This window comes from Coffea arabica, chromosome 9c, assembly GCF_036785885.1.
Source record: "Coffea arabica cultivar ET-39 chromosome 9c, Coffea Arabica ET-39 HiFi, whole genome shotgun sequence".
Lineage (NCBI taxonomy): Eukaryota > Viridiplantae > Streptophyta > Magnoliopsida > Gentianales > Rubiaceae > Coffea > Coffea arabica.
Genome location: NC_092326.1, coordinates 38787960 through 38860048, shown reverse-complemented (window position 1 = coordinate 38860048; position 72089 = coordinate 38787960). Strand labels below are relative to the sequence as shown.

The 72089-nt window shown below is 35.8% G+C and overlaps 4 protein-coding genes and 1 pseudogene across 4 annotated transcripts; 4 read left to right on the top strand and 1 right to left on the bottom strand.

Annotated features, from left to right (window-relative positions):
- Window positions 1-507: 507 nt before the first annotated feature.
- On the top strand, window positions 508-3405 carry LOC113708540 (probable inorganic phosphate transporter 1-9). Its single transcript, XM_027231004.2, has 2 exons — window positions 508-1372; window positions 2108-3405. The coding sequence occupies exons 1-2, from the start codon at window positions 684-686 to the stop codon at window positions 3054-3056; spliced, it is 1638 nt and encodes a 545-aa protein (XP_027086805.1). The 5' UTR covers window positions 508-683; the 3' UTR covers window positions 3057-3405.
- A 26053-nt stretch (window positions 3406-29458) lies between these two features.
- On the top strand, window positions 29459-29956 carry LOC140014236 (probable inorganic phosphate transporter 1-9). Its single transcript, XM_072064669.1, has one exon. The coding sequence runs from the start codon at window positions 29459-29461 to the stop codon at window positions 29954-29956; it is 498 nt and encodes a 165-aa protein (XP_071920770.1).
- A 17648-nt stretch (window positions 29957-47604) lies between these two features.
- On the bottom strand, window positions 47605-48141 carry LOC113707667 (histone H2B-like; annotated as a pseudogene).
- A 3450-nt stretch (window positions 48142-51591) lies between these two features.
- Window positions 51592-58246, top strand: LOC113709096 (apyrase 1-like). Its single transcript, XM_027231836.1, has 8 exons — window positions 51592-51792; window positions 54634-54726; window positions 55607-55812; window positions 55929-55979; window positions 56023-56114; window positions 57732-57754; window positions 57840-58013; window positions 58076-58246. The coding sequence occupies exons 1-8, from the start codon at window positions 51592-51594 to the stop codon at window positions 58244-58246; spliced, it is 1011 nt and encodes a 336-aa protein (XP_027087637.1).
- A 2899-nt stretch (window positions 58247-61145) lies between these two features.
- Window positions 61146-63905, top strand: LOC113709097 (disease resistance protein RPM1-like). The gene has a single exon (XM_027231837.2). It carries the CDS (start codon window positions 61146-61148, stop codon window positions 63903-63905), a length of 2760 nt encoding a protein of 919 aa, XP_027087638.2.
- Window positions 63906-72089: the final 8184 nt, after the last annotated feature.

Below are 72089 nucleotides of genomic sequence, written 5' to 3'. Positions count from 1 at the left end.
ACCTGAATGGCTACCCAAAGATCAGGTAATCTAACCCCGAAGGGCCTACTTATAGAAATTCTTATGGATCACATATCAACGCAATCTTTACGCTAGTATGAAATTTGAATATACGATCTTTTACGCGAAATTGATCACGCAATTTGAACACACCATTTTCCACGAAGAAGTGACTCATCCATAGGTCAAGTCATTCCTCGGGACCATAGTATGTATTACTACTAGTAGCTAATATTCAAGAAACTGTTTTGGATAACCAAGTAATGGCTAAAAATTTTATGCTTACGCCACAAATATAATTTTTAACATATTTTTTATTTTTAATTATTTTTTTATTTCACATATATTATATCACAAAAAATATTACAGTAATTATTCCAAATAATATTTCAGATAATTTCCTATCCAAACACACTTACATGTGTTAGAAGAGAAAATGTTAGTATAACCGATCTTATATTTGTTAGTCCATATGATTAACTTGTACTACCTACCTACGACGTAGTAGAGTATGTACGCATAGAGTGGTCGATCCAAGTAGTTTCCTCTTGTATTCGTTGAGTTTAACCTAGACTTTATACATAGAAATCCAATCGTCATCATTCATAAACAGTAAGCTACTAGAGCTAGTAGTAGCATAATTTTTCTGAATTAAGCCGCAAGAAATTACAAAGCTAGCAGCGATGGCGTTGAAAGTCCTGTCGTCCCTAGACACCGCAAAAATACAGTACTACCACTTCAAAGCCATCATCATAGCCGGCATGGGTCTGTTCACCGACGCTTACGACCTCTTTTGCATCCCTCTCATCATGAAGCTCATTGGTAGCGTCTATTATGCCGGCCCTGCACGCGACCAACAAGTTCCTGCCCTGGTCACATCGGCCATGGGTGCCATCGCTCTCTTAGGCACCGTCATCGGACAGCTTGTCTTCGGCCGCCTCGGCGACCTCCTGGGCCGCCGTAAAGTCTACGTCTTTGCGCTCCTGATCATGGTTTTTAGCTCGGTGGGGTGCGGATTCTCCATGGGCAGAGGACGGACGTGCGTGCTGCTCAGCCTTGGGCTGTTCAGGTTTTCATTGGGCATTGGGATCGGAGGGGATTACCCCCTGTCGGCGACCATCATGTCGGAGTTCGCCAATAAGAGAACGCGGGGGGGTTTCATAGCGGCTGTTTTCTCCATGCAGGGTTTTGGGATCTTAGCAAGCTCCACCGTCACCATGGTGGTGTGTGCCGTATTCAACAGTGCGTCGGGTTACCCGAAGAAACCAAGTCCGGAAATGGTGGATTTGGCCTGGAGGCTTATACTGATGATGGGTGCAATACCGGCGGGGCTCACCTGTTACTGGCGTATGATGATGCCGGAGACTCCCAGGTAAAACACACAACCCCAACCAACCCCCCCCCCCCCCCCCCCCCCCCCAACCCTTCTTTTTTTTTTTTCCGGAGCAATAAAAGAAGAAGGCTAGTGGCTACCATGCATGTCCACGGAATAAGACCGAGTCGTGATGGTTGGACCCCGGCCAACAATGCTTATTCCTTCATTCATTTGACGATTTCAAGGATTACTACCAGCTTGTAAACAAAATAAAACCTGTACTCTTGCACACTACTAGTAATCTTTGTGATGGACTTAATCATTGTCCTTTTTCTTTTTTTTTACTATTATGAAGGGATGAAATTTAAGAAACAGAACGGATAAGAGGGATTTGAATCCAAAACCTATTATTTCTGAAATCTTAAATTTAATTATTAGATTCCGCTCTAACTTAATTATTAGTCTTCTTTTGGCTTAATTGTGTTGGATATTAGGCCAAGAATTGAGAATATTTGGAGACAAAGGTAATTTCAATTGTTTCTTTCTTTTATTTCTTTCACTCTCTTGTTACAAGGTTAATTTATAGTTGTAAATGAACATTCTAGATATATAGGAAAGATTTCCTGCCACACTTACCAACAATCTTTTTAATTTACAATCTTCTATACATAGAGAACATTCCAACTATCTCATTTACTAAGTAATTAATCAACTAATTAATTCAGCACATTATTCACCAAATTGTTATAGTCTTAATAACTGAGAGCTATATGTTAATTGTTATCTGGACAGGTACACGGCTTTGGTAGAGAAAAATGTGGCGCAAGCAGCTAAGGACATGAGGAAAGTTCTGCGTGTTCCGATGAGCCCGATACCGGAGGACCAAGAATATGATGAGAAGGATCCAATGACTCCAACTGCTAGTGCTAATCCTGCCTCCAGCTCTGATTATCCTCTCTTGTCCAAAGAATTCCTGGCTCGACACGGCCGTGATCTCTTTTCTTGTGCGCTTGCATGGTTTCTTGTAGACGTCGTCTTCTACAGCAATAACTTTTTCCAGTCCCAGATATACGGCCCACAATATCTTCCCCTTCATAATAAAAATGCTTACGAGGAGGCCTTTCATGTGGCAAAACTCCAAGCCATCCTTGCAATTTGCTCCGCCATCCCTGGCTATTTTGCCGCCGTCTTCTTCATTGATCGCATTGGGAGAGTCAGAATCCAAATAGGAGGATTCTTCTTCATGGCCATTGTATTATTTGCGATTGGGATCCCATATTACTCGTACTGGGATCGCCATGCCAAAGCGGGTTTCATGTTCTTGTACGCTCTCACTTTCTTCTTCTCCAATTTTGGACCCAATACCACTACTTTCATAGTCCCAGCGGAGCTATTCCCGGCTAGGTTCAGATCAACGTGCCACGGCATCTCGGGAGCTGCCGGAAAACTGGGCGCTATCGTTGGGGTGGTGGCATTTCAGTGGGCTTCTCCTGATAATTACCACCAGCAAGGAATCAGAATGACAGTGCCGCTAGTGCTCCTAGGTCTAGCATCCTTGGTGGGATGCGTCACGACGTATCTTTTTACGCGTGAAACGATGGGGAGATCACTGGAGGAGAATGAGAACGAAGACCAAGCTACTAGTGAGAGTGGTACTGGTTGGGGTTTGGTGAGGCATTTTAGCTTCACAAGATGTTCGCTGCCAAAGTTATGTGCCAATAATGAAGTTGCAGATGGCTAATCAAAATCAGGTAGATACTACTAGCATACTACTCAGTACTCGTACGTACAGAATTAAGCATGTAAATCATATATGTAACTACCCTACCCTAGTAACAGTTGAGTGTCGCCCCGCTGCAGAGTGATCCTTTTCACTCTGTCTTCCTTCACACACACGCACACACACACACACACATATATATATATATAGGGATTCAGGGTGTAGAATACGTAATAGTTTATTTGACTAATTCCACCTTGTGGATTAGTTTTATTGTATTGATTGTAATGTATATTATACTGCTTGGGAATACATTTTAACTTACAAAAAAAAAAAATACATAATAGCATATTGCTGGCAGCTTAGTACATGGAGTATATGGTTGTGCCATTGAAGTATTTGCACCAACAACCAGCTTTTTCTACTACATGGAGTTTATGATGATCTGTGTGGAGGCAAATAAAACTTTGATTTGATTCAAAATGTTCATTGGAGTCTTTGTGTATTCTCCTCCCCCCTCGTCTTATTGTTTGGTACACTTCATTTTTCCTTCAGCACAACAACATGACAGGGATCGATGGTGATAATAGGAAATGCTAAAAATAGTCACTAAACAATTTCCAGTTCCTTATTTTGTCACCAAACTTTTTATTTAGCCAAAATAGTCATTTATTAATTAATAAAAGAGTACATTTTTGTTGCTCAACTCATAAAAACTCTCATTTCTAATTTTAGCCACTTAGGTAGTTAATGAAAACATATGATGCTTCTTTGGTCATAAAATATAGTATGTTCTAATTATTTGAATGGCATTTTTTGGCTAAATAAAAAGTTTAGTGGCTAGAAATAGAATGGAGAATCCTAAAGGATTCAGTAACAATCTGTGACATTTGCTCTATTAATAACCGTAAGGCCTTTTTAATTCGGAACATTCTTGATTAATTTCCTGAAGATAGCAGCAAGAGGAAGTCTGCTTACATATCCCTGAGAACTTTTAATTAAGATGTGGTTAAAAGTAAATTTTGCTAGTTAAATTATTAATCTATGTATTTGTCTATAAATTATTAATCTATGTTAAAAGTTATAAATTCTTCCCCAACAATACGTAAGCACATACCAGTGCAACTCTTGACTCCATGGACAGAATTTTTTTCCAGATACTACTCAAACTCAAACCCTCCCTCCAAAACGAAAAGGAAAATGGATAAATGCTGTCCCGTTTCCAGCATTAGCTTCACAGAATGAGAATACACAAGTATCTTCGTTTAGAACTCTCGAGGCCTTCAATCTGGAGTTAACTCACTGTGACAATACATGAAAGACCCTGTAGCAAACTCTCGTTTTTCTTTGCCCACAAATTTGTTATTCTATACTTTTAAGCCACGCAGATGACAGAAATGTAGACTACAACCTTTCATATGCATAAAAATCTATGTATTTGTGACTAACGATTTCACTTGTAAGATTTAGACTATAGTTTTCTTTTATGCATCAACATTGGTCACTCAGATATATATGAAACTTAGGTTGCATATTGTGGCTTTTTCTAATGAAATATTCATGTTTGTTCATGCAATAAACTCAACAATTTTTCCCGTCCAAAACAAAAAAAAAGGAGAAAAACTCAATAAACTTTCTCACCGCCTTGTATCGCATTATTGACATTTGGTTTTTGTTTATTAGCAATCACATTTCTCAGTCACGGTTTTCAATTCGAAATAAAATCTCAATTGAATTAGACCAACATACATGAGGCATGATTGAACATTAAAAGAAAAAAAAACACACACACACAATTTATTACCAGTGAAAGCAGTACTGCAACAACTTGCTACAATATTCTCCTTGATTTATTCATATTACAACAATTACTAAAAGGTGTTTTGGTAGTCAGCCCATCAGTGATTCGTGATTAATACATACACACAAACGCAGATGCATATCCAAGAGAAGAGATGGATCCATGCATTTTGCTCTTATTTTAGGTTACACTGCAAGGAGAAGTCGAAGTTGCATGCACGGATGGACGATCGTCATAAACTACTAAACCAAAGCAAATACGCCCGCCACAACAGTGAGAACGAGTCCTCCAACACGGTTCACAAGTCCTCCAACACTACCTATGAGATCACTCAGGGCATTACCGAGCAACAAACCAACAGGCGTAAGAACCCCCCTGAGCACTCCCCTGACTGGTAAAACTGGGCAACTCGGAACAGGAAGTTTGACAGACACCTGGCAGACGGAAATTATTGAATTGATGCTGAGGTTAAGGTTAAGGGTAACACCGGGTGGAGTAACTATGGTGGCATTGAAGAATCCATTAATATCAGTTCGAGTAGTAACCGCAGTGATGTTGGGACAGGTTATAATCACGGTAGCATTAACCAAGGGTGGTGAAATACCGATTGGTGAAGGGTTCCCTGTAGGAGTACAGTATAAGTTGCCAGTTACCCTCGCGGCAGCGAAAGATGATACAATGTCACCTTTTCCCACATATGGAGTAGCAGCCATGATAGCGAGGAGGAGAGCAAGAGCAAGGCTCAGAGAAATACCATGACTACCATTAAAAGCCATAGCTAGAATAGTGTTGATCGGGATTTTGGGCTAATTTATGCTTGTAAAAGGAGGAGGGGGCTTGTGATGGAAATGTTTGGGAGAAAGCCAGTCTATTTATAGTGAAAATTTCCCACAGTGTAACGTGTGCGAGTGGAAATGTCAATGTACTCTTATTTGCTAATCGCAGTCTTTTTGACCTTTATGACAGTGCATTATTTAGACAAGAATGCCCTTATTCTTCATTGAATTTATAATATCCACTTTTTATGATTTTGTAATTAAGACGAATGGTTGGGACATTTTTATCTTTTCCCACTATTAGAAAAATCAAGAAGAGTAGGAGTGCCATTTATATTTCCATCCACGAGAGTTATGAATCTAGTAGTACTTCCAGTAGCTATGGTAGCTTGGTCTATGAATAGTAAGAAGGAGAATAAAATTTCTCCTCCTCTAGGGTGTAGCTATATACAAAGTACAGCCTTGTGGCCCTGCTACCCTATGCTGCAGGGTTATTCTTTAGCAAATGGAATGGCCTATGGAAAATAATAATAATAATAAGGATAAGTTTATTTAATAATAATAATATTTATTATTATTATTATTGTGATACTAATAATAATAAGGATAAGTTTATTTTATTAATTAACTTGGAACACACTACCATGAGAGGCACGAGAATTAGGGCCCATCTGAGGTTCCTATACTTTTGATAAAAAAGCAATTTTGGCTGCTAAAAATATTTTTAAGGCGTTTTGTAAACATCATCCTATAAATTTAGGAGTGTAGCTTTTAGTATTAAAAGCACTTTTAATAAAAATTCAAATTTGGTACTTTTAAAATAGTTTTGTGTTTCAAAAATTAAAATATTAAATTTAATCATTTTATATATTATTATTAACTAAATAAAGAGATAAATACTTTTAAAAAATTTTAAATTATACATTATTCAATGCAATAAGTACTTATTGAACTATGTGTTCAAATAACATTCTCAAAAGTATTTAGATACTTAATAAGTGCTTTTATTAAAAACTCTATTAGATGAAATACTTTTGATAAGTTACCATAATTCCAAACAACCCTCAGTGTCCTTGGAGTATTTTGAACCTTCTTTGGAGTTTTATTTGGGTGATAGTGTGTAAGATTCCATATTTGTGTAGATAAATTTTATGTTTCGTTTAATATAAGGAAATTAAAATTGTCTAAACATATATACAATGATAAGTTACTAATTCAAAATAGAAATATGAAAAAAAAACTTTTGGAGCACAAAGCTAAATTGGTTGGTTCATCATCTTAGAGCTAATTTGTTTGGATCTTGGAGCTCTGGTCTATCAGATATGAAAGGAATGGAATAGTAGGATTTTCGAATAGCCAGCTGCTACTGCGGACCCAGTTGTCCTTAAGTTCCTGCAGGAAATTCGAAGATATATTGCTACTTGCTGCAATGTTTTGAATGCTTGCTAGAAAGCATTGGCCACTGAGTTTGAGTGGGTAAACAGTAGATTAGTCTGATAATCTACAGGCTGCAGTTCTGTGCTGTTCAACATTCGTTTTTGCACGTATTTGCTTGTGTAATTTTCTTGATTGTCGATATACATACTTCCGTGAGGAGGGTTCTTTTGGATCTCATACAAATAATGGGTTTTTCCTAAGATAAAAAAAAAAAAAAAAAGCAACAAGGACACAGCCCAATTTACAGAGAAAAATTTCAGTAACAAACTCTGAACAACAAGAAGGAAGAATGTAAGCATAAGTAATCAATGCAAAAAGTAAAGGAGTACATTATCTTAGCCAAAGGCCGATAAAGGTATTAAAATCCTTATACTATATAAGAATGAGTAAAGATGTTCTTTGGATTTCAACAGTAAGGGTAGGGCTATTTTGGGAATGTAAAGTATTGAATACAAGTCATTATAGCTAATTTAGTTTTGTTGTACTTACTTAGATGTCCTTTTAGACATTTAAAGCTAGAGGTGAGAGATATCCGATTGAACATTGGGTATAACTAAATTCAGTTTGTGTTTGAGTGAAATAACATAAAAGTCCTTCTAATCATTTAATTGTATTAACATCCAAGTCTCTTAATTTCCTAAAGCATTTCTCATCAGTTATCTGCAAACTTATGATATATAGATATTAAGACACAATTAATGCCAATTAATATCACTTTAATCTTTCTTGGCCGTTACCCCATCTGTAATATTCATTTCATTTACTTACAACTTTCTTCCACCACAATCATGTAGCCTATTAAATTTGGATGTTGCTATATTAGCTACACCTCTTCTCCATTTTGCAACACCTTTCTTAATAAGCATATTTTCTTTAGCCAATCTACTTTTTGGTTGTAAGAAATCTCAATAGGTATGTTTTCTTTAACCAATCTACTTTTTGGTTGTAAGAAATCTGTAATTTTGAAGGTTGTATGTGTGATAATTTTTTAGTATTTTAATTCAATTGTCCATATTAGATAGGCATGATAGGGAGGAGATTACATTTGTTAATTATTATTTGTGGTTTAAAGTAAGTTTATCATTATAAATTTTCCCATATGCAGATTGCATCTACTTTTGTTGTTTACACTATTAGTTATGATAAATTTCAAACTGTTTGTTATTTTATTGATGATTCCATTTAGGCAAATTTTTCACTTCATTTGATTTGCCAATAGGTTTAACTATCTACTTAAAACTATTTGGCTGCAAATCTAAAGTATGTACTTCATTACTTTTAATTGTTTTCTTGAATTGAGTGGTCTAAAATGTTTTAGTACTTTATTTGACGTAGTTATTCCTCTAAATTAGCATTTTAGTTTGTTGTATATCTTTGCAACTAGATCAAAAACCGATATGTAGGGATTGTAATCCCTATCCAGAAGGAGATGCTTTACTATATGTTCTAAATAATACAATAAATCATAATTGATGGATTGGTGAATGTGGAGATTTCATGATGATATGTCCTTGGAATCAATAGAAATTCAAGAATTTGGCTTGCAAGAACCGAAATTCCACTAGCAATGATTTTCTTCAAATATGTTAATTGTTCAAATCTCACTTATATGACAAGATAATGTGGTGGATTGCCCTTATATTAAGATCAAATTCAAACTAAACAATAGATTTTAATATCCATAAAGTGCATGAGCAGATATAAATAAGTCTTTTATTTTATTAGGTTAGATGCAAAATAGTTGATCGTATCTTATAATTTTGTTTCATTGCATATTAGTATATTTTTTAACTCAATATGTAACTTATGATTTTTCTGTTTAATATCATATATTAAAATTGTCATACTTCAATTCTTATACTACAAAATACCAAATAATAATTATTAACCATCTTTAATTATAAGCACTAAACTCCCACGCATCGCGTGGGCTTTTCCTCCTGGTTAAAAAAAAAAGGGTAAAGGAGCACAAGGACATCAGCGAAAAAGATTTGTCTATTCACAACTACATACAAGAAGTAAAATAAAAAACGAGGTACCATGACTAAAATGAAATACAAAATTCTGTTTTTTAAATTTATTTCTGCTGCAAAAGAAAGTTTTTGGACCCCAACTTCAAATTTCAAGAAGATACATTTTAACCCCTAGAGGGCCAAGACAACCTACAATAAAAGAAATTTTAAAACGGCACACGTACAATTCAATTGGCCATAGAGACATCTTGATTAATTTAGTTTGGCAGATTTCACATATTTGTCAACACTTTTGGCAGGCTAGGGTCTAAAGTTTCTTGGAGTTTCTGTTCTGTCTGTCCACTAGCTTTGCATCCAGTCCAGTTGGTTGATTAGGAGTAATGGCTATTAGCTAGTTAGCTGCAGTTTTGGGGCACACTTTTTTTTTTTTTTTTTGATTTGGGATGATAATTTGTTTTTCTTTATTATTTTTTGTAGCAGAAGATTCAAATAGAACTTCCACAAGGTCGAGCTTATGGTATTAGAATCTACTCTTTTACATGTAAGACTTAAAACAGCACACTTGTTTTCTTTTTTTGTTAATTTTTCCCCCTTTTATGCACTTCATCCCTGGTTGCTTATTGCAAATGATGATGCCATGCTTTTTTCTTACCATTTGATATTTGAAATCTTGGGTCATTTCTACAATAACTTAGCACTTTTACTTTCCTTTTACCACCTTTATCCCATTGTTATTTTTTGGATATGTAGAATTTTAGAATCACACATTTTTTTTTGGTTCGTTTTTTTGGGTTCCTTGAGACCTCTGACTTAGCTAACATGAGAATCGCTTGATTGTGCAGAATTTTAATGCTTAATCAATTAGAAGTAAGTAGACAGAGCAAGCATTACCTACACATTTATGGAAGGAATTAGGGAGGGAAGTTTTAGTAAATTAAGTTTGAAAAATCTTTTTAATTTAAATGTTCTTTTCAATTTTAAAATTTTGTCCCTGCAAAAATTAGAAAACATACTTAAGTTTAGATATGTTAAAATTCACCCACCAAATTTTCTAACTCCAGCTATGTGCAGAAGTTCTCCAGAATTGGTCTAAGCAAATCAATTCCAGCAGAGGGCTTAAAATTGTACGAGTCTCATACGCGAATCACTATTACCTTTAGATTAATATTTCCTATGCTGTAAGTATATAAATAATTTTGCAAAAAAAAAAAAAGAAAAAAGAAAAGAGTCTTGATTCATCACATTTAATCTGTATGCTTTTAAATCGAACTTCTTATAATTTGCATGTTTCCACCTTCAAATCGACTGGCTCTCCATACTGAGTCCAAGTGATGCAATTTCAGCCAACACGTTTGCGTATAAGGGGTGTTCAATTATTCCACAACCATTCTTTGAAGGTTAATTCTAGAATGAAGCCTTGGACTTATTCACGCTCTGAACCTTGTTAACATGTCATATTCCAAATTAATAATTTAAGCTCAGGTAGTACGTAAGAAGTTCTTGGTACTTTCGTAGAAGTTGTAGCAGACGGCCAAGGTCACTTCCAGTGATTTTCTCGCTATTGCTAATAATTAAGTTTTGTCCAGTTTTGTCTTATGCATGGTCATCACTATCAATCATCCACAAAATTATCACAATATACTGTTGGTTCTAGACCAAAATAAATCATATAAGTAACAATAATTTCTCTAATAAAATTTAACAAATAAATTAACAAAAATTCATACCTTAGTCTTGCATTAAAAATGCAAATAATTTGTACCATAAAAATGTTGATTTGGCATGAGTTGGGCGCGGACTAGGTCGTTCTCTTTAACACGATCCGCGCCTCTACGGAGTATCCTCCGGTGTAGTAGGTCTCAACACGTCGCCTCCAGGATACAACATCCCAACCTTTTGCACACTGTAGTCTACTCCAATCTACACTATTGGAACAAGACAGAAACCTCACACTAACACTGTTCTTTGCCCTATAAACTCTTATAGTAGTGGAGGAAAAATAGAAGGTAGTATACAGAGCAAAGTATATATTTGGTTTGGTTGATAAATGCCTTATATATAGGCTAAGAAATTAGGAATATTAAAATACCAATATTAATAGGAATTAACACCTCATATTTCAGTTACAAATAAAAAAGTCTAGATTCATTGTATAACGGTAAAAAAAATTACTAAATGATTTCATAAAACCTAATCATTACATAAGTTACAAAAGCAAGACATAAATCCCATAAGTTACACATTTAAATGTTTCAATTTGTAACTGAAAATTTATTTAAAGAATTTGTAATTTATTTTATTTGAATTCAAAATAAATATGTGATTTTTTTTAATTAAAATATCCAACAATCCCCCACTTATTTTAATAAAAAAATATAATATTCAAAACTTAACACTTAATAGGGCAAAGATTAAAAATTCATGCATAATGAAGGTGGCAATGCCTTTAAACCTTCACTTAGTGCTCAACAATTCCCGTGCTAGAGTCAAAGTGGACTTAGCCTTTAAACGATGACTACTTGAGGGCACGTGAAATCGTATCACACGCATGAACCTTTCAGTGTTCTAAAATAGGTTTCATAAGCCAGCACATTTATGACCTTGTGATTTATCCCGATTTTCATGAGTGCTCTAGAGAACTAGTCCAAATTCTCATAGGAACCGACCCTACTTCCACACTCATATAGGTGAGTCTATCAAGGATGCTCCTATGATTTAGACATCCCACCCATAAAGGTTATAGAACTCATTAAGGGAATAAAAATCCCAACCTCGCTTATCGTCATAGGATCACAAATGCACTTACATCATAGGGATAGACAATATAATCAAAGTAGTGCATATTAATCAACCAAATCACTCTGTGATTCCTTTGTCTCCAACCTAGTTCTTGGGATCTCCAGTCCCTAGGTGGTTGTATCCTCATAGGTGATTTTTAACATATATTAGACTTTTGTCTTATCCCCCTCGATGTGTATCATATCCTTGACTCAAGCTTGAGATTTATTTTTTCAACACAAATAACATAACAAAGATATGATATTCTCGAATTTTTTCAAATAATCTCTTAGTGGTCCAAATACATGGAACCAATCTTTGATGAAAAATTTCTCATCCATATATTTTTGTCAAATAGTGTAGGCGTATATTTACTCATAAGTAATTTTTTTAATTTTTTTCTATGGCCAGTAGTCTAGTGATGCACTAGAAGCCATTCTAAAAAAACTCCATGATTATTTTTGCTTTTGCAAAAATATCAAAAAATATTTCAAGTACCTTCACCTCATGTCATATTTTTCAGTGAATGCTCGTCTACACTACTAAAAATAAAGTTAGAATAGATTCAAAAAACAATAATTATGTTATACTCACAAATTGAGCAAATAGAATGGGCATATATTTGCTCACATCAAGTAAACCCACATTAATTTCCATCATTTCTGTAATCTTCTCAGTGGCTAGTAATCTAGTAACCCGCCACTCTCATAGTCCTCAATGAATTTTCTTTTGCAAGAACACTTCATAAGTACTTCAAATCTATCCAAATCATGCCTCACTTTTTAATCTGCACAACTCAAATTAGAGATTAAGAAAATTCAAAAAATATAGTAGTCAATGCACTATTATGTTTTAATTTCAAAATGCAACTTGCAAGTAATGCAAGCCTTATAATGAAAAATCTCAAGAGTTTCAAAATTCATAGCTACCAGCTTAGTCAACATCCACTGTCCGCGTTTCCATCCAAGCATAGTCTTACTATAGTCATGCTTGGCAAGGAAATTAAGTATTCCTGTTTTCATTAAATGCAAAGACAGCCACATAGCAAACAACATGAAATAATTTAATACAAATCCAAAAGTTGTTGGTTGCCTGCAAATTGATGGCCTTTGACTCGAATACATATTTTTCAATGTACAACATCACATTTTCAACTCAAAAGTTCATATTCATAATTTTAACAAAATACAAGTCAAGAGAATAGAGTTGTTGAGAATTATATGGCTAATAACTTTATATTTCACAACTTCAAGCCACTAAAGCTATTGACGGGTATTTTACATACGTACAAGTTAAAAAAAAAACCGAACTACACCTGTTCACTGCAAGTATACAGGTCAACTAGTAGTTTAGGGTATATATCGGGTCGATCCTACAGGGAAGAGTGAACAATTACCGGTATTACTAAAGCTTCTCTATTATTTAGACTATCAATGAATTATAACAAATTTAACCTACTGATAACAAATAAAAGCTCCTTAGGTTGTGGTATCCCTAACTACTCATGCAAGTGCTATATTTGGATCATTGAGTACTACATCTAAGCTAGTTATGGTGTAATTTCCTTATGCATTTGAATCCTACTTTCGTAGTGAATCAATTATACTAATAACCAATCCATACCTATTCTCATGGTTATGAAATTAGCTACAAGTTCATTTCTTCAATGAAATTACATGAAATTAATCACCAAAACCCCATAGGTGCACCTCTACTCTCGTGAGTGTACTCCCCATGTTTAGCACTTATTGAACTAATGTTAAATCTCAATTTTCATTGCAGAAATAACACCTTAGATAATCACAATTAATGGTACCAGATTAATCATGATTTAAAGAGCCAAAGTGCTAAATAACTTGCTCAAATACTAGCAATCAAATAGCCAAATAATAAATACTAACAATCATAGGAAGTTCAACCAAATCCAAGGCATAATCTTTAGAAACAAATTATAAACATAAATTCCAGAACTTGCATAATAACCATAGTTAAGAATCCAATACAAAAGATAAAGAATTAGAGTAGAGATAACCCATGTCACTTGAGCTTCAACTCCTCTTTCTTCATCTCCATCTTCATCCTAATCTAGCTATTATACAAGAATGGATTAACTACACTTACTACACTATCCTACACTAAGGAAATGAAAGAACTACATTTCTGCACTTCAAGTTCTCTCCCCGTCTGATCTCCTTTTAGACCTCCCAAATGTCTCTGCATATAAACTGATGAAAAGCTCCTCTCAAGTCCAAATTTGCTGCTCTAAGGATTCTCAAATCTGAAATTGTTAAGATAGTCAATAGTAAATGTTTTTGACTTGAAAATAAGCCACCTTTCTTGCCCTTTTGTCTTCTGAAGCATGTGCACCGAATTCTCTTGCAACTTATAGCTGGAAAGTAGTCTGAACACAAGAGAATTGACTGAACGAATTGCAGAATTTCGGCCAGAAAACGCGCCTACACAAAACGCGCTTACAGTCACGTTTTGTTAACTCGCGTTTTCAACTTGACCTTGCTTCAACTGCAATTTTCTCCAAGATGCAGGCCGAACTAGCTTTTGAGTAAAACATAAAAGTTTTAGCCCTTTCCGTCAGTTTTCCAATGCTCTAAAAATCATCCAAATTCGAGCTTTATAGCCTGAGATATGATCGAAATACTAAACACTGGTCAGAGCTCTGTTTCCAATTCCGACCACAGAGTGCAGCTTCTGTATTCCAACTTTTTGCCCATGAAGATGGCAGAAATGGATTTCGATGTCTTCATACAAACTGTAGATCTCTTTCTTAGCTTTAAAACAGTATAAAGATCACCTCAATCTGATCAGTGTAACTCTAGATATAGTCGAAATACCGAAGAGTGTCAAAACTGTCTTGACTTGCATTTCCTTACTTAAACGTTTTTCATTTCATTTTTCTTTTTACCACTTTGAATTCATCACCAAATCTCTATTTTTCACTTCAATTGACATCCTTTGGCGGTTGAATCATCATTCCTGCATAAAAATGAAGTTTTACCTATTAAAATCAATAGAAATGCAATATTAGCCACTTTTACAAAAAATGTATATTTTTACCAAAACCTTAGTTATTTTAATTATAAAACTAAATAATCAAACCAAATTAACTAATAAAATGCACTTAAAAATACGTAAAATAAATCCTTATCAGCTATTATCCATGTATATAATTTTTCCTTGGTGACAGTGTAATCTTTTCTTCATGTATATATTATCAATACCATTTATTGCTTGTGAAAATGCAGACCTCAAGCTGGACTAAGATCATATGAATTGAAGACAAAACTAGAGAATTTTAAACCCCCACTATTTAAATATAACTTGAACCCTCATAATTGCGGTTTTTTTTTATACATCTTGATACCACTATTCTTAAGACAATAACTGGCCACGTTATACATGCATTTCATGGAGTATATATCTTTATCACCAAATTAATCATTTATATGTCAATGCCAAAATTTTCAATCGGAATAAATCCGTTAATATAAGAGACATTGAAAGTTCACTATGTAACATGACAAGCTCATGCGAAAATAGTTGCTTCATACAACATATATTAAAAACTCAAAAATAGCAAAAAATTATTATATTTGGTCTACTAATATACAAAGACATCATGCAAGTACCATGTTTTTCTTGAACAAACAAATACATGATATTTTGTTAATAATAGGCAACTTGAATTCAAAGGTATATATTGCGAATTATTTATATGCGCTTACATAATATTGATACTAGAGTCTAAAGCACATAAAACCAATGGATATTACCCTTTCTAGTTTCAGTCTATAATTGTGACCATCCACATGAAATATCTTGTTTATTAAAGTTTGTCCGGATTATGTTATACACCATGTAAGATTCTTATCGTTGGGATTATGTTAGTTTTATGATTAGATTATTTAGAAGCAAAACATGCAATGATAAGCTTATCTTATGTGAAGAGGCTAACTCGCCTTAAAATTGTTAGTTCTAGACCAAAATAAATCATATAAGTAACAATAATTTCTCTCATAAAATTTAACAAATAAATTAACAAAAATTCATACCTTAATCTTGCATTAAAAATGCAAATAATTTGTACCATAAAAATGTTGATTTGGCATGGGTTGAGGCGCGGACTAGGTCGCTCTCTTTAAGACGATTCGCGCCCCTACGGAGTATCCTCCGGTGTAATAGGTCTCAGCACGTTGCCTCCAGAATACAACAGCCCAGCCTTTTGCATATTGTAGTCTACTCCAATCTACACTATTGGAGCAAGACAGAAACCTCACACTAACACTATTCTTTGCCCTATAAACTCTTATAGTAGTGGAGGAAAAATAAAAGGTAGTATAGAGATAGCAAAGTATATATTTGGTTTGGTTGATAGATGCCTTATATAAACGCTTGCATGGTTTCTTGTGGACGTCGTCTTCTACAGCAATAACTTGTTCCAGTCCCAGATATACGGCCCACGATATCTTCCCCTTCATAATAAAAATGCTTACGAGGAGGCCTTTCATGTGGCAAAACTCCAAGCCATCCTTGCAATTTGCTCCGCCATCCCTGGCTATTTTGCCGCCGTCTTCTTCATCGATCGCATTGGGAGAGTCAAAATCCAAATAGGAGGATTCTTCTTCATGGCCATTGTATTATTTGCGATTGGGATCCCATATTACTCGTACTGGGATCGCCATGCCAAAGCGGGTTTCATGTTCTTGTACGCTCTCACTTTCTTCTTCTCCAATTTTGGACCCAATACCACTACTCTCATAGTCCCAGCGGAGCTATTCCCGGCTAGGTTCAGATCAACGTGCCACGGCATCTCGGGAGCTGCCGGAAAACTGGGCGCGATCGTTGGGGTGGTGGCATTTCAGTGGACTTCTCCTGATAATTACCACCAGCTAGGAACAATGTTTTGAAAACCGGACCGGACCGGCCGGTTCGACCGGTTGAACCGCGAACCGGCCATGGCACCGGTCCGGTTCAATGCCATAGTTGACTTTGTCAGAAAATCGGTCAAGAACCGGTCGAACCGTAAAAACCGCGATTGAACCGGTTTTCAACCTTCCTCTTTTTTTTTTTTTTTCCAAAATATAGCAATCAAGATTCGAATTCAAGACCTTTGTAATAGAAAACCAATGTATTAACCATCGCACCATCACATCTTATTAGTTTTTTTTGATAACTTATTTATATAAAGCAAACACTCATATTTCTTTTTTCTATTTTTCTTACAAAATCTCATCCTCTCATGGCTCTTTCTTTTTAATTTTCAACTCTCTCTCTCTCTATCCTCTTTTTTTTTTTGTCACTCCCTTTTTAATCAAATCTCTTTATTTTTAATGTATGGATGTTTTCTTCCATCTTTTAATTTTGTTTTTGTCCATTAAATTGAAAAAAGTTAAAAAAGAATTATTTTTTTAACCCAAATTATTTAATGCTACAACCACTCACTTTTATCTCATTTTTTGTTTCTTATCAAGTTTACATTTCTATTTTCGATTTTCTTGACTTCCTTCGAACTCCAAACTTCCTTTTTTAAATTACAATCTCTAAAACGTAAATTAAAATTTAAGTTCACAATATCTAAATTCTCATAGACGTGAATTTTGTATAATTTCAAAATATTGTGATATTTTTGGGTTGAATTTAGATATAATTGAAATTGAGATGCAATTTATTTGTTTTAACTTATAATTTAAAAAATTTATTTTAAAAAAATCCAAGTTATTAAAAAATAGTAAACCTTTCATCATATAAAGTATTAAATTAATCCATTACATGTCTTATTTTGTACATATATATATTTATATAAATAATTTTTTAAAAAATTTATTGAACCGAGATTGAACCGGTCCGACCGATTGAACCTCGACCCTTTCACTTCATCGGTTCAATTAACGGTCCGGTTTTTAAAACATTGGCTAGGAATCAGAATGACAGTGCCGCTAGTGCTCCTAGGTCTAGCATCCTTGGTGGGATGCGTCACGACGTATCTTTTTACGCGTGAAACGATGGGGAGATCACTGGAGGAGAATGAGAACGAAGACCAAGCTACTAGTGAGAGTGGTACTGGTTGGGGTTTGGTGAGGCATTTTAGCTTCACAAGATGTTCGCTGCCAAAGTTATGTGCCAATAATGAAGTTGCAGATGGCTAATCAAAATCAGGTAGATACTACTAGCATACTACTCAGTACTCGTACGTACAGAATTAAGCATGTAAATCATATATGTAACTACCCTACCCTAGTAACAGTTGAGTGTCGCCCCGCTGCAGAGTGATCCTTTTCACTCTGTCTTCCTTCACACACACGCACACACACACACACACATATATATATATATAGGGATTCAGGGTGTAGAATACGTAATAGTTTATTTGACTAATTCCACCTTGTGGATTAGTTTTATTGTATTGATTGTAATGTATATTATACTGCTTGGGAATACATTTTAACTTACAAAAAAAAAAAATACATAATAGCATATTGCTGGCAGCTTAGTACATGGAGTATATGGTTGTGCCATTGAAGTATTTGCACCAACAACCAGCTTTTTCTACTACATGGAGTTTATGATGATCTGTGTGGAGGCAAATAAAACTTTGATTTGATTCAAAATGTTCATTGGAGTCTTTGTGTATTCTCCTCCCCCCTCGTCTTATTGTTTGGTACACTTCATTTTTCCTTCAGCACAACAACATGACAGGGATCGATGGTGATAATAGGAAATGCTAAAAATAGTCACTAAACAATTTCCAGTTCCTTATTTTGTCACCAAACTTTTTATTTAGCCAAAATAGTCATTTATTAATTAATAAAAGAGTACATTTTTGTTGCTCAACTCATAAAAACTCTCATTTCTAATTTTAGCCACTTAGGTAGTTAATGAAAACATATGATGCTTCTTTGGTCATAAAATATAGTATGTTCTAATTATTTGAATGGCATTTTTTGGCTAAATAAAAAGTTTAGTGGCTAGAAATAGAATGGAGAATCCTAAAGGATTCAGTAACAATCTGTGACATTTGCTCTATTAATAACCGTAAGGCCTTTTTAATTCGGAACATTCTTGATTAATTTCCTGAAGATAGCAGCAAGAGGAAGTCTGCTTACATATCCCTGAGAACTTTTAATTAAGATGTGGTTAAAAGTAAATTTTGCTAGTTAAATTATTAATCTATGTATTTGTCTATAAATTATTAATCTATGTTAAAAGTTATAAATTCTTCCCCAACAATACGTAAGCACATACCAGTGCAACTCTTGACTCCATGGACAGAATTTTTTTCCAGATACTACTCAAACTCAAACCCTCCCTCCAAAACGAAAAGGAAAATGGATAAATGCTGTCCCGTTTCCAGCATTAGCTTCACAGAATGAGAATACACAAGTATCTTCGTTTAGAACTCTCGAGGCCTTCAATCTGGAGTTAACTCACTGTGACAATACATGAAAGACCCTGTAGCAAACTCTCGTTTTTCTTTGCCCACAAATTTGTTATTCTATACTTTTAAGCCACGCAGATGACAGAAATGTAGACTACAACCTTTCATATGCATAAAAATCTATGTATTTGTGACTAACGATTTCACTTGTAAGATTTAGACTATAGTTTTCTTTTATGCATCAACATTGGTCACTCAGATATATATGAAACTTAGGTTGCATATTGTGGCTTTTTCTAATGAAATATTCATGTTTGTTCATGCAATAAACTCAACAATTTTTCCCGTCCAAAACAAAAAAAAAGGAGAAAAACTCAATAAACTTTCTCACCGCCTTGTATCGCATTATTGACATTTGGTTTTTGTTTATTAGCAATCACATTTCTCAGTCACGGTTTTCAATTCGAAATAAAATCTCAATTGAATTAGACCAACATACATGAGGCATGATTGAACATTAAAAGAAAAAAAAACACACACACACAATTTATTACCAGTGAAAGCAGTACTGCAACAACTTGCTACAATATTCTCCTTGATTTATTCATATTACAACAATTACTAAAAGGTGTTTTGGTAGTCAGCCCATCAGTGATTCGTGATTAATACATACACACAAACGCAGATGCATATCCAAGAGAAGAGATGGATCCATGCATTTTGCTCTTATTTTAGGTTACACTGCAAGGAGAAGTCGAAGTTGCATGCACGGATGGACGATCGTCATAAACTACTAAACCAAAGCAAATACGCCCGCCACAACAGTGAGAACGAGTCCTCCAACACGGTTCACAAGTCCTCCAACACTACCTATGAGATCACTCAGGGCATTACCGAGCAACAAACCAACAGGCGTAAGAACCCCCCTGAGCACTCCCCTGACTGGTAAAACTGGGCAACTCGGAACAGGAAGTTTGACAGACACCTGGCAGACGGAAATTATTGAATTGATGCTGAGGTTAAGGTTAAGGGTAACACCGGGTGGAGTAACTATGGTGGCATTGAAGAATCCATTAATATCAGTTCGAGTAGTAACCGCAGTGATGTTGGGACAGGTTATAATCACGGTAGCATTAACCAAGGGTGGTGAAATACCGATTGGTGAAGGGTTCCCTGTAGGAGTACAGTATAAGTTGCCAGTTACCCTCGCGGCAGCGAAAGATGATACAATGTCACCTTTTCCCACATATGGAGTAGCAGCCATGATAGCGAGGAGGAGAGCAAGAGCAAGGCTCAGAGAAATACCATGACTACCATTAAAAGCCATAGCTAGAATAGTGTTGATCGGGATTTTGGGCTAATTTATGCTTGTAAAAGGAGGAGGGGGCTTGTGATGGAAATGTTTGGGAGAAAGCCAGTCTATTTATAGTGAAAATTTCCCACAGTGTAACGTGTGCGAGTGGAAATGTCAATGTACTCTTATTTGCTAATCGCAGTCTTTTTGACCTTTATGACAGTGCATTATTTAGACAAGAATGCCCTTATTCTTCATTGAATTTATAATATCCACTTTTTATGATTTTGTAATTAAGAAGAATGGTTGGGACATTTTTATCTTTTCCCACTATTAGAAAAATCAAGAAGAGTAGGAGTGCCATTTATATTTCCATCCACGAGAGTTATGAATCTAGTAGTACTTCCAGTAGCTATGGTAGCTTGGTCTATGAATAGTAAGAAGGAGAATAAAATTTCTCCTCCTCTAGGGTGTAGCTATATACAAAGTACAGCCTTGTGGCCCTGCTACCCTATGCTGCAGGGTTATTCTTTAGCAAATGGAATGGCCTATGGAAAATAATAATAATAATAAGGATAAGTTTATTTAATAATAATAATATTTATTATTATTATTATTGTGATACTAATAATAATAAGGATAAGTTTATTTTATTAATTAACTTGGAACACACTACCATGAGAGGCACGAGAATTAGGGCCCATCTGAGGTTCCTATACTTTTGATAAAAAAGCAATTTTGGCTGCTAAAAATATTTTTAAGGCGTTTTGTAAACATCATCCTATAAATTTAGGAGTGTAGCTTTTAGTATTAAAAGCACTTTTAATAAAAATTCAAATTTGGTACTTTTAAAATAGTTTTGTGTTTCAAAAATTAAAATATTAAATTTAATCATTTTATATATTATTATTAACTAAATAAAGAGATAAATACTTTTAAAAAATTTTAAATTATACATTATTCAATGCAATAAGTACTTATTGAACTATGTGTTCAAATAACATTCTCAAAAGTATTTAGATACTTAATAAGTGCTTTTATTAAAAACTCTATTAGATGAAATACTTTTGATAAGTTACCATAATTCCAAACAACCCTCAGTGTCCTTGGAGTATTTTGAACCTTCTTTGGAGTTTTATTTGGGTGATAGTGTGTAAGATTCCATATTTGTGTAGATAAATTTTATGTTTCGTTTAATATAAGGAAATTAAAATTGTCTAAACATATATACAATGATAAGTTACTAATTCAAAATAGAAATATGAAAAAAAAACTTTTGGAGCACAAAGCTAAATTGGTTGGTTCATCATCTTAGAGCTAATTTGTTTGGATCTTGGAGCTCTGGTCTATCAGATATGAAAGGAATGGAATAGTAGGATTTTCGAATAGCCAGCTGCTACTGCGGACCCAGTTGTCCTTAAGTTCCTGCAGGAAATTCGAAGATATATTGCTACTTGCTGCAATGTTTTGAATGCTTGCTAGAAAGCATTGGCCACTGAGTTTGAGTGGGTAAACAGTAGATTAGTCTGATAATCTACAGGCTGCAGTTCTGTGCTGTTCAACATTCGTTTTTGCACGTATTTGCTTGTGTAATTTTCTTGATTGTCGATATACATACTTCCGTGAGGAGGGTTCTTTTGGATCTCATACAAATAATGGGTTTTTCCTAAGATAAAAAAAAAAAAAAAAAGCAACAAGGACACAGCCCAATTTACAGAGAACAATTTCAGTAACAAACTCTGTGAACAACAAGAAGGAAGAATGTAAGCATAAGTAATCAATGCAAAAAGTAAAGGAGTACATTATCTTAGCCAAAGGCCGATAACGGTATTAAAATCCTTATACTATATAAGAATGAGTAAAGATGTTCTTTGGATTTCAACAGTAAGGGTAGGGCTATTTTGGGAATGTAAGAGTTTGAAGTGCAATTGGAGTATTGAATACAAGTCATTATAGCTAATTTAGTTTTGTTGTACTTACTTAGATGTCCTTTTAGACATTTAAAGCTAGAGGTGACAGATATCCGATTGAACATTGGGTATAACTAAATTCAGTTTGTGTTTTAGTGAAATAACATAAAAGTCCTTCTAATCATTTAATTGTATTAACATTCAAGTCTCTTAATTTTCTAAAGCTGCAAACTTATGATATATAGATATTAAGACACAATTAATGCCAATTAGTAGAGAAGTTTACTTTCTTGGCCGTTACCCCATCTGTAATATTCATTTCATTTACTTACAACTTTCTTCCACCACAATCATGTAGCCTATTAAATTTGGATGTTGCTATATTAGCTACTCATCTTCCCCATTTTGCAACACCTTTCTTAATAAGTATATATTCTTTAGCCAATCTACTTTTTGGTTGTAAGAAATCTCAATAGGTATGTTTTCTTTAACCAATCTACTTTTTGGTTGTAAGAAATCTGTAATCTTGAAGGTTGTATGTGTGATAATTTTTTAGTATTTTAATTCAATTGTCCATATTAGATAAGCATGATAGGGAGGAGATTACATTTGTTAATTATTATTTGTGGTTTAAAGTAAGTTTATCATTATAAATTTTCCCATATGCAGATTGCATCTACTTTTGTTGTTTACACTATTAGTTATGATAAATTTCAAACTGTTTGTTATTTTATTGATGATTCCATTTAGGCAAATTTTTCACTTCATTTGATTTGCCAATAGGTTTAACTATCTACTTAAAACTATTTGGCTGCAAATCTAAAGTATGTACTTCATTACTTTTAATTGTTTTCTTGAATTGAGTGGTCTAAAATGTTTTAGTACTTTATTTGACGTGGTTATTCCTCTAAATTAGCATTTTAGTTGTTGTATATCTTTGCAACTAGATCAAAAACTGATATGTAAGGATTGTAATCCCTATCCAGAAGGAGATGCTTTACTATATGTTCTAAATCATACAATAAATCATAATTGATGGATTGGTGAATGTGGAGATTTCATGATGATATGTCCTTGGAATCAATAGAAATTCAAGAATTTGGCTTGCAAGAACCGAAATTCCACTAGCAATGATTTTCTTCAAATATGTTAATTGTTCAAATCTCACTTATATGACAAGATAATGTGGTGGATTGCCCTTATATTAAGATCAAATTCAAACTAAACAATAGATTTTAATATCCATAAAGTGCATGAGCAGATATAAATAGGCCTTTTATTTTATTAGGTTAGATGCAAAATAGTTGATCGTATCTTATAATTTTGTTTCATTGCATATTAGTATATATTTTAACTCAATATGTAACTTATGATTTTTCTGTTTAATATCATATATTAAAATTGTCATACTTCAATTCTTATACTACAAAATACCAAATAATAATTATTAACCATCTTTAATTATAAGCACTAAACTCCCACGCGTCGCGTGGGCTTTTCCTCCTGGTTAAAAAAAAAAGGGTAAAGGAGCACAAGGACATCAGCGAAAAAGATTTGTCTATTCACAACTACATACAAGAAGTAAAATAAAAAACGAGGTACCATGACTAAAATGAAATACAAAATTCTGTTTTTTAAATTTATTTCTGCTGCAAAAGAAAGTTTTTGGACCCCAACTTCAAATTTCAAGAAGATACATTTTAACCCCTAGAGGGCCAAGACAACCTACAATAAAAGAAATTTTAAAACGGCACACGTACAATTCAATTGGCCATAGAGACATCTTGGCCATAGAGACATCTTGATTAATTTAGTTTGGTAGATTTCACATATTTGTCAACACTTTTGGCAGGCTAGAGTCTAACGTTGCTTGGAGTTTCTGTTCTGTCTGTCCACTAGCTTTGCATCATGTCCAGTTGGTTGATTAGGAGTAATGGCTATTAGCTAGTTAGCTGCAGTTTTGGGGCACACTTTTTTTTTTTTTTTTGATTTGGGATGATAATTTGTTTTTCTTTATTATTTTTTGTAGCAGAAGATTCAAATAGAACTTCCACAAGGTCGAGCTTATGGTATTAGAATCTACTCTTTTACATGTAAGACTTAAAACAGCACACTTGTTTTCTTTTTTTGTTAATTTTTCCCCCTTTTATGCACTTCATCCCTGGTTGCTTATTGCAAATGATGATGCCATGCTTTTTTCTTACCATTTGATATTTGAAATCTTGGGTCATTTCTACAATAACTTAGCACTTTTACTTTCCTTTTACCACCTTTATCCCATTGTTATTTTTTGGATATGTAGAATTTTAGAATCACACATTTTTTTTGGTTCGTTTTTTTGGGTTCCTTGAGACCTCTGACTTAGCTAACATGAGAATCGCTTGATTGTGCAGAATTTTAATGCTTAATCAATTAGAAGTAAGTAGACAGAGCAAGCATTACCTACACATTTATGGAAGGAATTAGGGAGGGAAGTTTTAGTAAATTAAGTTTGAAAAATCTTTTTAATTTAAATGTTCTTTTCAATTTTAAAATTTTGTCCCTGCAAAAATTAGAAAACATACTTAAGTTTAGATATGTTAAAATTCACCCACCAAATTTTCTAACTCCAGCTATGTGCAGAAGTTCTCCAGAATTGGTCTAAGCAAATCAATTCCAGCAGAGGGCTTAAAATTGTACGAGTCTCATACGCGAATCACTATTACCTTTAGATTAATATTTCCTATGCTGTAAGTATATAAATAATTTTGCAAAAAAAAAAAAAGAAAAAAGAAAAGAGTCTTGATTCATCACATTTAATCTGTATGCTTTTAAATCGAACTTCTTATAATTTGCATGTTTCCACCTTCAAATCGACTGGCTCTCCATACTGAGTCCAAGTGATGCAATTTCAGCCAACACGTTTGCGTATAAGGGGTGTTCAATTATTCCACAACCATTCTTTGAAGGTTAATTCTAGAATGAAGCCTTGGACTTATTCACGCTCTGAACCTTGTTAACATGTCATATTCCAAATTAATAATTTAAGCTCAGGTAGTACGTAAGAAGTTCTTGGTACTTTCGTAGAAGTTGTAGCAGACGGCCAAGGTCACTTCCAGTGATTTTCTCGCTATTGCTAATAATTAAGTTTTGTCCAGTTTTGTCTTATGCATGGTCATCACTATCAATCATCCACAAAATTATCACAATATACTGTTGGTTCTAGACCAAAATAAATCATATAAGTAACAATAATTTCTCTAATAAAATTTAACAAATAAATTAACAAAAATTCATACCTTAGTCTTGCATTAAAAATGCAAATAATTTGTACCATAAAAATGTTGATTTGGCATGAGTTGGGCGCGGACTAGGTCGTTCTCTTTAACACGATCCGCGCCTCTACGGAGTATCCTCCGGTGTAGTAGGTCTCAACACGTCGCCTCCAGGATACAACATCCCAACCTTTTGCACACTGTAGTCTACTCCAATCTACACTATTGGAACAAGACAGAAACCTCACACTAACACTGTTCTTTGCCCTATAAACTCTTATAGTAGTGGAGGAAAAATAGAAGGTAGTATACAGAGCAAAGTATATATTTGGTTTGGTTGATAAATGCCTTATATATAGGCTAAGAAATTAGGAATATTAAAATACCAATATTAATAGGAATTAACACCTCATATTTCAGTTACAAATAAAAAAGTCTAGATTCATTGTATAACGGTAAAAAAAATTACTAAATGATTTCATAAAACCTAATCATTACATAAGTTACAAAAGCAAGACATAAATCCCATAAGTTACACATTTAAATGTTTCAATTTGTAACTGAAAATTTATTTAAAGAATTTGTAATTTATTTTATTTGAATTCAAAATAAATATGTGATATTTTTTTATTAAAATATCCAACAATCCCCCACTTATTTTAATAAAAAAATATAATATTCAAAACTTAACACTTAATAGGGCAAAGATTAAAAATTCATGCATAATGAAGGTGGCAATGCCTTTAAACCTTCACTTAGTGCTCAACAATTCCCGTGCTAGAGTCAAAGTGGACTTAGCCTTTAAACGATGACTACTTGAGGGCACGTGAAATCGTATCACACGCATGAACCTTTCAGTGTTCTAAAATAGGTTTCATAAGCCAGCACATTTATGACCTTGTGATTTATCCCGATTTTTATGAGTGCTCTAGAGAACTAGTCCAAATTCTCATAGGAACCGACCCTACTTCCACACTCATATAGGTGAGTCTATCAAGGATGCTCCTATGATTTAGACATCCCACCCATAAGGGTTATAGAACTCATTAAGGGAATAAAAATCCCAACCTCGCTTATCGTCATAGGATCACAAATGCACTTACATCATAGGGATAGACAATATAATCAAAGTAGTGCATATTAATCAACCAAATCACTCTATGATTCCTTTGTCTCCAACCTAGTTCTTGGGATCTCCAGTCCCTAGGTGGTTGTATCCTCATAGGTGATTTTTAACATATATTAAACTTTTGTCTTATCCTCCTCGATGTATATCATATCCTTGACTCAAGCTTGAGATTTATTTTTTCAACACAAATAAAATAACAAAGATATGATATTCTTGAATTTTTTCAAATAATCTCTTAGTGGTCCAAATACATGGAACCAATCTTTGATGAGAAAATTTCTCATCCATATATTTTTGCCAAATAGTGTAGGCGTATATTTACTCATAAGTAATTTTTTTAATTTTTTCTATGGCCAGTAGTCTAGTGATGCACTAGAAGCCATTCTCAAAAAACTCCATGATTATTTTTGCTTTTGCAAAAATATCAAAAAATATTTCAAGTACCTTCACCTCATGTCATATTTTTCAGTGAATGCTCGTCTACACTACTCAAAATAAAGTTAGAATAGATTCAAAAAACAATAATTATGTTATACTCACAAATTGAGCAAATAGAATGGGCATATATTTGCTCACATCAAGCAAACCCACATTAATTTTCATCATTTCTGTAATCTTCTCAGTGGCTAGTAATCTAGTAACCCGCCACTCTCATAGTCCTCAATGAATTTTCTTTTGCAAGAACACTTCATATGTAATTCAAATCTATCCAAATCATGCCTCACTTTTTAATCTGCACAACTCAAATTAGAGATTAAGAAAATTCAAAAAATATAATAGTCAATGCACTATTATGTTTTAATTTCAAAATTCAACTTGCAAGTAATGCAAGCCTTATAATGAAAAATCTCAAGAGTTTCAAAATTCATAGCTACCAGCTTAGTCAACATCCACTGTCCGCGTTTCCATCCAAGCATAGTCTTACTATAGTCATGCTTGGCAAGGAAATGAAGTATTCCTGTTTTCATTAAATGCAAAGACAGCCACATAGCAAACAACATGAAATAATTTAATACAAATCCAAAAGTTGTTGGTTGCCTGCAAATTGATGGCCTTTGACTCGAATACATATTTTTCAATGTACAACATCACATTTTCAACTCAAAAGTTCATATTCATAATTTTAACAAAATACAAGTCAAGAGAATAGAGTTGTTGAGAATTATATGGCTAATAACTTTATATTTCACAACTTCAAGCCACTAAAGCTATTATCCATGTATATAATTTTTCCTTGGTGACAGTGTAATCTTTTCTTCATGTATATATTATCAATACCGATTATTGCTTGTGAAAATGCAGACCTCAAGCTGGACTAAGATCATATGAATTGAAGACAAAACTAGAAAATTTTAAACCCCTGCTATTTAAATATAACTTGAACCCTCATAATTGCGGTTTTTTTTTATATATCTTGATACCACTATTCTTAAGACAATAACTGGCCACATTATACATGCATTTCATGGAGTATATATCTTTATCACCAAATTAATCATTTATATGTCAATGCCAAAATTTTCAATCGGAATAAACCCGTTAATATAAGAGACATTGAAAGTTCACTATGTAACATGACAAGCTCATGCGAAAATAGTTGCTTCATACAACATATATTAAAAACTCAAAAATAGCAAAAAATTATTGTATTTGGTCTACTAATATACAAAGACATCATGCAAGTACCATGTTTTTCTTGAACAAACAAATACATGATATTTTGTTAATAATAGGCAACTTGAATTCAAAGGTATATATTGTGAATTATTTATATGCGCTTACATAATATTGATACTAGACTCTAAAGCACATAAAACCAATGGATATTACCCTTTCTAGTTTCAGTCTATAATTGTGACCATCCACATGAAATATCTTGTTTATTAAAGTTTGTCCGGATTATGTTATAAACCATGTAAGATTCTTATCGTTGGGATTATGTTAGTTTTATGATTAGATTATTTAGAAGCAAAACATGCAATGATAAGCTTATCTTATGTAAAGAGGCTAACTCGTCTTAAAATTGTTGGTTCTAGACCAAAATAAATCATATAAGTAACAATAATTTCTCTAATAAAATTTAACAAATAAATTAACAAAAATTCATACCTTAATCTTGCATTAAAAATGCAAATAATTTGTACCATAAAAATGTTGATTTGGCATAGGTTGAGGCGCGGACTAGGTCGCTCTATTTAAGACGATTCGCCCCCTTACGGAGTATCCTCCGGTGTAATAGGTCTCAGCACGTTGCCTCCAGGATACAGCAGCCCAGCCTTTTGCATACTGTAGTCTACTCCAATCTACACTATTGGAGCAAGACAGAAATCTCACACTAACACTATTCTTTGCCCTATAAACTCTTATAGTAGTGGAGGAAAAATAAAAGGTAGTATAGAGATAGCAAAGTATATATTTGGTTTGGTTGATAGATGCCTTATATAAACGCTTCCATGGTTTCTCGTGGACGTCGTCTTCTACAGCAATAACTTTTTCCAGTCCCAGATATACGGCCCACGATATCTTCCCCTTCATAATAAAAATGCTTACGAGGAGGCCTTTCATGTGGCAAAACTCCAAGCCATCCTTGCAATTTGCTCCGCCATCCCTGGCTATTTGCCGCCGTCTTCTTCATCGATCGCATTGGGAGAGTCAAAATCCAAATAAGAGGATTCTTCTTCATGGCCATTGTATTATTTGCGATTGGGATCCCATATTACTCGTACTGGGATCGCCATGCCAAAGCGGGTTTCATGTTCTTGTACGCTCTCACTTTCTTCTTCTCCAATTTTGGACCCAATACCACTACTTTCACAGTCCCAGCGGAGCTATTCCCGGCTAGGTTCAGATCAACGTGCCACGGCATCTCGGGAGCTGCCGGAAAACTGGGCGCGATCGTTGGGGTGGTGGCATTTCAGTGGGCTTCTCCTGATAATTACCACCAGCCAGGAATCAGAATGACAGCGCCGCTAGTGCTCCTAGGTCTAGTATCCTTGGTGGGATGCGTCACGACGTATCTTTTTACGCGTGAAACGATGGGGAGATCACTGGAGGAGAATGAGAACGAAGACCAAGCTACTAGTGAGAGTGGTACTGGTTGGGGTTTGGTGAGGCATTTTAGCTTCACAAGATGTTCGCTGCCAAAGTTATGTGCCAATAATGAAGTTGCAGATGGCTAATCAAAATCAGGTAGATACTACTAGCATACTACTCAGTACTCGTACGTACAGAATTAAGCATGTAAATCATATATGTAACTACCCTACCCTAGTAACAGTTGAGTGTCGCCCCGCTGCAGAGTGATCCTTTTCACTCTGTCTTCCTTCACACACACGCACACACACACACACATATATATATATATATAGGGATTCAGGGTGTAGAATACGTAATAGTTTATTTGACTAATTCCACCTTGTGGATTAGTTTTATTGTATTGATTGTAATGTATATTATACTGCTTGGGAATACATTTTAACTTACAAAAAAAAAAATACATAATAGCATATTGCTGGCAGCTTAGTACATGGAGTATATGATTGTGCCATTGAAGTATTTGCACCAACAACCAGCTTTTTCTACTACATGGAGTTTATGATGATCTGTGTGGAGGCAAATAAAACTTTGATTTGATTCAAAATGTTCATTGGAGTCTGTGTGTATTCTCCTCCCCCCTCGTCTTATTGTTTAGTACACTTCATTTTTCCTTCAGCACAACAACATGACAGGGATCGATGGTGATAATAGGAAATGCTAAAAATAGTCACTAAACAATTTCCAGTTCCTTATTTTGTCACCAAACTTTTTATTCAGCCAAAATAGTCATTTAATTAATAAAAGAGTACATTTTTGTTGCTCAACTCATAAAAACTCTCATTTCTAATTTTAGCCACTTAGGTAATTAATGAAAACATATGATGCTTCTTTGGTCATAAAATATAGTATGTTCTAATTAGTTGAATGGCATTTTTTGGCTAAATAAAAAGTTTAGTGGCTAGAAGAATAGAGAATCCTAAAGGATTCAGTAACAATCTGTGACATTTGCTCTATTAATAACCGTAGAGAAGGATTAAAAAATCCAAATCACAACATCAGCAGCATTTTCTACTACAGAAGTACGTCCTCCAGCATGTTAGCTCGTTCCTGATTGGAGTTTTTAAGAAGTTTTTGTGGATTGTAATAATGTAAAGTATGTAAAATATATAAAAAGATAATTAAAAATATATAAAAAAAAAGTTTTCAGAAAAACTCGCAATCCAAACAGATCTTAATTTAATCTTAATGTTTCCTAAGGTTCAAAGAAGTCTAGTAATCCATCGCTGCGTGGCCATGTAGATCTAGGTTATATTCATTTTGAGTATAAATATATAATGAAGTCATGAATTTTGGAATTTAAAGACGATTATGGTGTGTTAACTAATAGATTGTTAAACATGTTTCTCTTTCAGCTGGATTTTCTCACGAACTGAATAGGTTTATCTCACTGTTTGCCCAAATATCTTCTAAGCCAACAACCTATCTAATATTAAGAGCAGAATTTTCTTCTCCCTGGGGCTGAGCTCTTAGAATCTGTTTGTAGAGTTCACCTATAAAATGTGATTAAAGGTCACGCTATGTCTAAGTGATAGATACAAAATTGAAAATTTTTAAAATCAAGACGGCAGATCATCATTTAATTTGTGTTTGTCATATAAAGTAGTATATCGTTTAGAATAAGATTTTCTTTTCTATAAATTAAAAAAAAAACACACACACAATACAAGATTTTGTTTAGTTTTTACATTGAAAGTTGTAAATTTTGCCTATAATAATAATGCTCTAAACCACAAAAAAAAAAAAAAAATTGTCTAGTAGATGACATGGCTCACACAGCTCTAGAAGACTGAAAGCTAATCTATAAAAGAAATACAAGAAAAGAAAAAAAAAATGAAAGTGAGAACTCGTTAAATAGGAATGGCTGGAAAAAAATGAATATTCTTCTTGACTAAGGCAGAGCGGGAGCCTTTTTAATTTGGAACATTCTTGATTAATTTCCTGAAGATAGCAGCAAGCTAGTGGAAGTCTGCTTACGCATCCCTGAGAACTTTTCTTTAAGATATGGTTAAAAGGTAAATTTTCCTAGTTAAATTATTAATCTATGTTAAAAGTTATAAATTCTTCCCAAACAATACGTAAGCACATACCAGTGCCAGTCTTGACTCCATGGGCAGAATTTTTTGCAGATACTACTCAAACTCAAACCCTCACTCCAAAAAGGAAAGGAAAATGGATAAATGCTGTCCCCCTGTTTCCAGCATTAGCTTCACAGAATACATGAAAGACCCTGTAGCAAACTCTCGTTTTTCTTTTCCCACAAATTTGTTGTTCTATACTTTAAAGCCACGCAGATGACAGAAATGTAGACTACAATAAAAATCTATGTATTTGTGACTAACGATTTCACTTGTAAGATTTAGAATATATATAATAGTTTTCTTTTATGCATCAGCATTGGTCACTCAGATATATATGAAACTTAAGTTGCATATATATGCCGTTTTATTGTGGCTTTTTCTAATGAAATATTCATGTTTGTTCATGCAATAAACTCAACAATTTTTCCCGTCCAAAAAAACAAAAAAAGAAGAGAAAAACTCAATAAATTTTCTCACCGCCTTGTTTGTATCGCATTATTGACATTTGGTTTTTGTTTATCATCAATCACATTTCTCGGTCAAGGTTTTCAATTCGAAATAAAATCTCAATCGAATTAGACCAACATACATGAGGCATGGGCATTTAAAAAAACATTTAAAAAAAAAAACACACACACACACACACACAATGTGTATTACCAGTAAAAGCAGTACTGCATGCAACAACTTGCTACAATATTCTCCTTGATTTATTCATATTACAACAATACTTTGGTAGTCACCATATCACTGATTCGTGATTAATACACACGAACGCAGATGCATAGCCAAGAGAAGAGATGGATCCATGCATTTCATTCGTATTTTAGGTTACACTGCAAGGAGAAGTCGAAGTTGCATGCACGGATGGACGATCGTCATAAACTACTAAAAGAAACCAAATGCGAACGCCACAACATTGATGACGACTCCTCCAACACCGTTCACAAGTCCTCCAACAGTACCTGTGAGACCACTCAGGGCATTAGCGAGCAACACACCAACAGGCGTAAGAACCCCCCTGAGCACTCCCCTGACCGGTAAAACTGCGCAACTCCGAACGGGAAGTTGGACAGACACCTGGCAGACGGAAATTATTGAATTGATGCTGAGGTTTAGGTTAAGGTTAACACCGGGTCGAGTAACTAGGGTGGCATTGAAGAATCCATTAATATCAGTTCGAACAGGAACCCTAGTGATGTTGGGACAGGTTATAATCACGGTTGCATTAACCAAGGGTGGTGAATTACCGATTGGTGAAGGGTTCCCTGTAGGAGTACAGTATAACCTGCCATTTACCAACAAGGCAGCGGGAGTTAGTGAAATGGCACCTTTTCCCACATGTGGAGTAGCAGCCATGATAGTGAGGAGGAGAGCAAGGCTCAGAAAAATACCATGACTACCATTAAAAGCCATGGCTAGAATAGTGTTGATCGGGATTTTGGGCTAATTTATGTTTGTAAAAGGAGGAGGAGGCTTGTGGTGGAAATGTTTGGGAGAAAGCCAGTCTATTTATAGTGAAACTTTCCAGGTGTAACGTGTAAGCGTGGAAATGTCAATGTACACTTTATTTGTTAATCGCAGTCTTTTTGACCTTTATGACAGTGCATTATTTAGACAAGAATGCCCTTGTTCTTCATCGAATTTATAATATCTACTTTTTATGATTTCGTAATTAAAAACGAATGGTTGGGACATTTTTATCTTTTCCCACTATTAGAAAAATCAAGAAGAGTGGGAGTGCCATTTATATTTCCATGCACGAGAGTTATGAATCTAGTAGTGCTTCCAGTAGCTATATATAGTAGCTTGGTCTATGAATAGTAAGGAGAATAAATGGTTTGTTTGGATAGTGTATTATTTGAAATATTATTTGGAATAATTACTGTAGCACTTTTTATGATGTGATGTATGTGAGATAAAAAGTAGTTGGGAATATAAAAAGATAGGTTAGAAAATGTGTTTGTAATGCAAGCGAAATATTATTTGAGATAATTTTGGTATCCTCTAGGCTCTAGCTATATACAAAGTACAACCTTGTGGCCCTGCTACCCTATGCTGCAGGGTTAGTCTTTAGCAAATGGGATAGCCTATGGAAAATAATAATAATAATAAGGATAAGTTTATTTTATAATAATAATAATAATAAGGATAAGTTTATTTTATTAATTAACTTGGACACACTGCCATGAGAGGCACGAGAATTGGGGCCCATTTGGAGTTACGATACTTTTGATAAAAAAGTAATTTTGGCTGCTAAAAATATTTTCAAAGCATTTGGTAAACATCATCATATAAATTTAGGAGTGTAGCTTTTAATATTAAAAGTACTTTTAGTAAAAGTTTCGAATTTGGTACTTTTAAAATAGTTTTGTGTTTCAAAAAATAAAATATTAAATTTAATCATTTTATATATTATTATTAACTAAATAATGAGAAAAATACTATTAAAAAATTTTAAATTATACATTATTCAATGCAATAAGTACTTATTGAACTATGTGTTCAAATAACATTCTCAAATGTATTTAGATACTTAATAAGTCCTTTTATTAAAAACTCTATTAGATGAAATACTTTTGATTAGTCACCATAATAATTCCTAACAACCCTCAGTGTCCTTGGAGTATTTTGAACCTTCTTTGTAGTTTTATTTGGGGTGATAGTGTGTAAGATTCCATATTTGTGTAGATAAATTTTATGTTTCGTTTAATATAAGGAAATTAAAATTGTCTAAACATATATACAATGATAAGATACTAATTCAAAATAGAAATATGAAAAAAATAATAAACTTTTGGAACACAAAGCTAAATTGGTTGGTTCATCATCTTAGAGCTAATTTGTTTGGATCTAGGAGCTCTGGTCTATCAGATATGAAAGGGATGGAATAGTAGGATTTTCAAATAGCCAGCTGCTCCTGCGGATCTAGTTGTCCTAATGGTCCTGCAGGAAATTCGAGGGTATATTGTTACTTGATGCAGGAATGAAGAAACATTTTAACCCCTAGAGGGCGTAGACAACCCCCACATAAAAGAAATTTTAAAACCGCACGCATACAATTCAATTGGCCATAGATACATCTTGATTAATTTAGTTTGGCAGATTTCACATATTTGTCAACACTTTTGGCAGGCTAGGGTCTAAAGTTTCTTGGAGTTTCTGTTCTGTCTGTCCACTAGCTTTGCATCCAGTCCAGTTGGTTGATTAGGAGTAATGGCTATTAGCTAGTTAGCTGCAGTTTTGGGGCACACTTTTTTTTTTTTTTTTTTGATTTGGGATGATAATTTGTTTTTCTTTATTATTTTTTGTAGCAGAAGATTCAAATAGAACTTCCACAAGGTCGAGCTTATGGTATTAGAATCTACTCTTTTACATGTAAGACTTAAAACAGCACACTTGTTTTCTTTTTTTGTTAATTTTTCCCCCTTTTATGCACTTCATCCCTGGTTGCTTATTGCAAATGATGATGCCATGCTTTTTTCTTACCATTTGATATTTGAAATCTTGGGTCATTTCTACAATAACTTAGCACTTTTACTTTCCTTTTACCACCTTTATCCCATTGTTATTTTTTGGATATGTAGAATTTTAGAATCACACATTTTTTTTGGTTCGTTTTTTTGGGTTCCTTGAGACCTCTGACTTAGCTAACATGAGAATCGCTTGATTGTGCAGAATTTTAATGCTTAATCAATTAGAAGTAAGTAGACAGAGCAAGCATTACCTACACATTTATGGAAGGAATTAGGGAGGGAAGTTTTAGTAAATTAAGTTTGAAAAATCTTTTTAATTTAAATGTTCTTTTCAATTTTAAAATTTTGTCCCTGCAAAAATTAGAAAACATACTTAAGTTTAGATATGTTAAAATTCACCCACCAAATTTTCTAACTCCAGCTATGTGCAGAAGTTCTCCAGAATTGGTCTAAGCAAATCAATTCCAGCAGAGGGCTTAAAATTGTACGAGTCTCATACGCGATTCACTATTACCTTTAGATTAATATTTCCTATGCTGTAAGTATATAAATAATTTTGCAAAAAAAAAAAAAAGAAAAAAGAAAAGAGTCTTGATTCATCACATTTAATCTGTATGCTTTTAAATCGAACTTCTTATAATTTGCATGTTTCCACCTTCAAATCGACTGGCTCTCCATACTGAGTCCAAGTGATGCAATTTCAGCCAACACGTTTGCGAATAAGGGGTGTTCAATTATTCCACAACCATTCTTTGAAGGTTAATTCTAGAATGAAGCCTTGGACTTATTCACGCTCTGAACCTTGTTAACATGTCATATTCCAAATTAATAATTTAAGCTCAGGTAGTACGTAAGAAGTTCTTGGTACTTTCGTAGAAGTTGTAGCAGACGGCCAAGGTCACTTCCAGTGATTTTCTCGCTATTGCTAATAATTAAGTTTTGTCCAGTTTTGTCTTATGCATGGTCATCACTATCAATCATCCACAAAATTATCACTATATACAATTTTGGCTGTTATAATAGTAGTCAGTAGTAACAGCTAAGAAGCAGTGGATAGGTGATAACGGCAAGTGTGATAGATGATATGCCGGTAAGTGATACTCAAAATTCTCTCTCTTGTAGGGGACCTTCTCTCTCTAAAAAGAGCGCTTTTCTTTCCATTGTGGAAGATCTGAAAAGTTACTGAGTAGCAATAAAGAATTAAAAGACTCAACCTTTTTCACTTTTAGACAAATCTCTCATCACTTCCACTTGATGTAGAAGGTTCTGTGTCGGATTCCTATTTTAGCAAGTAGGAGGGAAGTGTCACTATTCTGAGGAGCAGTTTGTACTTGACTCCCATAATACTACATCATGGGGTTCCATTAAAGCTGCTGCAAATGGAGGTCCCAGATCTAAGGGAGAAGACAACGCATCAATGGTGTGGGTTTTCACTGGCAGGTCAGCTCACGGACATTGTCTCTTCTTACCTTGTTTGGTAATGTAGGTGCATTAGAGGTAGGTTCATCTTGTTTTGATCTGTCGTTGTCTTTCCTGTGTCTTACCTTGAGAATAACAGACTTGTTTAATCTCCCAGTTTGGGGTTATCGGGTTTCGTTCAGTTTCGTGTGTGTGTGAGATTTTTACCATCTCTACCTCCTTTCAAGCCCAATGGCTGAGGAGATAGCGGATATTCTGAAAGGTTTCACCCTCTCCAGTAAAGAAATGCAGGTTACTGAGGTTGGAACAGAGGAGTTAACACTAGGTATAAAGGAATGTCAAGGCAGCTTGCTCGGGAAGATTGTGGGAGAGAAGATAGCCAACTATACAGGAGTCAAGAACTTTGTTACTGCTGCATGGGGTTACCCCAAAGATATGATTGTTGCGGAGTTAGGACCGAACCTGTTTCAATTCTTTTTGCCTAAGGAGGGTGACAGGGATAGAATAGTTAAGGGAGGTCCTTGGATTTTGGATAACCAATTATTAGTGATGAAGAAATGGTATGAGGGGATAGAAGATGATGTTAAAGCCTTTAATACTGCATCTTTATGGGTGCAAGTCTGGAATCTTCCTGTCCATTGCATTTCTAAGGAAGTTGGTAAGAAGATAGGCTCTGTTTTTCATCTGGTTAGGGATGTCATTATACCCCAAACAGGAGGAAAAGAGGGTAGGCACCTCAAGTTAGCTGTTCAGGTCGACATAGATCAACCCCTGTTAAGAGGCACCTCTATTAAGGTGGCTGGTGTGACTAAATGGGTTCAATTTAAGTATGAGAGATGCCCGGATTTTTGCTATAGGTGTGGAAGAATAGGACATAGTGAGAGATCTTGCGGGATGGCAGGAGGGGTGATTGAAGGGAAAAAGGATAACGAATATGGGAGCTGGATGAGGGCGGGAAATGGGAACGCGAAAATGGGGCCACAGAAAAACCAAACAGGGGTTTTTGTTAATACTCCAAGTCAGCACTGGAGATACCAGCAGGGAGAATGGGTAGAGATTGAGAGGGGGGAGAGCCTTCCCAATATACAGGGGGTGGAGAGCAATAAAGGACTGGCAGAGGAGAGTAACAGGAATAGGGGACAGGAGTTGGTAGTAGGTCAGAGAGAGGCGTCGACAGTTACTCCCGCTCATACCTTACCATTCCCTAGCCAGATAGGAGGAGTGAGGGTAGAGGTCCCTATATCCACTTCAGAAGGGGGGTTAACAAAGAATGAAGAAGAGCTGGCGGGGAAGGAAAAGGTTGGGCAACCGCTTATGGAAGTGGATAGAGAACGAGATACTATTTTGAGGGAGCAGCAGATGCATTTCGAGGTGCAGGCTGACACTGAGGAGGCAAAAAATGAGCCTATGGTCATGCAAGTAGATAATGTGAGCATCACTAAGCAGCAAGAGGTTGTTAGGAAGCATATTAGAAGGGCTCAGAGACCTCTGAGAGCTCCTAGTAAACGTAAACAGGCTTTAAAAGGGATCAGTATTAATCTGGGGAATCTGAAAAACCTTGGGAAGAGAAAAATTAATGAATTGGAAGTGGATTTGGATATTGCTAAGGGTGAAGACCTGCAAAAGAAAAAGAGTAAGCTTGACATAGTTGGAGGTTCAAGAGAATTAGGGGCAGAGGGTGAAGGGTCCTTCCCTATAAGGACCCCAGGGGGTAAATGAGGGTCCAGGTGTGGAATTGCCAAGGAGTGGGGAGCCCCTTGACAATTCCCCAGTTGAGAGAGGTTAATAACCTCTTCTCTCCAAGTTTAGTGTTTTTAAGTGAGACCAAAAATAGGACTAGATATTTAGAAAAAGTGAAAAACATTTTAAGATTTGAAGAGATGGTGGTGGTTGAGGCTATGCATAAGGCAGGAGGTATGGCTCTTTTCTGGAAAGATGAGGTGAAAATTCTTGAGGTCCTTATGACTTCCTTTACCATTGAAGCTCACGTGGAGGATATGGAAGCTAATACTGATTGGTGGTTTATAGGAATTTACGCGAGCTGTGATCATCAGATTAGAAAAGAACAATGGAAAGTCTTAGCTAATCGGAAAAGATTGTGGGGAGATAGATGGATGATAGCCGGGGATTTTAATGATTTAGTCTCCAATGAAGAAAAGTGGGGAGGGATTCGTAGAGAGGAGAAATCCTTTCATGACTTCAGAGATTTTATTAATGGAAATTATTTGCTGGATATTGGATTTATTGGTCATCCGTGGACTTGGTGCAACAATTGGGAGGAAGAGGGAGAAGTCAAACAAAGGTTGGATAGAGGTCTTTGCACCTACCCCTGGTTTCAGGTGTTTGATAAGGTCAATTGCAGGCATATTGATCCTTATGCCTCGGATCATAGCATCCTGATGTTCGACACAATGATGAGCTCGAGCAGAAGGAAACACAGGTTCTTTTTTGATAAAAGATGGTTAAAACGAGAGGACATTGGGGAGGTAATCAGGATTGCTTGGGAACAGCAGGTGGAGGGATCAAGGATGTATCAAGTGGCTACAAAGATTAAGAACTGCCGTGTAGCTCTCCTAAAATGGAAGAACAACTTCCAAGCTAACTCTAGGGACAAGATTGAGCTCATTAAAAAGCAGCTTTGCGACTTGAAAGAAGTTAGAGGGAACTCTAGAAATATTAGTATGGCTGCCCTTAAGAAAGAGTTAAGTAAGGCTTACAAGGAAGAAGAGAAGCACTGGCAACAGAAATCAAGGATACAATGGCTCAAGGAAGGAGACAAAAATACAAAGTTCTTTCATGCATCTGTACAGGGAAGGAGAAGGAGAAACAGCTTGCATAAACTCCAGAAAGAGGATGGGACGTGGACAGAGAGTGAGGAGGAGTTGAGTACTGAAATAGCAGGTTACTATAGGAGTTTGCTGGACAGTAATGAGGGAGGGGACTTAAATGAGGTTTTGCATGGTATTCCCCATACCATCACTGATGAATTGAATAGAAACCTGTTAAAACCAGTGTTGGAAGAAGAAATAAAATCTGTAATTTTCTCTATGAATCCAGAAAAAGCACCTGGGATTGATGGTATGTCACCACTTTTTTTCCAAAAATTCTGGACAACCATCAAACAACAAGTGATAAAGGCTATTCAGACGTTTTTTCATACTGGCCACCTCCTAAAGAGTGTTAATCATACTATCATCACTCTAATTCCCAAAGTGCAGATTCCTACATCTCTAAAGCAATTCAGACCCATAAGTCTTTGCACTACCTTATATAAGGTGATAGCTAAAATCTTAGCAAACAGGCTCAAAAGTGTCTTGCATTGTTGCATTTGTAAAAATCAATCTGCCTTCATTCCTGGTAGGCAGATTCTTGATAATATTATGGTCTCTCATGAGTACATGCATTATTTAAAAAACAAGAAACAAGGTAAGGATGGGTTTATGGCAGTGAAGCTTGACATGTCCAAGGCGTACGATCGAGTTGAATGGAGTTTCCTGGAGGCAATAATGGAAAAAATGGGCTTCGACTGTAAATGGAGGAACTGGGTTATGGAGTGTGTGAAGTCTGTGTCGTACTCGTTTAATATAAACGGGGAGGTTAAAGAGTTTGTAATTCCAAAAAGAGGAATTAGACAAGGGGACCCTCTATCCCCTTACCTATTCCTTCTGTGCTCTGAGGGACTATCCAACCTTATCAGGAAGGCGGCAGATTCTAAGAAGCTCGCAGGGATGAAAATTAGTAGACAGGGACCTAGTATAACACACCTTCTCTTTGCGGATGACTCTGTGATCTTTTGCAAAGCTAATCTGGAGCAGGCAAATGAGTTAAGGAGGGTGTTGAAAGTGTATGGCAGGGGGTCAGGTCAGGAGATAAATTTGGAAAAGTCTTCTATACTCTTCAGTAAGAATGTCAGGCCACAATTGATGGACGAGATCTGTCAAACCATGGGGAATATGCAAAGAGTTAGTCAGGGCAAGTATCTTGGACTACCAATGGTAGTTTCAGGATCAAAACAACAGCTTTTTGGATTTATTAAGACTTCCATACACCAGCGAATGCTAAAGTGGAAAAACAGGTTATTAAGTGCAGCTGGTAAGGAAACAATGCTTAAATCTGTGGCTTTAGCTATGCCAACGTACACCATGTCCTGTTTCCAGCTGCCATCCAAATTGTGTAAGGAAATTAGTTCCTTAATGGCAAATTACTGGTGGGGGGAGGCAAATGGTAAGAATAAAATACATTGGTGTGCATGGAAAAAGCTTACTCGAAACAAGCACATGGGAGGTTTAGGCTTCAAAGATCTGATGGCTTACAATACAGCTCTCCTTGGCAAGCAGGTGTGGAGAATGCTAACACAACCTAATTTGCTGGTTAGTCAAGTCATGAAGGCAAAATATTTTCCACGATCATCTATATTCAAGTGCAAAGTTCCCAACAATGCTTCTTGGATTTGGAGGAGTCTTATGGGGGCTCGGGAGTTGGTGGAACAAGGAACCAGACGCAAGATAGGAAATGGGAGGAAAACTAATATCTGGGAAGATAGGTGGATTCCGGATACACTTGATGGAAGAGTGACAACCCCGAGAAATTCTGATAATGCACTTCAGCAAGTACATGAGCTAATTTGCCAGAAAAACTGGAACAGAAATCTTGTCTTCAAACACTTTAATAAAAAAGATGCAGAAACTATCTTGACAATCCCTGTTAGTTTAGCAGGAAAGGAGGATGCAAACTTTTGGATAAGAGGGGCTGGTGGCCATTATTCAGTCAGCTCAGGGTACAAGCTACTGGTTATGAACAAAGATATCTGGCAGCAAAGGAATCAGCTGGAGGGTTCTACAAGTCTGGAAAATCAATCCCAAAGGTTATGGAAACTGAAGGTGAAGCAGAAACAGAAGGTTTTCTTATGGAAATGCCTCAGCAATGCATTGCCTGTGCGAGACATCATATTTCGTAGAATTAAAGTAGGTGATCCCATCTGCAACAGGTGTGGAGAAGACAGGGAAACTATTGAACATACCCTTTTGAATTGCAGCAAAGTTAAACAGACATGGAAGCTGGCCCCCATTCAATGGGAAGGTATGATGGAACACCAAGGCTGTTTCAGAAGATGGTGGATCGAAATTTTAGATGCAAGAACCAGAGCTGAAGGATGGCAACATATTGCTCTATCAGTCCATATTCTCTGGCAGATATGGAAAGATAGAAATGAGGAGGAGTTCAATGGTAAGGAAAGTCATCCATGGAAGACAATCCAGAAGGCGCACCAGGAATGGTTAGAACTTGGGGAAATAGATAGGAATGGAACTAGTATGAGCATAGATGAAACAGAAGCTCTACATCAACAGAATCAGCAGCGAAATCCTGAACATGGGTGCTTGATATTGAGGATAGGAATAACTAGAGATATGACAAAGTCTTGCTTCGGTATTGGGATTACTTTGCAGGAAGGAAATCAAGGTGCAAAAAGAGGGTGGACACTACGAGAAAGCAGTTCAGGTTCAGGACTGCTAGACGAAGCAACTGCACTGAAGCTAGCAATGTGTAAAGCTGCGACTTTGCAATTCAGGGATGTGCAATTTCAAGTGCCAAACCGACAGCTCCTCAATCAGGTTCGAACAGCAGGTGTAAGCGATATCAGATTGGCTACTGTTGTGGACGATATTTTACAACTCAGAGATTTGTTTCATAAGTGCTCCTTTTGCCTAGTTCATAATGATAACAATCAACTAAGCACTAAGCTTAGTAAATATGCCTTGGGCATTATTCTAGATGAGGAACATTGGTTTCCTTAGTGGCAAGTAAAGCCGCTTGTAAAGTTCATTCGAGCCTTTGCTCGTACTTGTAAATCTTTTGTCAAGTAATACAACCAATTATCGTTTCGAGAAAAAAAAAAAAAGATAGATGATATGCCGATAAGAATTTGGGTTAAGTACAAGTTAAGCGCCTTGTGAACGTCGAATCTCAATAGCAGTAATGTGAAAATGTGAAAATAAAACATCAACAAGAGTTTCTTGGTATACCCTGGATTTAGAACTCGTCAACCTGAGATTGTAGAAAGTATAGAAAATCGGTATTGAAAGTTCAGTATACAGTAGTGTCCTTAGAAGCGGGAGTTTGATTGCCTGCTCTCGTTATCTAGCGGAAAATCTGTAAAACTTGCTTCTTCTTTCTGCCTTTTTTGATTCATAAGAATATTGAACACATTTAAAGAACTTTAACCAGATTTACAACGCTAGTCTCGAATGCATCTTGTGTTGATCAGCGTCAGAAATGTTGATTAATACTAGGCATCGTCAGATATTTCACCCTGCCAAATCAAGATTTCGAGGAATTTTGGTCCCTCTCTTGATAACCTCCAGCACAATTTGCCTTCGACTTGCTGATTCATTTTCTGAAGCCAAAAAGTTCCAATTATCCGGCAGCAATTCGCTTGACAATGTGGTGCAGAGTCAAGAGCCTAGGAAGTACACCATAATATTTGATGCAGGCAAACGTTGGACCAGAGTCCATGTCTTCTGCTTTGATCGATGCATGAATCTCCTTCCTATAGGCAACAACTTCGAGAATTTTATACAGGTAATCCATTTCATATTCATCCAATCATACTGTCAACATCGAGGCAAACCTGTCAGGGAGAACCCCTTCCTTTTATTTGGCCTTCGAATCGTTTCTCAAGTTTCAATTTTGCAGAATTTGACTATTTTTACTCTTCTTTGTTTTTGGGACTGCAGATAATGCCAGGTCTGAAAGCATCTGAGAACACTACAAGAAATTTGGTCATCAGTGACAACTGATTATTATCACAGAAAATGTAAAAGTCGTCACTAACGTGTTTTACTGACAACATTTTAGTTGTCACAAAGTCGTCAGTGAATCTCTGTCGGTAAAGGTACACAGTCATAACATTAAATGTCGTCAGTAAATGTTATTCATTAGTGACAATATTTTTTGTCAATAATAAATACATAAATAGTGACGACATTTCACCTTATCAATGATGCTCGTAGTAGTGTCGTCAGTAAAATCCTTTTCATAGTTGCCGTTGGTATTGATTGGTTACTCACAACTCTTTAGAGTCGTCACTAAAAATGGCTCTTTACTGACAACATTTATCATCACTATATACCTTTTTGTTATACATCCTATTTAGTGACAACTTTTTGTTGTTAGTGGAGAAATCTGATTAGTAACAATATATTGTCACTATGAAACCTGATACAAACGATTGTCCTAAAAGCAACCAATCCAACAATACATCAAATTAGAACCATATAAGGCCTGCTAATTAATATCTAAAAGCATCCATTATACTAAAAAGGAATCCAACAATTCATCAAATCAAAAGAACCATAAAAGGCCTGCTAATTAATAGCTAAAAGCATCCATTATGCTACAAAGGACCAAAATATAATGTTTAAGTTCAATGTCATCCTACAAATACTACAATAGAAGTGGTACTGTGTAACCCAAATTGTTCATGAAAGTCAATCAAGTTTACAAAAAGCATCCGAGCCTCAAAAGTCATAAAAACTTCCAAAACACTTCACGAGCCAAAAAAGAAGCTTTATCTTCATCCTTCTTGAGTCCACTTAGTAGCTGTGAATTTTGCACAAAATCTGACATAGTAGCATTTGTCTGCATAAAGTAGTATAACAATAGTAAGTAACAAGCATTTTGAAAAGGAAAAAAATCTTAGATTTACTTATCACAAACTCAAATAATGAGTAGGAAATTATTAAGGAAAAGAATAAAGAAGGTGAAGAATTGTCATAACAAGAACAATATCCCAAATGAACTCAAAAGTTAGCTATTAAAGTATTAGTAATGTCAATAACTTATTTATATTCTATATGTTCTACTGAAGACAAAGGATTGTTACTTATAAAAATTAGCCATGGATAACATAAAACAATGATTCGCTGCAAATTGCTGTGCTACAATAACTTGATTAAGTTCATTCTTCAACCCGTAAAAGGTTATTTTAAATTAGCTTACTACCCAAAATTAAACCATCTATATAAATGCCCTCATTAAGTCAATTGGGCAGAAAATTATGTCCATGATTCATACTGCACTTGATTTGTACTATTACAAATCTACCTTATTAAAAGTATGATCAGAAAAAGGTTTTGCCATGCATTACGAGCATCAATTGGCAACTCTGGAGTACAAATCTACCTTATTAAGTTTTATTGCCATGCATTACGAGCATCAACTTTAGTCAAGTTGTCAATAAAACTTATCAGTGATGACTTTAATGTGTCGTCGAAAAATTTCTTGATATAGGATTTTCTCTACAGTTCTTGAGTCAATTAGCAACTCTGGCTGCTGATCTTCCAAAAATCTAAAATAAGCAACATATCTGCAGTGAAGTACTTCAATTATTAGTAGGTGAAAATAAAAACTTGAGACAAGAAAGAGAACTTAGAAAATAAGCTGAATCATTTCTTTTATGTATCGTCTAGACAGTGACTGAACAAGAGCAAAGTAAGAGATAAAGCACTTGAAACTTTAGAACTCAAGAAAGCTTCAGATTGGCTTCAAAAACTCACTAATTTCAAAGACTGGACACACATGCTTGGAGTACAAGTACTACTAAAATGAAAATGTATTATCAAGTAATAACAATCAAATGTAAAGACAAAAAATTTATGTATGAATGATTACAATCATATCCAAGTACCGGTATAGTAATCATAATGAAATGAGTAACATAGCAAGTATAGCAGATAAGTTCCATAACATTATAAAGCTCAGAAACAAGTGCAATAGAAATGAAAAGAGCATGATAATCAACTGCTTTGAACCTCTAATTTAGCTTTGATTGAAAAACGTATTCAGCACACCATGCTAAAACACTTGAGTAAAACAAAAGCAAGAATTTTATCATCCTTATGAAATTAAAGCTGTCAAACCATACAACTAAATTAAATTAATGCACAAAATCAACCATGGAACTGCAACCCATTAAAAAAATGCTACTGCATATAAATACTTACAGTGTCATAATCCATTCAGATAATACAAACTTTCACCACAATATATCCACATATTATAACTATAGACAATTCGCCTACACAGTAATCAGCCATGACATCTAATTAGAAGAATACAGACCAGTCAATTTATGGTATTCTTTTATGCAAAATTTGTTTTCACCCATGTGACAACCACTTTGAAATTTCATAAGAATAAAATCTGGAAAGTCATATGAATACATTGCCCGTGTAACTAAAACTCGTGCAACCAAAGCCCACAAATCAAACAGAGTTCATAGATCATATTACAAACTTTTGAGATGATGTCCGTGTTTATTCCCTACTTATCACTAAGTTCAACTTATATCCTAGCATGAAAGCTTAGTACACACTTTTATAGCAAGACAATTACATAATTCAGGTTTAAACACAAAGACTAGTCCAACTAGTTATGTTAAGAAAAGTATCCAAATCTGAGTTTTTTTTTAAATCTCCCTTTTGACATTCAACTGGCTACTGTAATCAGTGCAACAAAAAGCTGACTGAAACTCGTCAATCACTAGTCCAGAGCACATAGGCATCAAAACTTCTCAGAAGCAGAGCAAACTACACAAGCTCGACAGCTTCACTACTTTATCTTCTATGGCAAACTCTCCTTTCATTTAACGTCAACAGTGGAAAATGCGGGCCAGATGCAAATCTCTAAAAGATTCTAGATAACATAGGAAGACATACAACTGTGAGTCTGTGATGCAATAGTAAAGAAAAAGTAAACAAAGAGCCACTGAATATTAGAAGTGAAAGAAGAAAACTTCAGAATGAACAAGCCAATTGTCAGGACTAAGCGTTCGATAAACATAACTTGAAGTAATTCTCCATGCATCAAATTATTTCCACAAAGAAAAAAGAAGCATACACATTATTTCCACAAAGAAAAAAGAAGCATTAAGTTTTCATTTCCTGAATCAACCTTACAAAAAATGCCTTCCAATCCAAATCTGAGTATTTAGTGTTATTGTATGAGACAACTTGATGTACACATAACACCTGGAATATACAATCTATACCCAGATTAGAAAAGGGAACTTTTCCCACAAGTCATTACTTCACCAGAAACACCAAGGAACCATATATGAACGCAGGAAAGAACTCTATTTTACTAACACAAACAATTAAAGAACATTACTTTAGTATTTACCAATAATTAAGAATGCTATGATATGTAGTTACATAAAAACAGATTGAGCTAAGATGCTAGAAGTAGAACAGATTCATTGTACCAAACAAAGAAGAAAAGTAAATCCAAACTACAATCAAAAATGAAAAGAAAAAATTCCCTTCAATTAACCAAAAATAGTCCCATAGTTATCACTTCGGGCAAAGCACAAAAGAGACGGGAAGAAGAAATAGAAGTGATTACCCTCTTGGAAACAGAACGAATGTTTCGTGTTGCAACCTTGGAGAAAATTGAAGTGCGCAGTTCTGGAGGAAAAATCATTCAGCCAGAGCAATAAATATTTTGAGGTAAATGAGTATGCTATTATGCCTCATCTAAAGCTTGCCTAATTGCCTCATCTAATTTGGTCATTATTATTCAATTCTCCCCCTATCAAGTCCAGCTGTAGCTGATTTTGTACCAAAAATCTTTGGGAAGTAGCAAGTCCTTCCCAAGTGGGCCAAGAAGTAGAGGATACAATTAATCTAGGGGATTCACGATAACTAGGTAAAAAATTTTCCCTAAAAATCAACCGAAAGAACTAACCCTAGAAATCAACCGTTTTCTCTTCAATTTCCTCAAGAGCTAGTGAATTTGGTAACAACCTTGGTGCCTTCGGAGACGGCGTGCTTGGCCAATTCACCGGGAAGTACAAGTCTCACAGTAGTCTGAATCTCCCTCGACGTAATCGTCGGCTTCTTATTGTACCTGGCGAGCCTGGAAGCCTCCTGAGCCAATTTCTCGAAAATATTGTTGATGAAGCTGTTCATGATACCCATGGCATTGCTGGAGATCCCGATGTCCGGATGGACTTGTTTCAGCACCTTGAAGGTGTAGATCTTGTAGGTCTCGCTGCTCTCTTGACTCTCTTCTTCTTTTTGTCTCCGGCAGTGGCTCCGCCTTCCTTCGGGAGTTTCTTCCTGGCCTTTGGCTTCTTCTCTGCCGGAGCCTTCTCGGCTGCTGGGGCTTTCTCGGCCACGAGCTTCTTCTCAGCCGGCTTCTTCTCCGCCTTTGGTGCCATCGCTGCTTTTGAAGCTGAAATTAGAGAGACTTTGACGGGAAGGATAAAAAACGGGCTTCGATTTAAAGACTGGAGAGGGGAGATGTTTGAGAGAGAGTTCAACACTTAGAAAAGTTATTATTTTGCATCTACGTAGTACAAGAGACTTGGACAATTTTGCGCCTCTTTTTTTGCCTTGAATTTTAAAATTGCGCCACTTTGTTTTTGTCTTGAATTTTAACTAGATTTGGACATCATAATTCCCCCCCTTTTTACACAAGAAAAATTGGTGCAATTTTGTCTTTTATAATTGTATTTGAAATATAGATTTCATTTTTATTCATTATTTTTGTGTCACAATTTTAAAATTTTAGTATGATTAAAAATTTTAGTATGAGTGGCAAAATTTTTTAAATTCATATAAATGGAAAAGCATTTTAATAAAATTTAACTAGTTCTTATAAGTGCTAAAACTTTATATCAATTATAACTACTATTTATAAAACTTCACTATTAATCCATTATCTTCAAATAAGAAAAAAATGCACAATTCAACTAATACATAAAGTGTATTAGTTAATTAACTATGAAGTTTATGATTTATCCGCTTCGATAACCGATTCAATTTGAAAACTCTTATTTAAATTCATATCAAATTAACTAATAATCATTCTAAGTTAAGTAGTCACAAGTTTATTTACACTAATGAATTTTTTATTTTTAAATTATTTTTTATTCTAATGAAGTTATTACATATACAAGAAAATTAAACTAATAAGGAGGCTCGTAAGTATACAACAACTAAAAATCATTAGAGAACACATAATGATTACAAAAAATTAAGAGTAATAGTTGCAAAAAACAATAAATATTTAAAATCAAACAGTGATAAAACTAGTTGTCACTAACAGCTATATAATGTTATCAGTGACAACAATAGCAAAGTTGTCAAAGAAAGGTGCTATTATTACTGACGACTTTTAGAAAGTTGTCACTATTGCAGTTCCCGCTCTCTTCATGACTCCTGGCGGGAATCGAATTGTGACAACAATGCAAGGTCGTCACTGATGTGTTGGCTTCCTTGACTCGATTGTGACAACTTGCCATATTGTGGTTAAAGGACCCCATTTTGTGACGATTTTTTTTCATCACTGAGAAATATTGTCACTAATGACCAAATTTCTTGTAGTAGAACAGACCTGAGGCGATCTCAGGTTGTTTTCTGCACCTACTAGACAGAGCCAAGAGTGTGATTCCAAAAGATCACCACAATAGTACAGTCGTCAGATTTGGGGTGAGCAATTTTATGAAATTTAGAGAGTCAATCAAATTCAACATGATCTTGTTAAGTTGTTTTAACTGGATGCTTATGTTAGCAGGCAACATCATGGGCACAAGGAAATGCATATCATAAAATTTTGCAGGCGGTAGACTTTGCCTCTACTCATAATATTTTTCTAGCTACAGGTTCTACATGTTAGCCTGCTGTTAGCCTCTACAGGTTCTACAGGTTCTACATGTTAGCCTCTACTCACAATATTTATTGACTGCTGAAGCCCCCACTGTCGCGCGCACCGTCGGCGTCCTGCCTCGCGCCGCCAGCAGCACCTCTGTCTTCGCTCGCCGCTGCTGATCTACCTCTGCCTCACATCCGCTTCACCCACTTCACCCGCCACCAACGAGCAGCCGTTGCTCACTCACGGCCACCGCCGAAACTCCTCACGCGATTCTGGCACACCTGGCACCCACCACTGTCTCATTTCGTCTGGCTACCATCTACGGTGGAGGTAATTCGCCGTTGCCGCCCAATTTCTTAATACTCATTGGTACTGCCTGGGTCGTTCCATAGTTGATATTGTTGACGAGTAGAGTTTACTTTCTCAATTAGTGATTTTCCACCAGTGGTACTGGTTGGATTATTTTGCTTGGACTTGCTAATTCTTTTGGGTTGGGTGCAATTGTGCATTTAATTGGCCATCTAAAGCCACTTGTTGGAAATCTGGGTGAGCTACAATACTACATTGGTTTGACTGTCTGAGTAGCTGTGTTTATTGCGTTGTCACTGTCCCCTTGCTGCACTCCTATTGCTGAATATAAGTTAGCAATTTTTCTTGGCCAACTGGAGCCGTTTATTGAGATTTTAAATGTGTTGCAATGCTCTGATTATTTGTTCGATTTGGAGATGACTTTGTGAACATCACGTTGCTTGGGGATATTGCTTGAATTGCTGGATAACTCGCTGGGGTTTCTCTTGAGGTTTTAGTTGAGTTATTTCTGAATTGCTTGTTGATTACTTGCTGGAACCCTTTTGTTTGCTATTGGCTGGGTTACTACTGGGAGGTTTTCGCTTTGTTATTGCTGCTTTCTATACCTGTTAGATTTTCGGTTGCCTTGAACTTACTGTTGGGGGACATGGTGAGACCAAAATCATCCTCTAGGTCTAGAGCCTCTCGTTCTCAGCCCCCTCCACAGGCATCTATTCCTGTGAATACACCTACCAACCTACCGTACTCTTCTAATGTCCGAACCCGTTTGGGTAGCGGTAGGGGTGCTCAGGTAGATACCCCAGCTCGCTTTGGAGGGCACCTGACCTTCACTAAACCTGCGGATCAGCAGAGGTATGCCAAAGTCTGTGAGCGGCGTATCATACCTTGTAAGACTAGTGACAAATTAGCCATGATGGGCCTAGGCATACGAGAGGAGGTAGAGCAGATGTTTACAGCCATCGGGTGGCGCCCATATCTCAACATCTTCTGCCCCGCATTTGTCGAGCTAACTCGGGAGTTTTATGCTACCTTCGAGTTTGAGTTGCCCTCGAGGTTCACCGCTGCGACGCCTAATGTCATTCGCTTCCGTCTGATGGGTCGGGAATTTAATTTTTCGATTACTGAATTTAATTTGGCATTTGGGCTCATTACTCGAGAGTATGCTGAGACGAGTGAGTATAGTGAGAGTGCCTGTGACTACGTAGAGCCATTCCTCTCCCGCTACCATGATGTATGGGAGGACATGTCCGTCGATAGGCAGCGCTACGATCCTTCCCGGTCTAGGAGTTCCTTTCTTAAGAACACTAGTGCCCGCTATGTGCAGCGATTCTTAGCCTACAGCTACTCAGGGCGCAAGGACAGCTCCGGTATACTCTCCCGCCCCGAGTTTTTCTTCCTCTGGAGTATGAAGAATAACATTAAGGTCAACTTGGGGTGTTGGTTGGCGGCGCAGTTCAAGACGGTTTTGACCAAGAAGAACAAGCCTCTGATCCTTGGGTCCTTTATCACTCACTTGGCGACCGAGCTAGGGGTTCTTAACCTGGAGGACCATGACTTACATTTGGCATTCGAGATGGAGCTCTTGGATGCGGATTGCTTAGAAAGGATGGGAGTCGTCGAGCGCTTGCCCGATGGTTCCTACCAGTTTACCCCTCCGGGACCACCTCGAGCTCCGGGTGCACGCCCTACGCCCCGACCAGGACCCTCTTCCTTTCATGAGTCGGCCGAGGACACGGCTGGGCCGTCATCTTCTGCACCACCTCCACGCCGTGGGACTTCTGAATGACAGCAACTCCGGGAGCAGGTTCAGGATTTGCAGGCCCGGATGACCAACGTCGACGCCAATGTCGCCGGCATAGCACAGAATTTGGTGCAGTTTCTGATGCATACAGGCTATGCACCTCCGTTTCCACCTCGCCCTCCGCTATGACCCGATTTCAGGGAAGTTTGGCTGATTCCCCTCTCACTTTTGCTTCACTTTTGGTTCTTATTTGTCATATTGAGGACAATGTGTCCTATAGGTGTGGGGGGGATCTAAAGTTATGCTAGTGTGCATGTTTTTAGTAGTTTTCAGTTTTCAGCTTTCCATTTTAGTAGTTTTTAGTGTTTTTAAGTTTTTAGTTTTGGGTTTTAGTTTTTAGCTTTTTTTCGCTTTATTTTCTTTCGTTCATTCTCTTTCAATCTTGTTGGTTAATGTTACAAAAAAGAAAAAAGAAAAAAAAAAGTCAAAAAAAAAGTGAGTTTTTAGTTTTAGTAGTTTTTCGTAGTTTCATTTCTAGTTGCTTATTTTCCGTTCTTTCTTCTTGGTGCTTACCTTTCATGTGAATGCTAAAATTGAGATGTGGACTTATTGACTCCAAGTCTACTTTTGCCAAGTTTTTAAAATACAAAATGTATCGGGTTAGTGTGGTTGGGTCCTGAATATCTCCTTGGTGAATTTTGAACTGTTTGACTCTTTCGAGTTCTTTGTTAACTTTTCTAGGCATTGGGAATGACTGTTGGCATTTTAATGTGAACTGATCCAATATTGACTCCAGTTCTCCATGTTTGGCAATAATGAGGCGAGCTGCCCCTGTGTTTAGTTGTTAGTGCTGTTATTTTGCGTTTCTGCTTTGATTAGCTGTGAATAAGCTTGACTGTACTCCTCTATTGGCTACTACCGAGTAACCGGGAATCTGCACCTAAAAGTGTCGATTCTCGCGTCAAAAGGTGGTACTTAATATGAGTACGTGGTTGCATAGCGGTAGGAGCTGAGTAACCGGGCTCCTTCATCTAAAAATGTTGGAGTTCGCGTCAAAAGGTTCCGGCGGCTAGAGACTAAGTCTTCGTGTGTCAAATATTATTAGGTGCTTTAAAAAAAAAAAGACAAAAAAAAGGAAAAAAAAGAGAGAATACATAATAGGGAAGCTTGCTGGTTTATGGACTCCATATGGGGACTTGTGTGAATATTTGGACCATTAGCTGATAAATGCTGTGTGTCATTCCTTTTCCTTAGACTAGTTAATTTGGAAATTGAAGGAGTTTGCGGTAGAGGCTAACTGGGGGGATGTTTCTCGGATTTTAACTACTAGTGCCCGATATATGATTTTCTCTTGAATCTCTTGGCAATGTGGTAGATTAGAGTGATGACCACTGTCAACTTTTTGGGGTCTGTCCACTTTTCTTATGCTTGAGGGCAAGCATGGTTTAGGTGTGGGGGGAATTGATAGGGTATAATTTGTTAGTAATTTTATTATTAATTTCCCCTTTCATCCCTGATAAATATTGTGTTAATTGCAGATATCTACTTATATTTGGTTTGTGGCCTTTATTTCAGGGATAGAACGGAAAACTACCAAACATGAGGGATTTTCTGGAGAAAATTGAGTCTTCAAGCGAGTCACAGGCCAGGGCCACAGTGCTGAAAAGAACTGGACTCCCATCCCTTTATTCTTGTTGACCAAGAGGATTACAACCGGAGACTTTGGCAGAGAGAACTTGAAGGCTTGGGCCTTTGACTTCGGTGGGGGCCACGGAGGAAAGGAAAAGGGCTTTGGTCCTTTGGTTCTTAAAGGAAAAGCAACGTACAAAGCCTAAGGAAACTAAGAAGAAATGGGGCAGCTTGTGGCCAATTGGTGGGGACCACTGGATATCTTTCCTTTGGCTTTAAATAGGGAGCTAACGTACGAAGACGGACGGCCAGCTTTTAGTTTTAGTTTCTTAGCCTAGTCTTTAGTTTAGTTTTTCCTTCTTTTGACTGGCCTCTGACACACGTCAGGTGTTCCACAAAATTCTCCAACGGGAAAAACACCTTTTATTCCTTGCTTCTTAATAGAAAACGCTATGCCTTTGCAATCCATTAATTCGTGTGGTGATTTAATTATGCGGCGTGGTTAAATCTTCCATCTAGTCAAGGGTCAACTTGACGGCGCAGTCCCGAAAATCTGTGAGATCTAATTAGTTTTCACGTGTTCCTCTATTTATTAATATTTGCACGTTATCTGCTTGAATTTTCATGGGATTATTTTATTAATTGGATGTCAAGGGCCCGATGTTCAATGTGATTTATTAATCTCGTGCCAATTTAGTCAATTAAATCCGTAATTGTTTGATTGATTAATGTTAGTGGCAACTGGTGTGTTTACACATTAGGGGAACGTGCAATCTAATTTAAATAACCCTCGTAGCGTGTTATTGGTTAGGGCTAGGTTTTTCTAGTTATTAATGCAATTGGAAAATTAATTCCTACGGTCGTACCTAGGAGTACTTTTCTGGTTAGAGGTGATTAATGGTCGTACCTTGGTCATCTATAATTTAAGGAAAATTGGTCGTCAGACTATAACTAGCCTATTAATACATTAAGTGAACCTCTCTTGCATCAATGATCGGATGATTGGACTGTGCCTGAGTAGTTGTATCCTTGGCTAGAATTTATTTATTCTTGATTTAATTCCTGTTTTACTTGTGCTAGTGATTTATTTATTTTTAATTAAATTGTTTAATTATTTTTAGTTTCATTCCGGTGAAATCCCCCCTTATCAATTGGACTTTAAAAAGAGACAGATATCTCCAGTCCCTGAGGAGACGACCCTACTTGCCACTGTCTACTATTTAGTAATTTTTGTCTATTAATTAATTCTGGTATATCGGGTTAAGCAAACTCTTCGGGAACAGGGTGAATCAAGTAACTCATTGCACACCTAGAGTCCCTGCTCCAGTACCTAGGATTGATTATTGACTGCTTTTAGTGGTATCTAGGTTCTATATTTATTATTATTATTGCACAGGCTGACGACCTGTCATACATGTTAGCCTGCTGTTTCACCAACATTTTGCTTGCTGCAGATAAGAAGTTTTCTCAAGAATGAAGGTAGCTTTTACTATGAAGTTGATGATGTTGCCATCGTAGATAGAACACAAGAAAGTGTTTACAAATGGGTATGTTGTTTGAAGACTATATATCCAGAACTTTTGCATCAATTATATGTTCATCGTTTACATTTATTTGACATAGTTTTTGCCTGAGCCGTGAACTATATGGAAGACTGCTTTATCATTTTAGAATCTCATCTGAGTTGTTACTAAATCATTCTTCTGCTTTAGTTTTCTTGCAGCCACTGTATTTTTTCTGTGCTGCAATGAGCTTATGTCTTTGTTCTCCTTGATGTTGTTGAAGTACCAATATGCTCATTAATCTCAAAATTTGCCTATTAGAGGAATCCCTGACAAGTTTTTAATGTGGGGAGGCAACAATTTGACTTAATTCCAGAAAATTGTTTTTGGCAATTCAACCTGAGAAGATTCAACTAAGCGGATATTGTTAGCCTGTGGTTTTTGGAATGCTTTGGTGAAAAATATGCAGCTGCAAAACATGAAAACACCACTGTGCTACATCTGCCTAAAGAGGGATCACTTGCCCTTTCATTAGCCGAATATTGGTTTTCTTCAAGTAAATTAAAAATTCATGAAGGAATAACTTCAAAAAATTCATTGTAACATACATGGCCATATGATCAATATATATAGAATAAAACAAATGAAGGAAAACGGATCAATAACGGAAACACTTTGCATCATCCAGTTCTCTACACGAGTTAAAATTCAAATGATATATGAGGTTATGGGATTTTAAAGTGCATCCTCTGGGAGTTGTGGCTTGTGGAGGTTCAGTCGGTGATCCTAGAAGCTATCTCTAATATATCATATGTAATGCCTTGTAGATAGGGATACGTATTAGAACACAATAGATTAATCAATCAACATTCAGAGGCTTACTCCAGCCTCCGGTTTTCATATTATATCCTATTCTTTTGTGCAGATTACCACAAATTATCTGTTAGGAAATTTGGGCAAGGACTGTTCAAGTTCAGTTGGAGTGATTGATCTTGGAGAAGAGGCTGTCCAGATGGTTTATGCTATGTCAAACACAAATGCCTTAAATGCACCAAGAACATCAGTGGGAGACAATGTAGATGTGCTGGAGAAATATCTAAATGGAAGAAGATATCATCTCTACACCAAAAGGTGATAAAACATGATCTGCATTTTGCGACATGTCTTCCCCTCATCGACCATATAATTGTTTCAACTCCCATTCTCCTCTGAGTCTATTTTGGTGAAACTGACCTCCTATTTTGCAGGTGTATCCCTCTTATGTTTCATGATGTTTTTCCTGTTTTCTTCTTCCCGTTGTAAATATTGAATGCTTTTCGTGATATTTCAACACATTGACAGTTGTGAGAAGTATGGCATACTCTCGGTTCGAGCCGAAATTCTCAAGCTCTTCAATAACACTAGCAATCCATGTGTTTTAGAAGGCTTTCATGGTTAGGAATACTTGAGCCCTGAATTCTAGTTTGTAGTGAGCACTACGGTATTTTTCTGTGTTTCCTCCTTTCTTTGTGTAGATATGCCTTTTTGTGCATCATCAGGTCAATAGGAAAACCATATTAGCTCCCATGCTGACTAGCAAACTATAATGAACATATGGAACATTAGTTTCATATTTATCTGTTTGTCTGCACTAATTGAAGTGTAAAGCATGTCAGCCAATGGGTTTTTGTCTCATAATCTCATTGAACATACCTCATTCGCTCTTAATTCGCCCAGGAACTTACAGATATGGAGGAGAAAAATATTATGTAATTGTAGTGACGGAGCCAGGATTTTTTTCTTGGGAGGGCCAAAATTTTTTCGAACAAAATTATCTTAATACGTTATGTTCAAACTAATTTGTGTTTATTTAAATATATGACATCTTAAAATATAAAATTTTAATTTTAATTATAAAGGTATGTCTATTTCATAAATATGTAGCATAGTCATAACTAAAATTAAGATAAGAAATAACATTTGATTAAATATCTTATAACATCACAAACCACTTAAGTTGCACATTATGAGAAGATGCTCCAATATGTCACCTGTGCAAATACAAAAATATAACTATGTAATATAAATATAACTATTTTCAATTAAAAAAAAGATAAACGTTATGTTAATATACCTTGAAATTTCATCCTCTTTTATTAAGAGTAAATGGAGTTTTACGTTCTTTCATAGAACTAAATTCATCTCTAATTGAATCGCTGCTAAATTTTCGAACAACTTCCTTTTTTTATGTATATTGTTAGACAGTCATTCAAGAAATTATCTTTTATCTTGTTTTGGAGTTTTGTTTTGATTATATTCACAATTGAAAATGTACTTTCTATAGTTGTAGTTGATATAGAAAGAGTGAGAACAAATATAATCAATCTGCCAATAACAGGATATATCACTCAATTTCTTGTCTTCATCAAGCCTTCAAGTAATTATTTGTATATTTGTATATGAGTCAATAAGAGAATAGATCACTAATTTCAAATTTTTTATCAATTAGGCTAAGGTGTATATTTGTATATGGACCAATAAAGTAATTATTTTTATTTTAGCCCATTGATAATTATGAATTGAATCTTTTATTATAATACATCAAATTGGGTCAATTTATTATGGATCATCAAATTATATGTTTAATTTTTTGAATGTTAAATAATTAGTACAATAAAAAATAAATAACTTTTTTTTGAAGAAAAAATTAAATCAAAAGGTGGCTAATTCATACACACACACACACATATATATATATATATATATCTATATACTCTCATAATATAAACTAAAATTGTAAAAAATTAGGGGGTCAACTTTGACTTATATATATATTTACATATTATGAATTAAAATTTTTAAAACTTAGGGGGGTCCATGGCCCCCCTCTGCCCCCCGCTCCCTTTGGCTCCATCATTGTGTAACTGCTTCTCCATCCGGTTCAAGCATAACTAGATGCAAGGAATTAGTCAGCCAGGCTCTGGGACTCAATAAAATACAGAAATGCAGATGTGGAGAGAAAGAGAGAGATGGAGGGGTGCCTGATCAAGATTAGCTGTACATATCACCAGAATTCTTTTACAAGTCTGTTCAGGTATGCATTGGGCATGCATTATCATTACTGATGCATCTTTTCTTCCCTCGGCATTAATGCTGACCTCTGTAATTTCTATCAACAGCTTGGTCTTATCGATCGCAATGCAGACGCAGCTGTAATTCGTGCAACAGATTATGCGAACGAAGCTGATCGGGCTTGCAGGACAAAAATGCGAGATGCAAAATCCAAATACCGATTGGAGGATCCTAACCTTCCTTATATTTGCATGGATCTAGTGTACCTGTATACTATACTGGTAGATGGATTGGGTACGTAATTTAAGCATCTCAATCTCTTGTTCGTACGTTTATCCTTCAGATTAATCAGGATTCAGGAAAGATGCTGCAATTCACAGGTCTAGATCCTTGGCAAGAGATTAAATTGCTGCATCAGATAACATACCAGGATTGGTTGGCTGGACCAACATGGCCACTGGGCTATGCCATTGATGTTGCCTCATCAATCACAGAAAGCCAAATGACAGCCTAGTCATATGGGGTTTAATTTTGTTGTTATTTTACACTTGTTGTTTATGTTCCTATAGTTATGTCCATTGAAATTTGAAGAGTGCACTTGTGGTTGATCATGACAATTATATAGCCCCTTATTTCCAATTTGCTGTCCCTTTTTCAAACGCGTTGATTAGTATATATAGCCATTTCTGGCTCATTCTACTATTGAATTTAAAAATATCCTAAAATATATCCCAAAAATACCACTAAAAACATCTACAGTAAAAGTTTTTCATATACATTATTACAGCAAAATATTTCAAAAATATCCCAAAAAACAGCTAATCCAAACAGAGCCTAAATTTCACCATTTCCATCTAATGATGTTAGTATTAATTAGCTTTATGTCCCACATTATGCATGACAATTACAAATAATTCAAAATTTAGAATAAAATACTTATAAATTTTTTCATAGAAAACAATTTAAAATTTTTACAATTACATGCAATTCAATGATTATTTTTTAAGTTAGTTTAATAAAATATTTTCTACTTAAAATATAGAAATTTAAATATTTGAACTAAACTAACTAATAAGTAGTATTAGATAACATTAATTAAATTTATTAAATAGTAGTTATCTTTAAAATTAACCAATATTATTCCAAATGTCTTCAGTTGGTTGTATTTACTTCTTTTTTTTTATCATTAAGGATAAATTACACTTTTCTCCCCAATGATTTAGCTCTTATCCACCTATACTCTCATATAATTTCAATAACTATATTTGACCCCTCATAATTTGGACTAAAATATCAAAATGACAAGACTTACCTTCTGTTATAGAGTCGACTAAAATATGAAATTTATTTGTAAACCACGAGGGAGTTATGATAGATTTTGAAACCATATAAGGCTATAATAAAAACTGCTAAATCATAGGAGATTAAAGTGTATCGTATGCTATATTAAATTTTTGTCCACTTCAATCATTACAGTTTCTAGATGAGGATAATCTTGACATTTCATCTAATTTCATTACAGAGGTGATTTTCCTTATTTTGACACTTTAATCCAAATTTTGATAATGTTATTTATAGATGTTGTAATTATAAGAGAGTTATGTGCGAAGCCACTAAATCGCACGAGGGTAAAGTATAATTTAACCATTTTTATTCTATATTTTCGTTGACTTTGTCCTTCTTGATTAAGAACTTGTATGAGTTTTTAACAAGAATAAAAACAAAATGAAAACCCACCTTCACGTGGTAGGAGATTTGGTATGGCCCCTACCCGTTAATAACTAGTTCGCAATCTGAAAGAGATTTAGTGAAAGATTCTTGTTCCAATGAAATCCAATCGAGAGCCGCGTAGGATGTACGCTCAAATTGGCGATTGGTGCTAACCACATTTGACCGGGCCCATTTAATTAACAAAAGGGTAAATTACATGCAATTAACTTTGTACTCTTGTCTCACTTTGTCGGCTTTGATTTTATTTATTATCAATTTACCCCTTTTTTTTGGTACCTTGAGGAACCAAAGTACCCCTTCAATGTCATGCCAAATTCATAAGTAGGGTTCAGTTTTGAGTAGATTTTGAGAAAGGGGAATCAACTAATATTCATCTTCTAACGTTTCCGGAAAAAAAAAATCAACTAATATTCACTCAGTTTAAAGAATATTGTAAGCCTTGCGAAATTACCTAGAAGCCTTATCGTTCTTCTTCCAATGATAATTGTACCTTTCTTGGTTTTTTTTTCAATCATTTTTCCCTTTAAATCTTTCTCTTCCCCTTCATCATCTTCTTCTGGCTACCACTATCACTACCCTTTAAGATGGCATATTTACAAATTATGCATTCAATTTTTTCAAAAGTTGAGCTGAGGATTTTAGTCAACCATAGTGACATTGAAGGCAAACAAACAAACAGTTTTAATTTGATCTAACAAAAGTGCCCCCAAACAATAAATAGTAAATGTTTTTATAATGAGTGTTCATTGGGCACCAAATCCATTATATGTGTGTGTGTGTGTGTGAGTGCATACACTTACGTTGATTGTCCCTTCCTTGTGCTTAAACATTTTTTCTAATATAATTTTTTTTTAGTTTTTTTCCAAACATTAACACTTGACACTTTAAACAAATCCAAAAAAGTACACAAAATTTACTCTTGATAAGGTATACTTTTTCTAATTGATGCCCATAGCGCATCAAATCTATAACCATGTACATGTAAGTGCATACATTGTTATTGATGGTCCCCTCACATTTGAATTTTTGTTATATCATTTCATAATTTTTCCAAAAAAAAAAAAAACCTAAAATCTCAGACTATAGCATTAAAAAAAATACGCATCAGAAAACTCAAAAACTAAAAAAAAAATCTTAAATATCAGCATGTAATGCTTCATAACACCATGGAATCTTTCTTTTTTTCTAATTTATTTGGGGGCCAAGAGGGGGTTCTTCAAACCGCGGAATCTTCTTTACTTGCGTGTCTCGATTTTGTGTGTTGGTTCTTTCTTGATATTTCCGCGTGTTCTCAGTCATGAGAAACCGTCTTAATTGGAAGCCTTCCTTCTCGAACCAGGAAAATTTTGCATTCTTGACCCGGCGAACATTTTTTCCTTCTCATTGGTAGAGGAGAAAATAAGCAACAACAAACCCGAGATTGACCTACATTGCAGAGAGTAACAATAAAATGGCAAAACTAAATTAAAATTAGAAGGCAGACGACTTTGACTTTGAGGAAAATAAACTACTGTAGTATTAAAAGAAACTTCACAAGTAAATAAAAAAAAAAAAATTGACTTTAAAGTCAAGGACATTGTAACACGCTGCAGTTGCCGGCCGGGGCTGAAAACCCTATAAATGAAGTAAAGATTCTTTGCAATTTTCATATCAACTCATATTCATCTAGCAAAAGAAAAATCATGACAGACCCTTGTGTGCAATTTGCTCTCGCAAAGCTTGATGCTTTTCTAACGGGAGAATTGCAGTTGCCAAAGAAAGTTGATACCGGGATCAGGACTTTGAGAAGTGAACTGGGCACTATAACAGCATTTCTGAGTGAAGCTCATCAAAGAGCGGTCCAAGATCAACAAATTCTGAATTGGGTTCGAAAGGTTCAAGATGCAGCTTATGACATCATCGACATTCTTGACCTTTTTGACCATCACAAGGCAGAAAATGGCAGGGCATTTTCGGTGACCAGGCGGCGGGCATACCGGTCAATTGCCGATCAGATAAATGATATCAAATCAACTCTCGAGGAAATCAACAAGGGTAGAGAAAGATACTTACCACTACCAGCAAATTCGTCCCATGCTGCCTTAACACCAAGTCCAACTACAAACCGTGTTTACTCACATCTTCATCCAAGGATTGCTCCTTTGTTCCTTGCAGATGCTGACGTCGTGGGCTTCGAGGAAGATAGGGACATGCTGATGGCGTGGGCACTGGATATGGTGGATGAGCACAAGGTCATGTTTGTTGTGGGCATGGGTGGATCTGGCAAGACTACTCTTGCCAAGCAAGTATTCGAGGCAGTAAAACAAGACTTCGGTTGCTCCGCATGGATCAGTGTTTCAAAGTCCAAGAAGAAATTGGAGATCTTGCGGAACATGTTAGATCAACTATGCAGATGCAGCTCCAGGGCGGAAACGGCCCCAGCTCCCCAGCAGCAAAGCTCGGAACACTACATCAACCTCATTAGGGAGTATTTGCTGGATAAGAGGTATGTAATCGTCCTCGATGATCTGTGGGCTGATGATGTTTGGAGATCTATTATGTTAGCATTGCCAAGAAGGAATAGGAGTAGAATAATCATCACTACGCGAAGAGGGGATATAGCCTATTCACTGAAAGATGGATCCGTTGATGTCCATCCCATTCAGCATCTATCTCTAGAAAAGGCTAAGGAACTCATTCACAGAATCGCCTTTCCAGGATCTCGTATATGCCCTCCAGCTTTAGCTACACTGTCCAATGAAATTCTAGGAAAATGTGAAGGGCTACCATTGGCAATCACTGAAATTGGTCACCTTTTGTCAACTAAGGGGGAAAGGGAACCTGAATGGAAAAAATTGCGTGATAGTCTTGCATCAGAACTGACAAGCCATGGCCGGCTTGCAAATATTGCAAAAGTGTTGATTCTTAGTTATGATGACTTACCTTACCATCTTAAAAACTGTTTTCTGTTGATGAATACTTTTCCCCCTAATCACCCCATCCAGCGCACAGAGCTAATACGGTTATGGATAGCAGAAGACTTCATCACAGAAGGGAACAATGGAAAAGAACTCGAAGATTTGGGGGAAGAATACCTGAACGAGCTCATTCAAAGAAACTTGGTTCAGGTGTGGCAAATGGACATCGATGGGAGACCAAGAACTTGTCATGTTCAAAATATTATTCATGAGATTGTTCTCTCACAGCTTCAAGATGAAAACTTTTGTGAAGTTTATCCGGATCAAGGTACGTTTGACATCAGTAAGGAGAGGGTCAGGCGAATATCGATTCATAAAGGTAATCTAGGCCAGCTGTGCCCAAATCTTCGTGCTCGCGCTTTGTTAAAGTTTGGCCGATCAGCACCATGCCAGCACTCCATTCCAATTGGCTATTCAAGCTTAAAGATGTTGAGGGAATTGCATCTGGAGGGTGCAAACTTGGACATGTTTCCTGCAGACATTGAAGAACTATTGTTGTTGAGGTACTTGTGTTTGAGGAATACAGGAATCAGAAGCATTCCGAAATCAATAGGAAAGCTTAAGCACCTTGAAACCTTGGACCTCAAACAAACATTAGTCAGAACGCTGCCAAAAGAAATATGCCATCTTTCTAAGCTTCGTTACTTACTTGTTTACAGATATGACAATGAAGATTATGTGGCATTTAACACAATTAAAGGATTTGAGGTCGCAGGAGAGATCACGTGGTCGGCCAATCTTCGCAAGCTACTGTTTGTGCAAGTCAATAAAAATCACAAAATCATTGTTGCAATGCGAGGCCTCAGAGAACTAAGAAGGCTGGGAATCATGGGTTTGCGCAAAGAAGATGGAAGGATCTTGTCTGAGACCATTCAAATGCTGCCAAATTTGCATTCTTTGAATGTGGCAGCTGAAAATGAGGCGGAAGTTTTAGACATGCAAAAAATTTCACATCCTCCTCGACTCCAGCGTTTGTATTTGAATGGAAGACTGGAGAGGATGCCTATCTGGATTTCCAAACTTCATGATCTGGTAAGGCTTCGTTTGAAGTGGTCTCGGCTGGATCAGCAGTTCAGCAATCCCATTAATACCCTTCAAGATCTTCCTAATTTACTAGAACTCCAGCTGCTTGACGCCTACAATGGGGAGCAATTGGATTTCAATGCTGGCAAATTTCAGAAGCTCGAGATACTGGAGTTAGAGCTACTTCGGCAGCTGAAAATGGTCATAATGGAACGCAATTCATTGCCTTGTCTACAAAAGCTGATCATAAGGCGATGCGGTCGGTTAAGGCAGATTCCAGTAGGTATAGATGAACTCAGCCAACTCAAGGAGATTCATTTGTATGATATGCCGAAAAATTTTGTCTCCATGCTCGAGAAAAATGGTGGCAGTCTTTATCATCTTGTACGTCATGTGCCATTAATACGTTCTTATGATGCTCAGAATGGTGGACGGTGGGATGTGAAAGATCTTTCTGATTGATTAAAAAAAAAGATCAAAATGAGAGATTCATTCCCCCTTTTTGGTAAGGCAAAAATTTCGGTTGTGTAAATTTATGAATTATATGTAATTCCTATAGTCACAAGATCAGGATTTTCTTCTGTGAAATAATTTTAGTACTACTATATAAGTTGTAGCCTTCACTTCCCTACAACAATTTGTTCATGTCATGCGAGCCTTCTCCATTATATCATTCTCAAAGAGTTCTGTGAAAGTGAAGAACGAAGAATGCAACTAAAGCTAATTAGCTTTTGATCGCAGTTAGTTCACATAGACATTCAAAGAAGTTCGTGTGTAAATTTCAGTTAGCTTTACTTCATGAACTTCAGATAAGATCAGTTATTAATGTATTAGGGCCCCAGGGGGGGGGGAAGAAAGTCTAAGCTCATATTTTCTAACTATTTTCTTAGTCTTAGTTTCAACTCGATCGTTTTTCTAACTAAGATGCAATCGCATATCATCTAGAAGAGAATTTTCGATGGAATGAAAAGATTAATCTAAAGTAAGACATTATTAAATTACATATTTAAACCAATCTAAATTAATTTATCAAATTAAGTGTCAATAAATTAATTACATATTTATTGTTAGTGGTTGCGTGATTGGGTTTATTTTGCTGAGTACATGGGATCATAGCCCATGTTCCTGTTTATTTTGGTAGTTGCCTTTTAATTAATTCAAACCAGGAAGTTCTAGTATATCCACTGGTTGATATAATTTGGCGTGTGGAGCTATGTTTCTTGAAAGTTAAAAGCTGAATAGTTTTTTTTTTTTTTTTTGGAGGAAACTGTGAAACTCCGTGAGCTAAAAAAGAAAGCCCACGAATTGTTCATTATTTTTTGTGGAGTTATAAATAAATAAAATTTGGTTAAATATTTGTCTGTATACATGATTATATTCTCTCTTCCCACATATATTTATGTGGTAAAAAATACCTACTCTGAAATATAATTTTAGTACAATATATTATTAGTGCAACAATAACTTACTTACATTCCCCTTGGTTAATTCGATTTCCTTGTCTGTAAGCTTTGTAACAAATTACATTAGTGTTAAGCAATAGCACCTGCTGAAGGGGAGATAGCAACGGGTGAAATGGGTGCCCTGAGGAGCCCACCCCGTGGCAGAGCTGAGCATTGTCCGATTGGAAGCCGGACAGCGACTGAGCAAGTGGAAAGAAATGTGGTCGCGGCCGTGACACCAGAGCCGTTGTCGGTTGAGCTCCTTATAGGGTGAGTTTGAAGAACCCATGGGCATTTGTGGCTGTAGTTGCCACAGTGCTGGCAATGGTAGTGGTACTGGTACCAGCAAGATTGCGAGTGATCGAGACATTGGCTCCAGATAGAGGAGGACTCTGGAGGAGTAATGCCAATAGGTAAAAGATTCCCCGTATTAGTGCAATACAAGCAACCAAAAACCGTAGCTGAAGCTACGGGTAATGCAATCTTGTCAAGTGCGACGGTGGACGGGGTAATAGCAGTCGTGAAAACAATGAGGAGAGCAAGGCCAAGAAACAAATCATTATGTGGATGAGAAGCCATGACTGCAGATATCAAGTATGCGGCTTTTGCTGGGAATGCTTGGGAGAAGACAAGCTTATATAATAGAATTTTGGCCCTGGGGAATGTAGATGATGGTTATCAAGGTAGCTATCCTTTGAAGTCTTACACCTATTTACCCTTTCAAGTTTCTTTCGTATTTTTGCTAGGTTAGAAATTACGACCACTTCATCGATCTAGGAAATACGAGAATGATTGGTTTGATAATAGGTATCCACTTTTGTAAACTTCGTCGCTATTGGGTCTATTTTCTTTTGAAGTTTAGTAGCATGACAAGTCTGTAATTTTGGAAGTTTCACACATACTACAGCTCTCTCTATCCTTAATTATTTATCACTTCATGTAAGACATAGGCGAAAATATCTACAAATCAGGGATGGAAATACCTAACATAAAGGGATAAAATAAAGATTGACAGGAGAAAAGTAGTGGCCAAGAGTTTGCTTTCACAGGGAAAAATGGGGACTTGGACAAGTACAATCGTTCACATTATAGTGGTATATTTTTGTTGTATTTGCTATACGGATTAGTGTACAATCATATTTACTCCTCCCTTAACAAGCAATCATTAAAATTTTAAAACCCTATACAATTCGAAAGCCAAATACATCACCTTAAACAAAAACAAGGCAAAATTTTGCATGCCCCAAAAAAAAAATGTAAGCAGAAAAGGGGGCCAGCGTTAAAATTTGCTCCAACATCAGTAGTAAAGTTGGGATTTTAGTTAAGCTCACTTTTGTTTAAGAAGAGAAGCTTATATATATGCAGATGTTTGGACTTGAGGGATGTAAAGGACAGTTATCAGGATAGCTATTCTTAAATTCTGAAGAATTTTAAACCATAGCTATTAATGGAGGAGAAAAAGAGAAAACTTGATAGAGGCTATGCCTCCAGCTATACCTACTACCAGGTTTGTAGCCTCACTTCCCTTTAAATCTTACTCTTGATATGTATACTACTAGTTGCAATAGTAGCAGTGTATTGCACATTAGCTCGTTAATCTCATTGTAGTTTTTTTTTTTTTTTTTTGTCGAAACGATAGGAAATTTCATTATCATAAAAAAACAAGTTACATGTACGAGCAACGGCTCGAGGGAACTGTACAAAAAGTGTTCAAAGAACACTGAGGAAAGTTCGTTCCTCATCCACAATTACGCTTAAAGTGTCTGCACTCAGTTTTCTACTATCTAACATATTTTCTTCCTTTTCCAACCCAAAAGAGCACATGCAAAACAGTCTTTTCAGATTCATAATATCCTCCAGCAATGTAGCCATCTTGCTATCTGATGGTTGTTGCTCTGTTAGTTGTTTCCATAACTCTTTGCTACAAAAATTGAGTCGTACCTTTCTCCACTGCTGGTGCACAGCTTTACACAGGGCCAGTTTTAAAGCCAATGCTTCATCTAACATTTTGCTCCCCAGGCTTCTCTCTTTCAGTACCCAGTTTGCAATTTTAGTGTTTGCTCTTGTTCTTACTGTGACTCCTATTCTAAGGCCATTCTGTTCTTGCTCCTTTGCTCTTGTCACTGCTGAAATTATAGCCCCTTCGTTTCCAGTGCTCTGTCTTTGTTGTTCATTTGCAGGGACTGTTTTTTCTATACTTTTCCTATCTCCCTGTTGAAGCTCTAAACCTTGTTCCAGCCATTCTTTATGCGCACGGTCTACTATTCTCATTGGTGCTGATCTAGCTGAGCTCTCAAATTCCTTTTTATTCCTATCTTTCCATACCTACCACAGTATATTTGCTGTCAGACCAATATGATCCCTCCCTTCTAGTCTATTCCTTGCTTCTGAAATTCGCAGCCACCATCTCTTGAAATGTCCCTTCTGGTTTGTTGCTCCATCCTATTGATTGGGAGTTGATTTCCATATATCCATAGCATGGGAACAGTTGAGCAGCAGATGTTCTATAGTTTCCTGTGCCTCACCACAAGTTGAGCATATAGGATCGCCTATTCCTGTTCGTCTCCACACTGCCTCCCTGATTGGTAAGGCTCCTTGAATACACTTCCATATGAAGTGTTTGATTTTATGCTTAACATTAAGCCTCCACAGTGTATTCCACATCTGAGTCATTTGTTGGCTTTCCTCTGAGATGCTTGATCCTGCTCCCTCCAATTTGCACCTCCTCTTGCTTCTACCCCTCTCTAACAGCATTTTATAACCTGATTCAACTGTATACTCCCCTCCCGCTTTTGATTTCCAGTAGAAGCTATCTTCCCTCCCAGATAGGCTTAGGGGGATACGTAGGATCTTCTCAGCATTTTCTTTGCTGAAGGTGCTGAATATGATATTTCTGTTCCATCTCTGCTGGCATATTAGCTCATCCACCATTTCCAGTGCACAATTACTTGTTCTGCACATAGCTGGCTTCCCCACGAGTGTCTCTGGTATCCATTTGTGGTCCCAGATTCTCGTTCTTCTACCATTTCCAATTCTCCTAATCAAGCCTTCATCTAGTAAACCTCTTGCTCCCATTAATCCTTGCCACATCCATGATGCGTTCTTAGGAGGGGTGCATTGTAAAATGGATTCTTGAGGGAAATATTTAGCCTCATTGTAGTTACTAAAACGAAAATCATCTCAAGACTAATAAAAAGGAAAAGAGTTTTAATGATTTAGGCTGTTCTAAATTATGTTTTAGCTAAGCAGAAGGAATCATCAGTTGAGTTGATTCATTTTCAAGTCCGAACATTTAGACCAACATCACTTGATTGAGAGAACAAATTTGTTATTGTTATAATGAAACAAAACTACTATCTTAATGCTATTTTTTCAAATATTAGTATCTTAATGAGATGATTATTTTGTTTATCAGCATGTATTAAATTTGACTTCTCGTAGGATGGGTGATATCTCGTAATTGTAATTCAAACATGTATCACTTTTATAACTTATTATTGTTCTTTCTATTTTTCTTGGATAAAATTGGAAAATTAGGTAGGGATTAGTTAACTAAGGTTTAGCATTGTTGACTCTTTTTGGATGCATTAATCGATGTGTGTAGGCTTTTATTTCCATTGAATGGAAGGCAGCTCGTAAAGGAGAGGGTTGATGCGACAAGAAAATAGGGTTGTGCTCGTCTACATTTTAGAGAAAGGTTGGTTTTTGGATTGGTGGTTGAGTGTGAAGGGTATTGGAAAGAGCCGGGTTGTGCTTGGAGAAAAGGTTAGGTGATGGGACAAAAAGGTGTCAACTTGGGATTAGAAGAGGGATTGACTTCTCTTCAATGAATTCTCTCCTCATTTTTTCACAATACACATTTGAATGCATTACACGCGTTTTCATTTACTATGAAAAGACATGATTGACGGGATTTTGCTATACGTACAAGTTAAAAAATTCGATTTACACCCGTTTCACTGCAAGTATACAGGTCAACTAGTAGTTTAGAGTATATATCGGGTCGATTCCACGAGGAAGATTGAACAATTACTGGCACTACTAAAGCTTCTTTATTATTTAGACTATTAATGAATTATAACAAATGACAAATCAAAATACTATTAATGAATTACTGAACTTATACAAGAAAATAACAAATGAAAGCTCCTTAGGTTATGGTATCCCTAACTACTCATGCAAGTACTATTTTTGGATCATTGAGAACTACTATCTTGGCTAGTTATGGAGTAATTTCCTTATGCATATGAATCGTACTTTCGTAGTGAATCAATTATACTCATAACTAATCCATACTTATTCTCATGATTATGAAATTAGTTACAAGTTCATTTCTTCTATGAAATTACTTGAAATGAATCACTAAAACCACATAGGTGCAACTCTACTCTCGTGAGTGTACTCCCTATGTTTAGCACTTCTTGAACCAGTGTTAAATCTCAATTTTCATTGCAGAAACAACACCTTAGATAATCACAATTAATGGTACCAAATTAATCATAATTTAAAGAACTAAAGTGCTAAATAACTTGCTCAAATAATAGCATCAAATAACCAAATAATAAACACTAACAATCATAGAAAGTTCAACCAAACCCAAGGCATAAACTTTAAAAATACATAATAAACACAAAATCCAGAACTTGCATATTAACCATACTTAAGAATCCAATACAAAAGATAAAGAGTTGGAGAAGAGATAACCCTTGTCACATGAGGTTTAACTCCTCCTTCTTCATCTCCATCATAATCTAGCCAATATATAAGAGTGGATGAGCTATACTACTCTATACTAAACTAATCTAACACACAGAAAATGGAAGAGCTACATTTTTGCAGACTCCAAGCTTCTCCAAAAATTGCTCGCCCAAGAGAATATGACCAGCCTCAGTTTTTATCCTAAAATTCTGATATCCTCCATTCACCTACCATATTTTTCTTCTCCCCTTTGATTCTCTAAATCTGGTGTTAACCAAGTTAACAAAACAAAGTTCTAGCCTCTTGATTCTACTGTATATTTTTGACTTGACAATAAGCTATTTGTCTTCCTTTGTGTATCAGAAACATATGCAGCCTGCGTTTTCTCTCCAACTCTAGCTGGAAAGTAGTGTGAAGATGAGAAAATTGGCTGAGTAAATTGCAGAAATTCAGCTGTCATACGTGTTTTCACTTTTGACCTCACTTCAACTGCAATTTTCTCTATGATAGCCACAGAACTGGCTGTTATGCAAAACACAAAAGTTGTAGCCCTTTGAATTAGCGTTCCAATGCTTCAAGAATCATCTAATTTGGAGATTAGTGAACGGAGATATGGTCGAAATACCATAGACTGGTCAATTATGGGCTTCAGCTTTCGACCATCCAGATAAGTTTCTGTGTTTCGACTTTTTGACCAGGAAAATGGCTGAATTGGACTTTGATGTCTTCATACCAAATGTAGATATATCTTTTAGCTTCAAAATGATACAAGAATCATCTCAATCCAATCACTGTATCTCAAGTTATAGCCGAAATACGAAAATATGTCAAAACTGTAAAAAATGCACAAAATGCAAGTAAAAAGTGATAAAAACCTCATTAAATCACTTAAAACATTTTTCCCCAATTATAGCCAAAATGATTCATTTTCTTCCCATAATATAACCAAAGTGACTAAAAATAATATAAAATGTCATTCAATTATTACGTAAATTAGTCACTTATCAATGATCAATTTAAGTTTAACTACTTTTAATGCTTGTTAATAAATGGAGACACGTGTCATATATTCAAATGTACACTGTGAGAAATAAAAAAAGAATCCACTGAAAATGAGCTAAAATAGGTAGAGAAGGTAGCGGGTGTATGTATATTTGAGAAAAAGAGTTTCGCTTGAGAAATGGGTTTGATAGTTGGGGGAAGAAGGAATTGGTAACGATGGCCAGAAAATGATGAATGTACTCTTTTTTTTTTTGGTTGAATTCTTACATGAACGGTTGTGATTTCATTTTATATCAAAGGAGGTAAATGTAATATTATTGAAACAAAGAGGGAGTTGAGTGTAATTATCATAAACCTCAAATGAGGTTTACCTCAAGGGAGGTTTTTAAAATGGGAAAATCGTCCAAAACGTCCTTCACATTTTGTAAAATGACTTTTTTCGTCCCTCACTTTTAAAAGTGTAATTTTATATCCCTTACATATTCACATCGGTCAAATTTAATCCCTAACTAGGTTTTCGATCATTTTTTGGCCGGAATCCATCACGTGCCTTGCACGTGATCATTTTTGAAAGGTAAATTTGTCAAATTATATTTTACATAATCTGATCTATAGTCCTCCACATTTTATAAAACAAATTTTTTCGTCCCTCACATTTTATAAAATGATTTTTTCATCCCTCACATTTCACAAAATGAATATTTCCATCCCTCACTAATTATGTAAGTGAGGGAAACCCTAAAAAAAATATGTGTGAATACATTTTGTTTAAACACAAGTATATGTCTATTTGATTTTGCTTAATAATACGAATAGCATAAATATATGTACGTGTCTATTTGATTTCACTTAATAATACGAATACCATATATTATACGTGATCATTTGATTTCATTTGGTATTAGCTAGTAAATAATCTTGCATTCATTGTCAAGTTGGCCAATAAAGCTATTTTCGGTCAAAATACAATAAGAATATGCAAATTAAGATTCTATTGGTAAATATTAGTCATAATCATACAAAAAGAGAAGATAGCCCATAAGTTGGGTCCAATTACATATATGTGTTTATACTATTATTATTAAGCAAAATCAAATAGACATATATATATATATATGTGTGTGTGTTTAAAAAAATGTATTCATACACATAATTAGTGAGAAATGAAAATTTCAGTTTTTGAAATGTGAGGGATGGAGAAATTCATTTTGTGAAATGTGAGGGATGAAAAAAATCATTTTATAAAATATGAGGGAAGAACAAATTTATTTTATAAAATGTGGAGGACTATAGATGAGATTACGTAAAATATAATTTGACAAATTTACCCTTAAAAAATGATCATGTGCGCGCCTTACACAAGATGGATTCCGGCCAAAAAATGACCGAAAACCTAGTTAGGGACTAAATTTGTCCGATGTGAATATGTAAGGGATATAAAATTACACTTTTAAAAGTGAGGGACGAAAAAAGTTATTTTACAAAATGTGAGGGACGTTTTGGA

What these genes read in the sequence shown, in the direction of transcription:
- LOC113708540 (XM_027231004.2), top strand. Translation starts at nt 684, where the DNA reads ATGGCGTTGAAAGTCCTGTCGTCCCTAGACACCGCAAAAATACAGTAC. An exon ending in ATGATGCCGGAGACTCCCAG is followed by an intron (nt 1,373 to 2,107) that starts GTAAAACACACA and finishes TTATCTGGACAG; the next exon opens with GTACACGGCTTTGGTAGAGA.
- LOC140014236 (XM_072064669.1), top strand. Translation starts at nt 29,459, where the DNA reads ATGGCCATTGTATTATTTGCGATTGGGATCCCATATTACTCGTACTGG.
- LOC113709096 (XM_027231836.1), top strand. Translation starts at nt 51,592, where the DNA reads ATGACAGCAACTCCGGGAGCAGGTTCAGGATTTGCAGGCCCGGATGAC. An exon ending in CCTGTTTTCTTCTTCCCGTT is followed by an intron (nt 55,980 to 56,022) that starts GTAAATATTGAA and finishes ACACATTGACAG; the next exon opens with TTGTGAGAAGTATGGCATAC. An exon ending in TCTTTTACAAGTCTGTTCAG is followed by an intron (nt 57,755 to 57,839) that starts GTATGCATTGGG and finishes TTCTATCAACAG; the next exon opens with CTTGGTCTTATCGATCGCAA.
- LOC113709097 (XM_027231837.2), top strand. Translation starts at nt 61,146, where the DNA reads ATGACAGACCCTTGTGTGCAATTTGCTCTCGCAAAGCTTGATGCTTTT.